Consider the following 63,892-nt stretch of genomic DNA (forward strand, 5'->3'; position numbering starts at 1 on the left):
AAGTATCTGCCAGCATACATGCCACAGCCTAATCCAATAGAAGAATTTTTCCTTCTTCTTTAAAGCATACTTACAAACAGGCAGAAAGGCCTCAAAATACGGATGGGGTAATCAGGAATTATTATGGATACTATAGAGTATAACTTAATTCCATTTTACAACCATATGCGTAGTTACATAAATCCAGCGCTGGCTCGGCAACCATTTTTTAAATAAATAGCAACGGCAACAACCTAATTTATATTTTAGATAAATCTATATGAAAATATAAAAACTTATTTACAAGTTATATAAATTGTTATATATTATATAAAATTATTATATACTATTTAAAAGCATGAAAGCTTATATAAAAGTTTATATAAAATTATATTAGAGATTTTATGGGTGGTTGACTCGCCTATAAACGCGCATATAAGAATAAATAAACACGCTTATAAGAATGATTAAATACGCATATAAGAATGTATAAATGTACATATAAGCATGAATAAACACGTATATAAAAATGAATAGACGCGCATATAAAAATGAATAACCCTGTAAGAGGAACTTCATTTACAAGTTAAGGATCGTCCGTAAATTACGCAACGCTTAATTTGTTTAAAAAACAGAAGTAGGAAATTTTTACGCGCAGATTTTCTTTAAAGTAAATGCTCTATTTTGATTTTTCAATTAGCTTAAGGCTGCAAGGGAATACTTTTGATCTTCTTTGCTTTGTTTATTAGTGAAATTTAGTGTTGCGTAATTTATAGACAATCCCATAAGATAAAAGGTTCAAAGTTTATTTTTCCCAACATAAAAACTTGATTTAAATAATCATAACATTTCAGTTTTTACATGAGTTTGTTGGGAGAATTTTGATCACCATAGAAAATGTAATTTTTAATGAATTTGTTGTGACGGATCCAGGGGAGCCAACTAAATCTTTTACCTAGCTTCAAAAAAAAAATCTTTTTTCGAATATACCTTCTTTGTATATTGATAATACTGAAATAAAGAGAGCTAAAGTTACTAATTTCTTGGGTGTTTACATTGATGAAAACCTCACATGGAAAAATCATGTTTACAACCTAAACAATAAAATTGCTAGAAGTATAGGAATGCAATACAAATCAAGACCTTTTTCAAACAAATATACTTTAATCATATTACTTATTTATTCATTGCCATATTATGCTAATACTGCATGGGGTGGTGTAAATAAAAGTATACTAGAACTTCTTTATCGTCAACAGAAGCATATTGCAAGTCTAATAAATTTTAAAGAGCATGAGTAAAACGTACTTATGCCAGGTCTCTTTTACTTCAAATGAATATTCTTAATGTATATCAACTTAATGTTTATAATATTATTTGCTTGATGTATAAATGTAAAACTAACACTTCCCCTTATCTTTTTTATAAATTATACTCACATAATAAAACAAACAAATATTATCTTCGAAATAAAAACTTTATCCAACAAACTTTTTCGCATACAAATTTTAATAGTTTAGAAATATTTTGTAATTACTCAAGAGTGGAATTACAACACATTCAAAAGAAAACTTAAACAGTTTTATCTATCGATAACATACTCTTATATTTTTAATTTCTATATGGTAAAATTTTTAAAATTCAATTCTTAGTATTTACATAGATGAATGTTATATATATTTTACGTTTATTTATTTTTTAATTCGACGAGAATATATATATATATATATATATATATATATATATATATATATATATATATATATATATATATATATATATATATATATATATATATATATATATATATATATATATATATATATATATATATATATATATATATATATATATATATATATTTAACACAATAAATGTAACGATGTAGTTGAAAAACAGAGCGGTTTTTGACGACAAGTTCTTAAAGTCTTTTACGAGATCCCGCGTTGTTCCTCTTACAAGCTTATTTAATTTTGTAATCATTCTATTATATTATTAAAATTATTATAATTGTAAAACAACTTATATTGTAAAACATTTAAAGAAAGAACAAAAAATTATTAATGAAAAAAAAAAAAAGAAAAAGATAAGGGCTATAGCATTCACCTATTTTGCTTACCAAGCAATATAAAGTCTATCGGTATGGCGCCTAAAAAAATTTAAGTGTGGTGTAAAAAACCTCGGTGTGGTGCCTAAAAACCTAAAGCTGTGGTGCCTATCGGGCTACACACCTTTGGAATAAAATTGTTTAGTCGAATTTTGATTTTAAACTACCCATTACTTTTCGCCTTTTTAAAAGTAAATTAAAAACCCAAATTTTTTTACATGAATAATTTTTTAAATATGAACAATAACTTTACCTTTACTTATTTACATTTATAAAAAGTTAATTCTTACTTATTTTGTTGATTTTTATACTTTTGATTATAAAGTATTTGAAAATTTGTAGAAGTTTAACATGAACTTCAGCCTATGGGCAATTCTAACTTTAAAGCATTTGAAACTTATTGGGATAAAGATGTGTTTCAGCATAAATCAAAACAAAGCGCCCAAATATTATTAAATTTACATTAAATATTTAAACTATATTTACGTAAAATAGGTTCTTTTTTCAAGACATCTCTAAATTTAAGGAGTTATTAATTTAGAGATGTCTTGAGCGGTTTGCAAAAGTACAAAAACTTGACTTTTTGTAGTATTCTGGATAATCCAAATTATGTTTATAAGCGCTCGTATCTCATAATCTAATGAAATCTGCAAAATTTGACAATTTTGCACTCCCAAATGCACTTCTTTTAAAAGATAAAGATTGTTCAAGATATGTTTCAATTTGTTTCCATTCTTCTCTTCTCCGAGTAATAGTGGTCTTTAAATGTGAAGTTTGTTCAACTCTTAATACCCTAATGATAATAACTTTAGAGAACGGAGCAGCCACCTCTTATGATGCATTATCTCGTGTTTGATTGTTAAAGATGGTTGTCTCAGTACTACCATGGTTAGATAATAAAAAATTTATTTACTGTAATTCCACGTGTAAAAAGTACAAAAATTAAAAAAATTTAAAGATACAAACATGACATATACTTTAAAAAAAATAAACTATTAGCAAGAACTAGTTCTTATCAAGAATAATCCTTTCAAAAGTCCTCATGTCCACCTCGACCAGATTTTATTTTATCGTTACTAAAACACTATGACGTCATCAAATCGTTTCAAGGACGATCTACACTGCAGTATAGATCCCCTTGAATAAAGATTGTAATAAATAAAAAACAATTTTTTTTTGTTCTTTCTATTTACATTTTAGTAAATCGTTGTAAAATAAAATCGTTAACATTTAAATAATAATAAAATCATACAATAAGAACTAAGTAAAAGATAAAAAAGTTATACAGGTATTTAATTTTATAAAAAGAGCGCGGAGACTCGCAGAAGACCATGAGGTCTTGTCATCGAAAACCGCTCGTAATTTACAATCTCAATAAATCATAATCAAATATAGTTGTATATCCCAATAAAAGCTTGACAGCATAAATACATCAAATAATGCATAAAATTATTGAACGTTTAAAAACATAAAAATATATTATCCAGTGACAAAATAATTTCTTTAAGATTATTCTTAAATAAAAAATAACTCCATTCCAGAGAAAAATCAATACATTTTAAAACTATTTTATTCCAAAGAGAAGCTCCGCGAAATGTTATGTTTTATTTTCCAAAATTAGTTTGATGAAATGGTTGCCGAATTAAATTGCCATTTCTCAAATTGTATTTATTTTTATCTTTCAAGGTATATAAATTATGGAAAGAAATTAGGGAAGAATTTATTTTGTTCAAGAATAAATTCTTCCCTATTGTTTTACGTGCAAATAAAAAGAATTTATTGTACGTAAAACAATAAAAAAAATTTAAAATTAAAATTAAAAATTTTAATTTATCTTATATATTATAACATATATATTTAGTATTTATATATATTATTAAACATTTATTTATTAAACAATAAAAATTTATTTTACGATTTGTACATAAAGTTTAGTGGCTGAAACGCCTCCATTGCGACTGGACAAAACAAACATTTTGTATTAACTGTATGACTGACACAGCAAATCTGAAAAAACAATTTCACAGTTTTTTTTAGCTATGATTGTAATACGCTCTTCATCGCTTACAAAGAAATGAGCAACTGAAAAACTATACATATTCAAGATAGCAGGAAATCACTAAGCAAAGAATTGATAGCCATGGAATAGTGTCTAGCTAAAAAAAGGTCGTTCTTCTATGACTCTACCATTAGACCCACTAAAAAAAAACTAAGAAAAAAAAGGGACAGTTTCCTAGTCACAAAAGAAGGTAACAAAAGCTAGAAGCTATTTGGCTGCATTTTTACCCTTAAGGTGCAGTCGTGAAATAATTTTTAGTCTATATATATATATATATATATATATATATATATATATATATATATATATATATATATATATATATATATATATATATATATATATATATATATATATATATATATACATGTGTGTGTGTGTGTGTGTGTGTGTGTGTGTGTATATATATATATATATTATATATATATATATATGTGTGTGTGTGTGTGTGTGTATATATATTTCTATATGCATACATATATATATATATATATATATACATATATATATATATATATATATATATATATATGTATATATATATATATATATATAAATATATATATATATATATATATATATATATATATTTTAGTATACAATACTATACAGTACTGGTCATGAGTTTAGAGCCACCTGTTTTTTTCATCATTTTGCATATAGTAATTTGACAAGGTACGAATCTATTGATATTCATGAATAATTGTGTATTAAACCAAATATAAATATTGATTTTCATGAGTTCTTAAATATTATAGCCAATTTTTGAACATTTTAACATATTTTGGTAACTTTATGATGTATTGGTATCAATGTTTTGGTTAATTCAGTTGTTATTTATGCTACTTTTTGGAATTTGTACACTAATTAGATAATGTATTTAATGTTATTTTCGCTTTCATTTTAGAGATTAAGTGTAAATATTTTCTGAAATGGGCAAAGCTAAAAGCCTTGATTTAACTGTTCGGGCCCAGGTGGTGGCTTTGAAGGAAATTCGTGGCTTAAGCCTAAATGATAGAGCCAAAAAATTGAAAAAAAGTCGCCATGCTGTACAAAATGCATATAAGAAACATTTGGAATCAAATACATTCACGGACAAACCCAGATGTAGTTGTCCTAGAATGTTAACTTTACGTCAAGATAGAACCATAAAACGTCTGGCCCTAACAAATCGTCGCCTTTCTTCCAAAATTTTGTCTCGACAGTGGCATGATGTTGGTGGACCTTTAATATCTCCAAAATCTGTTCGTCGTTGTTTGAATAAACAAGGTTTGAATGGTCGTGTTGCTATTAAAAAGCCTTTTATCTTCAAAATTAATCAGCAGAAGTGTCTCAAATTTGCACACGAATTTTTGCATTTTAGTGTTACTGATTGGCAAACGGTGTTAGGGTCTGATGAGTCCAAATTTAATTTAGCTGGTAATGATTCTCGACCTATTTTCGTTTGGCGTCGTCAAAATGAATTATATAAACCGAAATGTTTGCAGGGAACTGTAAAGCATGGTGGTGGTAGCATCATGGTGTGGGGTTGTATGTCATCTTTTGGGCCGGGCCAGTTGCATCAGGTGGAAGGAATTATGAATGGTGCTATGTATAGAGATATTTTACGAAAGCATTTGCTACCTTCAGCAACAGCATTGTTTCCTGCAACTTTTCCATGGATCTTTCAGCAAGACAATGATCCAAAGCACACGTCTAAAGTGGCTTAAGATTTTCTAGCTGCTAATGATGTTCAAGTCTTACACTGGCCACCCCAGTCACCGGATTTGAACCCCATAGAAAATTTGTGGGATGAAATTGATCGCCGCTGTGCAGTCAAACGTGCTAGTAATAAACATGAACTTTGGGACTTTATTTCTGCCGCTTGGACTAGTATTAATGCTGTTGATTGCAAGAAGCTTGTTGACAATATGCCAGCTCGGTTCGCTGAAGTAATTAAAAATAAAGGTGGACTACTCATTATTAATATTTTAATACTCATTTTGGTACTAAGATGTTATAACAATATATTTTGCATGTTTCAGTAATATATTATTTTGCTGCACTGGGGTTATGGCTTTATAATCTGCAAAACACTAAAAAATATGGGTTGGCTCTAAACTTATGACCAGTACTGTATATATATATATATACAGTATTGAACAAAACATTTGCAACCAACATCGAACAATGCTAAAAAGTGTTTCTAATTTTACATGTCTTAAAAACGAAACGAACTATACTACCACAGCAAACAGTTCAGGAGTCTGGAGTCATAGCATGCCATGACATGAGCAATCAGCTAACAGGTGACAGCACACAGGCAGAATTTCTTTGACAAATGCCATTTTGCAGCGGACAAAACAAGTGCAACTTTTCTGGTTTGTTTCATTTTCTTAAGTCTGGTCCGTGCCAACGTCACGGAAGTTTTTTAATAATTAAAGGAAGTATCCAGAAGCATGCAGAAGCTTCCAGAAGTTTCCAGAAGAAGCATCTGGAAGCATCGAGTAGCATCCAGAAGTATCCAGAAACATTCAGAAGCTTCCAGAAGCATCGAAAAGAAGCATCTAGAATCTTCCAGAACAGGTTCACACAGGTTCATTTTACTATATAAGAGACATGTAAATCGACATGTAATTCAGTCAGTTTATGGAAGTCAATCAGTCAGTATTATCAAGACTGTTTATCGAAGTGAGTTTTATCAAAGTGTTTTATCGAAGAACAGCAATAGAAGAAGTGAAATACAACAAGTGTTTCATTACATCAATACAGTCCACATCCAACCCAGACGTTGTATTCCACAGAGCATTATTGTATCATCACAGGGTAAATGTAACACGGTAAGCCTTGAGAAGCGGAATTATTTTTTTTTTTTATTACTTTTATGACTTCAAGTGCAAAAATGACTCCCGATAGTCTTGGATTGGAACTAAGAAAGAAAATTATTGGCGATTACGTAAGTGGAATGTCACAAAAAAGTATTTGTGATAAATATCACGTGAAAAAATGGACCGTATCAAGACTATGTTCCAAATATCGTTCTTCGAGGAAGTTGGCAGCAGATAACAAAGGTGGAAGACCGCATTCCACCACTTCTAGAGAGGATTCTATGATCGTCAGATCCGTCAAGATGGATCCCTGGATATCATCAGTCGAGATACAAAAGCAATTAGAGCTGCCTATATTGGACCGAACAATCAGACGACGTGCTGTTGAAGCCGGATTGTTTTCTCGACGCCCGGCAAAGAAACCACTGATTTCACTAAAAAACCAGTAGAAAAGACTCCTGTTTGCTACATCTCATATTGACTGGAATGTGCAGAAAGGGCGAACTGTCCTGTTCAGTGATGAATCGAAGTTCAACATCATTGGGAGCGATGGCATTTGCCGTGTACGTCGACCGGCCGGAAAACGCCTCAATTTACGTTACTGCCATAAGACCGTGAAGCATGGTGGAGGCAATGTAATGGTCTGGGGGTGTTTTTCTGCTAACTGTCTAGGTCCAATACATCGAAACGATGGAATAATGGACCGTTTCATGTATAAAAATATCCTGAAAGATGTTATGTTACCTCATGCTGAATGGAATATGCTAATAAAATGGGTTTTTCAACAAGACAACGATCCGAAACACACTGCAAAAGTAGTCAAGCAGTGGTTTCAAGACAACCACCTATCGGTGACGGATTGGCCGCCTCAATCTCCAGATGTCAACCCTATCGAGAACCTGTGGGAGATCGTCAACCGCAGAATTAATCGTGAAGGTGTTCGTGATAAGGATCAACTGTTTGAACAAATCCAAAAGGCCTGGGCAGCGATTCCACAAAGTTTCATTGATCACCTGATTGAATCTATGCCTTGAAGATGCAAGGCTGTGATCGACAACAAAGGATTCGCCACGAAATATTGATAGCGAAATACAGCTTGGTCAACATTTTATCGAGTTGCACTTGTTTGTCCAGAAGGAAATCAATTTTTTTAAATACTTTTGATTAATTTATTAATTTTCGTGTACAAATAATGAACTTTGTGATGAATAAAACTTGAAGAACTTTGTCTCTAAACAGTTACATAGTTATTTCTCTAAATGGAAAAAATGCAGCACTTTTATATAAAGAAACTAAATTAGCATTATTTGGTTGCACTCGTTTTGTCCGATACTGTATATATATATATATATATATATATATATATATATATATATATATATATATATATATAAATATACATATATACATACATATACATATCTATATTATTTATTTTTTATTTTATTTTAGGTGCCCCAAGAAGTCCTAACGGTCTTGTCACAGAGCACCGCGGAAGTGCATTTAACCAGGAAGTTCACGCCTCCTTCCTTACCGTGACGCGAAAAATATGTCCAGAGCTCGTTTCGAACCTGGGTCTCCCGCTTATAAAGCAAGCGTTCTAACCACTACGCCACGGCCGCACAATATATATATATATATATATATATATATATATATATATATATATATATATATATATACACATATATATATATTGAATATATAAAAGTTTGAAAATCAAAAATTTGCATGGTCATAAGTTTTGTAATTTACCATACTTTTCTACGAAATTTAAAATTTATAAATATGTATACATATTTATATATATATATATATATATATATTTATATATATATATATATATATATATATATATATATATATATATGTATATATATATATATATATATATATATATATATATATATATATATATATATATATATATATGTATTTATATATATATGTATATATATATATATATGTATTTATATATATATGTATATATATATATATGTATATATATATATATGTATGTATGTGTATATATATATATATATATATATATATATATATATATATATATATATATACGCACACACGTGTGTGTGTATGCGCGCATGTTGTCATATTTTTTTTTATCCAATTCTGTTTAAAATACCAAATTTAAGAGACAGTTTTCATGATAAAGAAAAAATGAAAATTATTTTTCGCCGTAATTAATTTCTTTTTTCATCTCGAATAATAATAATAACAGTACAATTGATTACAACAACAATAATAGTTGTGATACGAATACTCAAAAAGCGTAAAACTGAAGATATATATTAGGAGAATAGCTAGATAAAATTTATTCTATTATATACAAATACAAACAGTCCAAAACCATTAGCATTAATAAATTAACAATAAATAAAAGTTTTTCTATGGTTAAAAGCACAAGTCGAAATAAAAATAAAACTTTAAGCTTTTGCATTCAAACTGAATTGATTCACAGTAAAAATTGTCGATTAATTTTAGGTTTTTAAAACTTTTAAATTCATATCATATTTTAAACAGGTATCAATGTAAAACTCTCCAAACAACCATCTCCTACCAATTTTATTTATTTATTCTAATTGTTCTGCTGATAACTGTTTAAAACAGTAAAACACAAAATAATAAAATTTCGTAGATTGCATTAGTAGACCTGTCACCTAAATTCAAAAGTCGATGGCGCATTGTCGGTAACGTGAACTAGTGTTAGCGATTGAAACCTAAAAAAAAAAAGAGTTTCATATAAAACTAAAAATGACTTTTACTATCATATTATTAGCCACATATTGTAACTAAATTTCTTCAACTATATAACTTTATTTTTACTTATAGCTATATATTATAACTAAATTTCTTCAACTATATAACTTTATTTTTGTAATTTGGCTATGACCTTGCTCATGATTTTTAACCTTAACTTTCTTATTCTCCTTAACTATGCTTAGGCTTTACAACTAGCGGCTATAACATTCCTAATAACCTTTTATAGGGTGCAACTAAAATCCAAAAACTAACAAAGTTACTTTTTAATAACAAAAACATATACTGCATTTAATTGTTATTAAAAATATTTCACTACAACTGAACGCTTTTAACGACAAACGTTGCTACACAACTGCGATCTAATAAATTACGCTTTTCTGTTTGAAAAATTGTTCAAGGTTTACATCAAGTCAAAAAAACAGATGCCATGATAAATAAAAAAAAGCCTCAATCTTTTATATGCTCCATTAAATCTCAACACCAAATAAACAACAATTTTAAATTAACATATCTCAAAGTTCATTCGTATCTTTTACAATATATATATTTTAAATCCATCAGCAAATCAATCCAATATAAATTTCACTTTTTAGTAAACATATACTATAAATTTTTTATATTGGATTTATTTATTTATTTTAATTTCGGAGCAATAAGATGACTTAAGGGTCTTATCGCAGAGCACCGTGAAAGAGCATTTAACTAGGAAGTTCATGCCTCTTTTCTTACCAAAGACATTTAAAATCAGATAGTTTATATTATAGTAAGAAACATGTTGATACATGTTAAAAATAAAATTATAGGAGACAATAGTTTCGAATTGAATTGTTTTAATTTAAATTTAATTAAAATAAAACAATTATGAAAACAGCTAACAAAGCCAACAGATGCTTTTTAGTATTTTAAATTCAATTTTTTTTATCTCCACACTGCAGTTTTATTATAACAAGATTACGACATTACCTTTATTAGTATAGTAATAACGTTACAACTGCTATAATACAAGTTGGCTGACTGGCAATTACAACACAAAAAGATAAAAAAAAATCTGGATATTATGACATAGATATAATCTATGTCGTTATCTCCGGATTTTTATATATATATTATATATGATAAAGAGAGAAAAATAACTAAGATACCAGCTAACAAAAGACAAACTAGTTTTATAAGCACAACTTACATTTCAGAGTTTCTGTGGTAGTAAAACCCTTCTATAGTTGCGGTTGATTTTTGAAAACAAATGTAATAAAATCCAGCAAACGAAGCACCATCAATGTCTGTTATCTTGTGGTCTGGTAATAGGAACCGTTCCTAAAGGTGATATTAAACAAGGTAATTTTAAAATCAGAAAACGACTGCAAAAAAATTAGAACATATTAGACATCCTGTTTTAAAACTGTTGAACCATGGTCTACTTAATGCATAGCCGAATAGATTGCATATAAAGGCCAAAAATTAGACGATTTTGTGTTTTAAATGTTAAATAACTTTAAAAGCAAAGTTCGAATTTAGTTATTTTTTTTCTTAAACTATTTAGATAATTTTATATGCGTTATTTTAAAATTTTTGTGATATATCATTAAATAATCATAACATTAAAAAATATAAACAATAAAAAATTGCGCAAACAATAAAATTTTTTATATGAATCAGTGAATGTTAAAGGAGGGGAAGTCCAACTATGTAAACTTTCGGGAAATTAAAAAAAACTGCATTTTCCCCCGTAGTAAATTTTTTTTAATTAATATTTTTTTTTTGAAGAGGCGAATTTTTTTTCACCTCTAAAAAAAAATTATTGAACAATTAACAAGATTTACTGCGGGGGAAAATACAGCTTTATTTAATTTCCCAAAAGTTTACATTATTGGACTTTTGCCCTTTTAATATTCACCGATTCATATAAAATTAGTAAAATCGTATTTAACAGTTAAGAGGAAATAAATATTTTATACAAGATCTTTGTGACTACCGACATTTGTTCTTTGTATATAAAAAAAATTTATTGCTGTTCAATAAGTAACAAAAAGACTAGAAATAATCCTCACATATTCAGCCCTCGGAATTAGGGTCGGCAATTAAATTCGGCAATAGCCAACATTGTTTTATGTTTAGTGGTAAAACCTTTCAGGGTGTCTGCCAATATTATGCCAAGGTGGATTTCCCTGACTTTTCCCTGACCTTCTACCTGTTTTCCTTATTTAATTTAAAGTTACCCAAACTCAACTTCACAAAAATTGACCCAGATTCGTTTAGAAAAATCCTCTTCAAATGCAAAAATATAAACAATAATAGAATATTAAATGTATCAAGAGAAATTCATAAAACTATCTGCCAAATAAATTTTTATATTATGTGAATCATATACAACTTATTTAAGTTATGTAAGTTTGATGAAGAGCCATTTTCCCTGATTTCTTACTGATTTTTTTAAAATTTAACTTAATTTCCCTGATAATCCCCTGATTTTGTTTGCATATATCTGAATTCCCTGACTTTTCCCTGTTTTCCCTGATCTGGCAGACACCATTAGTATCAAATATTTTTTGCCGACCTGATGCTGACCTCTAACAGATTAAGATTGGCAAATTATTGTTAACCTCATTTTTCTTAATTCCTAAGGCTGCATATATATTCTGTATTTATGTCAATGGCATCACAATTAAGTGCATAATTAACATTCTACTTTTTACAAGCTTTATGCAAATATTTTTAGCAATAAAAATTGCTGCTACCAAATAACTTTTTTAACTTTTTACTTCTGATCTCACTATTAAAAAATACCAAAATTAAATTTAGATTCACATATGAATTAAAAGGTCTTAAATCCATTTTCTGAAGGTCTTTTCCAATAATAATCTCATTTGGGAAAATTTCTCACGAATGTTTACTCCGTACTCCTTTTTTCATTTGGCAATTCTCCACAATTCTATTAGATTGGTGTAGATGTAAACCTGCGTAAAAGTGTTTCTTGTAGCATTGTCAAGACTATATCAGGAGCCCTTTGTTACAACTTAGGGTTTATTTTCAAGAGTGAGGCAACTATCACAGCTAATTGCTTAGGGTGCAATACTACTTACAACCCTCGGAATTAGGAAAAATAAGGTCGGCAATAAATTGCTGATCTCAAACTGTTAGAGGTCGGCATTAGGTTGGCAAAAAAACTTGATATAAAGAGGTTACCATAAAACGTAGAAATCTGAGTGTTTGAGGTCGGCAATTTTTTGCCGACCTCAAACACTTTCAGGTCGGCATTGCCGAATGCCAACCCCAATTCTGAGGGTTGTACTTATATACTATATAAAGTACCTAAAAATAGTAAAAAGCCATCACCACCACCTAATTGTTTCAACCTATTTTTAAAATATTTGTAGTCTTGGAAACAACTTTTTGTCTGTGTAATCTTACCTTTACCTCTACCTCTAGCAAAATTCACTTGATTTACTTGCTCTTTGTTAAACTAATTTGAATTTCAACTTTTGATCTCAGTTTGATTGTAAATAACCCTTGAGTTACTAAGACTCCAAAATTCAAATGCTTAGCCTGGACATAATCTGAGGTACGAAATCAATATTTGTCAAGAAATTAGGTTTAATTCCTTTGACCATTCTTTAATGAGCATCTGCTTAGCACCTCTTCACTCTATCACCTTTTTCATCATTTATAATTTTTCTCTTTCTTTTTTTTAAACTGCTTTTTTTTCAATGTTATTTCTAAGTAAATTGACTAAACCCTTTCTCTTTATCTGTCAGTCAATATTGTTGCTATTGGTGAACTGAATGCTCATCACACTGATTGGTTAGACTTTCGTACCACTGACCTTGCTGGCTGCAAAGTTCGTAACTTTTGTATTCCCAAACATTTTACTCAGGCAGTTAACTTTGTTTATTTTTGACTTATTTTCCAAACAGCTCTAGTCAGTTAACTTCAGTCCATAATTTGTGTTTTGTCTTTGTCCCTAGCTATTGTCCAGTTATTCCTTGTTTTCCTTTGGATGGTACAGACCATGCTATGATCTCACTAAAATTTTTATCTCAAACTTCATCAAATTCACCTTACCATTGCACTTACATTACTATTACAACGAAGCTAATTAGGATTTCTTTGGCAATTACTTTATAATTGTCCTTAAGTTGATGTCTTTCTTCTCAACACTAATAATTGTGCCTTATTATTGCATAATCTCCTTCTGGCTGTTACTTCTAATCATAAAAATTTTGTTCACTTTTTTCATATTTTTTTTTACAACTCTTTTGAGAACAAATATTCTAAATATTTTTAACAGTGCACAGTGGGCCGGATATTTGACATATGGTGGACAAAATTATTTTGATCTTTTTTTTTACTAAAACCCTTTATATGTCCAAAGAATTACTCTGTATTAAGATATATTTAGTTTTATCATAAATTTTAGTTAAATAGTTGTTAATACTAAAAAATATTTTACAAACTTTATAAAACTTTAAAAACTTTTTAAAGTTTTGTAAAGTTTGTTAAATAATTTTTAATTTATAAAGGATTTATAATTTTTTGATTTCAAATCCTATAACTTCTTAAAATCGTGGAACTGAGTAACAAACTCTTTGGTGGAATAAACCTAAAAAAAAAATTGATGCACCAAACTTTGAAAATAAAAATGCAAACTTCCAAAAAAACAAAAATTTACCACTAGATTTGAAGCTCTATTATCAATATTATTATATAATAGATTTGAAATATATAGATAAATATATAGAAATATATACAAAAATATAAATATATAGATTTGAAACTCTATTATTGATATTATTATATATCCACAACGTTTTGAATAAGTCTGTAGATTATTTATCATCTCTATATATAATAATGTATTCTTTTAATTTTTAATCAATTGGCCGCACATTCTAGATGAATAATATTACAACATTTTTATTATTATTAAGTCTATTGAACTCAAAAGGTACTATGCAAAAAATCAACAGGCACTCTTCATTCGTCACTATTTTTATTTTAACTTACCTGTTTGTAAACACTATATCCTGTAGCACCATTAAAACCAGCCTTGCATCTAAACGTCAGTTTAGTTAATTCCTTAGCATTATGATTAGCACAGTAGTTCGTATACTACATAGCTTTTTAAGAGTGTGTTTTAGAAGATCTTTTAGCAGTATTTGTACTGAAGAGCCACCTATTTAAATATTCTTGGTATAGCATTTAGCTTTTGAAGATCTTATACCATTATATAAAGGATATATGTGGCAGCTGCTTTTTCAGCACTATTTCTTAGAAGCTGGTATGTTGATTTTGATATATCATTATTAATAATCAATGCTAAAGCTTCATCAGGTGAATATATCTAAGCAGGTTTAAAGGAGTTTTTATTTCAAATCTCAGAAATTTTAGTGCCAGTTTTGCACTTAAACTCAGTTCTTAGTTTCAATTTTGTTGCATGAAATAATTTATGGTTAAACAAAATATTAATAACATTGTTAAGCTTTTTATTCTTATTTATTTCTTATTCTTTTTGTTCTGTTACAAGCTTTTTCAAAAGAGCAACATGGTTTCCAAACTTCATTAACTGATGATGTAGCATTTAATGCACCATAGGTGTATTGAAAATCTTGAGCTAACCAATTTTTATTACTTCTCTCAAAATGAGTATTATCATTGTTTGGAGCTATCAACTTTTTACATTACAATTTTATTAAGTTTTTCACTCTTTATATTTCACACTCTTTTTGTTTTTCAGAATCCTCTAGTTTAATATCTGCAGAAACTAGAACAGTTAATTTCGATGAAAAGAATGGTATATCATTAGGAATTTGTTTATTGTGTCAAATAAGTTCGTGAATGTTACCAATTTCTATATTATTACTGAACAAAAAACAAAAAAATTGTTAGGTAAACAGTGCAATTTGTATTGAATTAAATAACAAACAAAACAACATGTATTTTTGTTTACGAGAAAAAAAAGTTGATTTCAAACAAATAACTTAAGTTACAAGTTATTTTAAAATGTTAAAGTAACCCAAAAGGGGAAGTTAGGGGCAATGTATACAGTTCAAACAGGTTGTATACATATTACATTTACTAGCTCACATATTTAATAAAGGTCCTCGTAGGTTTCCTAAATTATGTGACACTTTTTGTGCCTCAATTTTTTTAAAGCCAGATTTTAAGTGTATTATGAAAGCTGATCTGATAATTTTTTTTTTTTTTTGCAAAGCTTTACTGTTAAATAGTTTAAACATATAAACTAATCCCATAAGCTCATAAAATTTTAAAAGTTACTGTTTACTATAGCTATACTTAAAAAATAAAAATTTCACACTTTTTTTTTTTAAATTTTTTTTTCATTATACATGAAACTGCAACTGATTTTTGTGGTTTTAAAAAATACTATTATACTCGAAACAATTTTCAAAATTTTAAATGAGAGTATTAGAAATGTTTTATTATATAGTTTTAAATATAATAAATATTTGAATACATATTTATTTTTTAGGTTTTGTCCACCACCTGGCCCACTCTGCAGTGTTAACGCAAGCCTTATCAATATCTTTCAATATCTTATCAATATAATGAATTTGATTTTATTACTGATTATACTATTTTTTTACTCTCATTCTAGAGAAACAGGTTAATCAATCGTTAGATATTTAAATCGTTACAAATTCTGATGCTTAAGTCAATTGTGTTGCTAAATTTCTTTCTTTCTTGAACTCATCTACAGCTAATGGTTAGGACAACGTTCCTCTCATATCTTACAAAGATGTTCTCCACATTTCCCTTCAATACTCTCTGAACTATTTAACAAGTGTTTAATTGATTCTTGTTTTCCTGCTTGTTGGAAAATGACCCTTCTAACTATGATCCAATCAGTCTTCTTCCTGTTATTAACAAGGTCTTTAAGTTTTTGCATTTTTATTTACTAATGATTATAATAGAAAGGTTTTACTTTGCAAGTACAGTACATTATGCAAGACATGGGCTATTGATATTGACATATCAAAGGCTTTCCATAAAGTTTGAAATGCTGGACTTTATATGGTGTATCTGGTAAAAATAAAAAAATAAAAAATGAATAATTTGTTTCTAACTGCAGTATTAAAGTAATACTGAAATTCCAACACTCTTCTTCTTTTCCAGCAATATTTGGGGTACCACGAGACTCTATCCTTGATTCTGTAATGTTTCTCATCTATATAAATGATCTTCTTGACAAACTTACATCTAAGGCAAACTTACATCTATTTGCTCATGACACAATCATATGACATGACCAGTCATGACAAAAAGGGATCACTTTTTGATCGCTTAGAACAAGCAACTAAACTTATGTGTAATCTCCCTTAAGTGACTGTTTGGGGACTAAAATGGCTGGTGAACTTTAATTTAAGTAAAACCCTGTTGTTTACTGCAAATAATTATCGCAATGTGGTTGATATTTTTATGTTAATGAAACACTCTTGCTGAATCCTCTACTTTATGTCTTCTCAGATGTTTCCCAACTAACCCCTGTTCCTTCATACTCTCAACACTTTTATTTTGATAAATAAAAGGAAAAAAACTAGATATCTAAATTATTTACTTGAACATCAATGCTTTGTAACTTTTTCCAGTCTTCATGTTCAACTCATAAAATTTAGAGTTTTTTAAGCCTTTTATAAATTTTCTTGCTTTTTAACAATATTCTTTGCAGCCTTTTTAGGAATAAGTGATTATAAAAAAATGGCTTACTTTGAAAACAAGAGGCTTTTACATAAGTACCCTGTAGTTAAGCAACATTAAATTTTTTTTTGCATTTTTTGCTTTTGACTGTAGAGGCATCTAGTCTAAAAGGTGCTAAGTCTTAATTGTTACCAGATCTATAGAGAGAAAAGAAAAATCTACAAAATAAAAAAAATCTTGACATCATCATAGATGACAGAGTTTTAGTAAATTTTCAGATTAAATATATCAGAAACATTTTGCAACATGTTTTTAAGAAAAAACCGAAAACAAAATTCATTACTTCTAAAATTTTACAAAAATTATATTAGTGTTGTAAGTAGAAGAAATATTTTTTCTCTAACAATTTTATAATGTCCACAATACTTGTACTAAAAAATTTGTTAATAATTTATTCTATTTTGGTTTTTGACCAAGTAAACTTTAACTCAATTTGTGGGGAGTTTAAACTTTACAAGTTTAAACTCCACTCAAATCTTTAAAATCAAATCAAAACTTTACAAATCAAATTTTTCAAATCAAATCAAATCTTTAAAATCAAATCAAAACTTTACAAGTTTAAACTCCACTCAAATCGAGTTAAAATTTTTATTATAAAAATTGAATACCAATGGATTATTAAATAAAATTAAAAATTTGTTGAATATAAGTTTTTTTTATAATTTTAATAAAAATAATACCTTTGCCCATATTTGGGGCAGGGAGCTAACATTTTAAGGATTAAACATTGTCATTTGTCATTGATATGAACATACTCAAATTTGGCTTTGCTTGATGCCAAAAAAAAGCTTATTCAAACATCTCAAAAACTTATCTACACCTTTGTCAAAAAATTACCACTGACTTTCCAAGCTGAGTCACCAGCAGTAAACCAACAGTAAACCAGCAGTACTCAGCAGTATATTAATTAAAACAGAGCAAAATAACAATCAACAATTTTTCTAGCATGATAATCATCTTACATTTTATGGACACTTGGGATGATTGTAAAGCTTTATTCTGCCAACTAAATTGTGCTAATACTAGTAAAAATTACTTTTAAAGAATATTTTTTTGGTATTTTTTAAAAAATAAAAGTCTAAAAGATTAAAAGGTTTTTTACCAAAGAATTTTCAAATATTGCAAATAAGAAAATTTTCTAGTAAGTATGAAGTTTTAGTAGACTTTCTGAAAACTTAAAAAAATTCTTTTAATACACTAATCAAAAAAGAGCTTTTTATACAACTAATATTTATAAGGTGATTATTGATTCAAAAAATAAATAATCATTATTAAATTTTAACGAGGTCACTTTCGTTTCTGCTCCTTAACTAGTTTTAAAGATGGTTTTGCTTTGCACCTCAAATAATCTATAAAATCATTAGAAAAAATATTTCCTGGTTAATTTCATTTATAAGCAATAAACAATTTAAAATAAGCCACAAACTTTTTTAAATGGTCATCTTAATGTTAAAACCAACAAATTTTAATGTATTTAAACATGTTTTTATTTTATCTTTAATAAAACTCCAGTTACATTAGTCCCTTAAATGGCTTTAATTACATACACACTTTAATAACACATCTAGTTTAATAACATATCTTATAAGTAAATTGTATTTTTTTTTACCTTCCAACGCATAAAAACAATGTCTATTGTTTTCAAATATTCGTAATCAAAATTGTCAGTATTAAACTTCTTTGCAAATTGAATAAATGGACCAAACTTTCCCTGAAAAAAAAATTTGCTAATTAGAATTTAATAAATTATCAGAAATAAAAAATCATTAAAGTTTTGGTAAAACATAAGAAATCAATTAAAAAAAAAAAACAGCGATAGCAAATATTACTCCAACATTATCATATCCAATGTATTGTCTCTATTATTATAGTACATTATTATATATTATAATACATTATTATATATTATAATACAATATTATATATTACCCAATGTTTTTTGTCAACATCTTCATCAGCATCCTGAAAAAATAAAAAATCAAATGTCACACTTGAACAATCATTTTATTGAAAAAAATAAAAAAATAAAAAAAAACTTCTTAACAATTCTTCGCAGTAACGTAAACAAAATAAAAAATATTTAAATCAATAGTTTTTAAAGCTGAAACAACTTTTTTATTAAATAAAGTATATATAAAAATATAAGTATGTATTTTTTATTATTATTATTATTAAATGTCTTTAAATTTTAAAGACATTTGTAATAAAAAATACATACTTATATAACTATAAAAAAAATATATATGATATATTTATATGTGTATATATATATATATATATATATATATATATATATATATATATATATATATATATATATATATATATATATATATATTTATATTTATATATAAAACTTATAGGTTTATATAAATTTACATATAAAAATATATGATATACTTAAATAAATAAAATAAATATTAAAAAAAAAAAAGATATTCATTAATACTTTAAATAAAAAAATAATTAGCAGTGATTTGTTATTTTATTTAAAAGCATTTCAATAATATAGAAACATAAGTAACATTATAATAATATAAAATTTATAATAATGTAAAATTTATAATAATAATAAAACATTTTAATAATATAAAATTTATATTAATATAAAAACATAAGTAACATAACATTGAAATCTCGTATCTTATCTCAAAAATTAGGCTTTCGTGACTTCTGGAGAAATTTTAATAGTATTAATAATAAGGGCAAACCTTTAATTCCACTTTTCTTGTATGGTTCAGACTTTGTCACCTCACCTAAAAATAAAGCTGAATTGTTTGCTAAAAACTTTTTATTAATATCATCTCTTAATCCCACTAGTTGCATTCTACCTGATATTGCCAACAAACAGGTTGATCCATTGCTTAATATTTGAATCACTCCAGCTTCTGTATCTAAAATGATTTCCTGTTTAGACTCTTCTACAGCTTGTGGCCTGGACAACACACCTGTGATTGTCTTGCAGAAGTTTTCTCCGGAGCTGTCGTCTACACTCAAAACTATTCAAAAATTGCTTATCAGAGTCTTGTTTTCCAGTCTGCTGGAAAGCGACATCTGCTATCCCTATCTTCAAAAATTCTGGAGAGCGATCTGATTTGTCGAACTACCGTTCCACTAGTCTTCTTCCCATCATAAGCAAGGTTTTTAAATCTTTATTTAACAAACACTTTATTTCTCATCTTGAATCTAATAACTTACTTTCTGATCATCAATATGGATTTTGATCTTCTCATTCTACAGCTGATTCGCTAAAAAGTGAAGACGTTAAGCTCATTGCTCTTGACATTTTAAAAGCTTTTGAAAAAGTTTGACATGCTGGTCTTCTCCATAAGCTTTCTTCTTATGGTGTATCTGGCAATATCTTTAAGATTATTGAATCCTTCCTTTCCAATCATAGTATAAAAGTTGATCTCGATGGACAGCACTCTTCTTCTTATTCTGTAACTTCAGGGGTTCCTCAAGGTTCTATCCTTGGCCCTATACTCTTTTTAATTTACATGAATGATCTTCCAGATATTCTCACATCTAAGGTGGCATTATTTGCTGATGATACTACCATTTATTCTTGTCATGATAAGAAGCCAACACTCTCTGATTGCTTGGAGGGGGCATTTGAGCTTGAAAAGGATCTCACTTCTGTTCCAGCATGGGGCTCACAGTGGCTGGTGAACTTCAATACAGATAAAACTCAATTTTTTTCAGCCAATCATTATCCCAATAATTTAGATCTTTCTATATTTATGAACGGTAATGTACTTGATGAGTCATCCACTCTTCATCTTCTACGATTAACTCTTACTTCCGATCTTTCTTGGAAACCACATATCAAATCTGTTGCAAACTTAGCATCTGCTAAGGTTGCATCTCTTTATCGAGCTTGACACTTTCTTACTTCGGATTTCATTCTCTATCTCTATAAATCTCAAATCCAGCCTTGTACGGAATACTGATGCCATATCTGGGGCAGATCTTCTAAAAGGGGCAAAAACGCATTGTAAACATAATTGGACCTGCTCTTGCAGCCAACCCCCAACCATTATCACATTGTCGTAATGTTGCTTCTCTTTCTCTTTTCTACAAATACTATAATGGGCACTGCTCTAAAGAGCTAGCGCCTTTTGTGCCATCTACTAAAATTCATTCTCGTGTTACTCATCATTCAATTAAGTCTCATCCTTTTTCTGTGACTGTTCCTAAGTGCGCCAAAAACTCTTATTTATCTAGATTTTTTCATTGAACATCATTTTTTTGGAATTTGCTTCCTTTATCTTGCTTTCCTGATTCATATAATTTGCAATCTTTTAAGTCGTCTGTCAATCGTTATCTTGCTCTACAATCTTTATCTTTTCTCTTCCAGCAACTTACAACTTTAATTAGTGGTTGCTTGCAGCCTTGTTGGAGGCGAAGATAATTAGAAAAAAAAAAGAAAGTAAAGATCAAAGTCTTTTTTTCTTCTCAACAAAACTTTTCTTCTTTTCGAGTGTATTAACTTTAATGATTCTTGGGAGCTGTTTTTAAGGATAAAAATTGTCACGCCAAACCGGGGTACCCGCTTAGACGGGATGAATTTTTTCTTGCGTTCATATGGAAAAAAACATCTCGCTCAAGCGAGACATTTTTTAAGTTACAAGACATTTGTTTATACATAATCATTTGTGCCAGTTATTAAAATATAAATAACAGTTTTAAAAAAATTAGTTCTGTTTGCTACAACTAATCTAATAGCTTTCCAATCTTATTTGATGCACATTAACAATATAATAATTCTACGTGTTTTACACAATGAATATCATATTAAACTTATAATTAATAATCCCTTAAGAAAAAAAAACTTTCGACTTTAAAAACTCAAACACAAAATGTTGAGAAAAAATAATAAAAAACCCCGTAGCTGTTAATACAAACTTGACCACAGAAAAGAAGCTTGCAATTACTCTATACTATCTTAAAGATACTGACTCTTTATTAATGACAGCCAACTGTTTTAGGATTGCAGTTAATACAGTCTCCTCAATTATTATACAAACATGCAAAAACATTATTTATCATATAGGACCAATCTATATATCCTTACCGAAAAAACAGAAACCGAAATGAGACAAGGGTCGCTGAGTTTGAATCAAAGTTTGGCATAATTCAAGCTTTTGGTTGTATAGATGGTACACATGAGTCAATAGTCTGCCCTGTTGGAAACTCTCAGGATTATTTTTGTTATAAACAATATTATTCCATGAATGCTCAAGCAGTATGCAATTATTAAGGAAGTTTATGTATGTAGAATGTTTGGCCTGGAAGCATTCATGATGGCAAATTATTTGCAAGTTCAAACGTAAACAGAAAACTGTTGGGTATGAAAAATGGGTATGAAAAAAATGGAACATAAATCCAAGCCTACCCCTAAACTCCCTTTTGTATAAAAGAGTATAAAATTTGTAGCAATAACAAGCATTATATGTGTTGCTGGAAAAAGCTTCATAAAACAAAGAAAGCAAAATAACAAAATAGGAAATTAAAATAAACAAAAAAAAAAAAAACAGTTTTAAACTTTAAAAAGAATGATTTTCCTACATTTTATTTGTTTTTTTTTAGAAGAGGAAAGCAAAAATATAAATTGTCATCTGTTTGTAAAATATATTTCAGGCCTTGTTAAGAAGCGTTACGCAGCTCGCATTTTGCTTGCGAAAAGGCGATTTGCCTACGCGTTCAGCAGGTTTGCGCTACGCAAAAACTTATATCTTTTAGAATATTTAAATTACCTTTTGATTGTCGTTAACGTGACGTTTATTCAGAAGAAATAAAGTCGTAAGTAAAAGCATTTAACCGCAACTGTAAACTTATAGATTTTTTGTTAAAGAAACAGTTTGTTAAATAATTTTTTTGTTGTTGTTAAAAATTAGTTAAAAAAATTAAGTGTTTTAAGTTTTATCTTAAGGAATTAAATATATAAATTTCTTTCAAATATAAAATTTATTTTTAGTCATAATAGTTTAAAAAATGCACGATTTATTTTGATGTAAATATTTTATTAATAAGATATTTTGTTTATTGTTAATTCAATAACGTAAAGTTTTAATGACATTCGTTTAATTTATGAAAATAAATTATGATAACGAATATTTTATCGGTAACTGATAAACAACAAAAAAAACTCTTTCTTGTTTAAAAACATTATTAAAATGAGTTCACAAATTAAATAAGAAAAAATTTATTAACAGTTAATAAAATAACCAAAAACCAACTGTAAAATCATAAGAAAATAAACAAACATTATTTTACGTTTCATGAAAAAATATTTTTTTCAAAATAAAATTTAGTTCATATTTGAAAAAAATAATAAAAATGATTTTTTAAATAAGAACTTAGATTTTATTTGTAACTTTTGTAATAGTGAGAAAAAAACAAACTGTTGGTATGATTTTTAACGCGTTAATAAAATAGCTTTAATTACAATGCGGTACTTGAAAAGACGCGAGTGACACAATATAACTTCTAACGATGCAAAATATATTTGATGAGTTGAGTTACTCAGAAATGCATTACGCGTTTTCGCTACGCAGCGAAATCTTGTAACAAGGCCTGATATTTGTATAATTTTAATGCAATAAGTATATATCAAGGGGTTGAATTAAGCGATTGCAATTTGCAAACTCTGGAAAAATATCTGGTCTTCAAAATTTTAGTCAATGCAAAGCTATGTACTTTGTTTTCAGGGAGCAAATTGTTATAAGTTTGTTAGTAAGAAATTTATAAAAAAACAAACAAAAAAAAAACAATAATCTTATGACTACGTGCCTTTTTAGGGACCATTAGTAACATTTTTCATAATGCTAAACTTTTTATACATTACGTTTTTATAAAATTGTTAAGTAACTTAAGTTTTAAATATTATTTGAATATCCACTCTATTTTTCTAGATACTTTTCTACTTCAACTAAAAAAATTATTTATTGTCATTTTTAAAATGTTATAAACGGTGGTCAAATCGTCAGAACAAAAAATTATTTGTGTAGGCATATGGCGTGAAATCACACGTAAAAGTATTGTTGCTTGTGAAAATCCTTCAGTTCTCAAGCTATTTGGCAGGCTATATTCAAAATAGATAGAGAATTAGTCTTGCCTAAATCTTTGGATTTTTCTTGAAAGTTTGAAAAACTTTTTTTCATTGCTGCATTTATTTTTATTTACTTTCCCCATTTTTTGTATATATATATATATATATATATATATATATATATATATATATATATATATATATATATATATATATATATATATATATATATATACAAAAAATAAGTTTTAGTTAAACAGTTATATTTTTTAAATCAACCTACAGAGAGGGAAAGTAAATAAAAATAAATGCAGCAATGAAAAAAAGTTTTTCAAACTTTTAAGAAAAATCCAAAGATTTAGGCAAGACTAATTCTCTATCTATTTTGAATTATGCCTGCCAAATAGCTTGAGAACTGAAGGATTTTCACAAGCATCAATACTTTTGAAAGAAGCTACAGAAAGATCAAAACATATAAATAAATATAAAAAAGCAATATAAGAACTAACTTAAACCACAACAACAGATGTCAAGTGAATATGTATAATAAATTCTGCTTTAACAGCAGAAGCAAAACTATTTAGATAGCAATATAATGTTCTTCAATATGATGTTTCTGAAAGGTTTGAAGTTTTGTGATATCTAAATTATCACACTTTTTTTATACAAGAGTTAGTGCAAAAATTTTTTATGTTTGATCTTTAATTTTTTCTTTTTCTCAAAATTTAAAGTGCACTCTTTAACAATTAAAGTACACAAAGTATATTAGGAAATTGTGATCCTTAGATACATATTACACATATTATGTATATATATAATAACATATTATATATATATAATAACATATTATATATATAAATATCTTGAAAAACTAACTATGAAAAAAAATATATTGTAAGATAATATACTTACCCATTTTCTAGTTAGGAAGGGGTATTTTTGACTTATTATTTCACCATCAAAATATGTGACTAAAGTAGGGTACTCCTGAAAAAAATAAGAAAATATGGTACATCCAATAAACTGAAGAAATTATGAAACATAAACATAACATAAAAAATTACCTAATTACCAAATAAAAATATTGTAATATAAACAGGTTGATTCATGTAATTATGCAATGTAAATACTGGAACTATAAAACTGTGAATAAATGAGACAAGTAATAGTACCTTGGGTTCTCCAGAAGCTACTGGAAGTGATTTATATAGAGAATAACTTCTCAATAGAAATCACTTGATTTTAATTTTTTTTAAATTCACCTCCTCAAGACCTAGAGGGCCACTACAGACGAGGACGCTACTTAATTGTGGTTATAACCCTCTCTTAACTCTATAAGTTTGAAACATGAACCATTCTGAAGTTATATGCCTAATTTCTACATCCACAACAGTATCAGATCGTACGTACAACATATCTGATTTAGATTTAGATTTGGAGAATATAAGCAGTTGGTTACAAAAAAAATTTACTACATTTAAAATTATTTTGTTGTAATTTTATTTACCTGTTTTAGATTTAAAATTTGTCTTTCTTTTTTTCTTTTTTTCAAATCCTAGAATGTAGGCTGAAAAGGAGGGGAAGTTTAAATAATTCCCACTGTCTACCTCTTAATGTCAATGACTACATTAGTCTTAAACTACTAAATAACACCATAAAGATATTGATATAAATAAAAAAATGTTTAAAAACATTTCAGTATCTTTGGTTTTAAAATTTAAAATTTTTAAATTCTGAAAAGATCTCAGTTTTGAGTGCTTACTTTGAAATAAGAGGTAAGTATTTATCGATTTGAAATAATGAAAATAAATTTTAGAGTTTATAAAGTTTCTCACCTTAAACTAAAAAAAAAATTGTATATATATGTTTTTAAACTATATTTTAATAATTATTAATTTAACTTATGTAAATAAAAAAATATATATTTAGGGAGATGGAGGGGGGGGGGGAGTTAGTCATAGTCCCCCGGGCCCTCCTTTGGCATATGAATATAAATGTCCTAAAATAGTCACTAGATAATACTATTTGGTGTTTTATCTAAATAAATGTTTTAAAAAACATTTCAACTGCTTTTTTACAAAATTTAAATTTTTCTAAATAGATGCCATTTTTAAATGCAAATTTTGATCAAGTACTAGAGAGACAATTGATGAATCTAATTTTTTTGAGTAGACTTAAGTTGAAATAATGATATACAATTAAACTTTTTACTCAGGATTTTGGGCCACATTCTTCATTTTACCTTCAAAAATCATTATTTTACAAGCCAATAATTTTGAACAAAATTAGATAAACGAGGCATTTCCTGAGACAATCAAGTTTTGAAGGTGCTTTTTGGATTTTTGGATTCCTCTAATAAAGTCTATTGGGGTACCAAATTTCAAGAAATTTCCCTAAGCCATTATAAAGATACTAAATGTCCAAGTTGCTTTGTAGTTGCTTCAGATAATCACTAAAATGATGAATCAGCATTATTTCAACTAACGATATCTCTGGAACCCATGTGTATTTTTAATTAAAATTTTTTCAATTGTTATTTTTTTAATACGGACTGCAAGTGACGTAAAAATGAACAAATTCTGAGACGTAAGGGTGTCGAAAATGTTTTTTTTAGGATGATTTCATATGAATTTACCCAGTTTTCAATCCAAAAAAAAAAAAAGTATGACACACCCTGTTATAAAACAAACATAAGCCTAGCTAAGAAAAAAATATACAACACAGAGCTTTAAAAACCACCTAGCCTCAAATAAATATAATCCAGAAAGAAACTGTTGTATGTTTTATCCAAAATTTATATACTCAATATTCTCAATATGAAACAAAAAAATTAGTTCATAAATATGATGAAAACATTGATATGACTAAACTGAGTGCAAAAACATAGCTTTTATTAAATGAATTCTTCTGGTTAAACAGTGAGCATTTTCCAAATAGTTAAAAAAAAAAAAAATATATGTGTGTGTGTGTGTGTGTGTGTGTGTGTGTGTGTGTGTGTGTGTGTGTGTGTGTGTGTGTGTGTGTGTGTGTGTATTATTTTAAATAATTTTTAAAATAATACAAAACATAATTTTAGTTAATAATAAAAATCATTTTGGAGATTTTTTTAATTTTAATCATATTTTTAATTATTCAATTATCAATTATTTATTCCATATTTAAAACTGATTATTTCTTTTTTTATTAATCAATTTTCCACATTTTCATAATTTTGATTGAGTATTATCTGAAGTATTTTTATGGATCTGTCATTTTCCACAAAAAATAGTGCAATTTATAAAAAAAAATGATTTAAGCATACGTTATTGTTGTTAATAAAATACTTTTGACTTTATATATTATTATTCAAAATAACCAATAACAAGTGTTACAGAAAATCACATTTTGATATATCATTTTTCAAAAAAACCAATAAAAAGTGCAATCACAGCAAATCACAGCTGCTTCTTCAATGGTCTTAGCAAAATCATTGTCTGGAAAAAATCTAAGGCTTCATTTGCAGATAAAATAGATTTGTAGTAATTCTCTAATTGTCACCCGGATAGTAAACAACTGGGGTTGATTTTTGACCAGGGCTGGGTTTGATAAAATATAGCCAGGGCCGAGTTTGTGACTGGGGTTGCATAAACAATTATCAATTATACAGTTTGTTTTTTTAATTCAAAATTCATGTTATATTTTGTACATATATACATATATAAACATCGTTATGCTCAACATGATAATCATAATCATCTTACCATTTTGATCATCATAATCATCATCATCGTCATCATCATCAGGCTATAGCTTTCCTCTTTTATGCTGTTTATCTTATATAAACAATCTAGAGCGTTTTCTTTCTTTAATTAAACCTCATTCATACAATATATAAGGCACTCTCTTCAAGTTTTCTTACTTCTACGACTACCATTTTCTCCTGAAGCTTCTACCTCTCTATATGTTGATACCTAAATCACTATAATCTTCTCTAACAAACATTGTCCCATAAAAACACTTTTTCTTGTCGTATTAGAGTCACACCACACATTCATCTGATGATCTACTATTTTGGCAAATTCTAAACCATATAAATACTATAAATATGAAAATATAGTATTTATATTATAAATATGAAAGTTTATATAAATATGAAAGGATATTGTTTGCCAGCATCTAAATAAATAGCAAAAATATGTTTATACCCATAATATGTATGCATAAAGCACATCTTGGAAACTTTTATTCCTTCTGGAACAAAAGCTTAGAAGCTTTTATTCCTTCTCTTCAATATTAAGTCGAGCCTCATTCTACTCCATATTTTTGGCCATCTTGAGCAGTTGCTTTATTAAATAGCAATCATTTTTTTCATCTTTTTAACAAGAACATCTCTCTTATAAACAAATGTCTTTTTATTAGTCCAAGAAGCCAATGTAAAAAGGTCCTGTCTGATGTAACATTAAGGGTACTACAAAGTTCTATCTTTGCTCCTGTAATGTTTCTTATCTACAATAACAATCTTTGTGAAAATTTTACATCTAATGTAACTCTATTAGCTAAGGACTCAACTTTATACTCTTGTCTTGACAAAAAATCTTCACTTTTTGATTGCTTAGAACAAGCGCCGGTTTTAAATCTGATTTCGTTCTGTAAAAGCCTAAGGCTTGAAGTGGCTTGTAGATTTAAATTTTTTAAGGCAACAAAACTCATTTATTTACTGCAAAAAAATATTGCAATACTATTGGCATTCCTATATTGACAAATAACAACCCTCTTACTCTTAGACTAAGTCTAAAAGCACATTGTAAATGTAGTTAGACCTGCTTTATCTGCCAAACTTGAACCATTCTCCCATTGTTGTAAAGTTGCATTTCTTTCTTTTTTCTACAAACACTATTATGGTCAACATTCAAACGAGCTATCATCACTACGATACAAGCTATCATCACTTACGATAAACCAAAACTCATTCTTACTTGGCTTCTTATTCAACAAATTGCATCTTTTTTCTGTGTCTGTCCTTTCATGCTATAAAAACTTTTATTAATTAAGTTTTTTGTCCTTGCACATCAAAAAAGCCTTTTAACTTTTCCCCATTTTTGTGTTTTTATTTTTAACACATCCTGCAACTTTTAAAGTCTTCATTTAACTATTTTCTAGTATTTTAAGGTGTCCTCTATTTTAAAGTATCTCATAACTTAATAGTGGTTGCTTGCAATCTTGTTGAAAGTAAATTAGACTTAAAAAATATACAAATATATGCCAGTATGTAATAAATAGTAAATGTAAATATAAAATTTTAATAAAAAAATCATAAATTTTTTCTAGCCCCGGCTATCAATTCCTGCTGAATCTTATAATTTTGCAGGGGTTGTCATATTAGTTTTAAAAACACTTCTTTTTAAAAGAAATTTCACAATTTCTTTTACAAAGAAGTATTTTTAAAACTAGTATGAAAATAATTGCTACATTTCAAGAGCACAATTAATTTATAACAAGGTTTTGTTTTTGGAAAAATGTTAACACCAATGGCTGAAGCAACAAGAAGCAGCAGAGAGTTAAAAAATTACAATACACAATGACTATGCATATAGGAAGTGATCGGGGCCCTGGCCTCAGCCAAATGTGTGTTTATTTACAACCGCAGCCCCAGTCCCCTCCAAAAAACAGTTCTAGCAGGGATTATTAGCCAGGGCTAAGATATTTATTTAGTCTTCTCTGTTTGAAATTTAATGCCTTATTTTTTTCTGCTATTTAAGTTAAAATAAAAATAGCAAAAAAATGCTTTGAATAAATACTAGATAAAATAATTTAAAAAAAAACTGGTAAAAAAAGCTATTTTTCATAAAAGTTGCACAAATGAACAAAAAAGTTTTTATGCAATTTAAAATAAAATGCTTTTAGTTTTTTGGCAAGTGCTTTTTTAACTGAAAACATTACAAAATGACAAACACATAACTTTAATTGAGGAAAATAATCAAGTTTAAAAATCAAGTTTATTTTGAAAATCAAGTTTATTTTAAAAAACCACAAAAACGCAAATTAAAAGACTAAAATTTTGTTTAAAACATTCCGAATGTTTTTATTTTTATTTTTTCCAAATGAAAACATTCTGAATGTTTAATTTTTTATTTTTTTACTGTATAACATGCACGGAGTGTTGCTACATCGACTATCATTTAGCCTGCTACTACAAGTGTGGCTATATCGACTGAGAATTTGGTTGGGGCAGGCAGTCTAATCAAATAATATAAAATGAAAATAAATAAAAAAATTAATAATTTAAAAAAGAAAGTTTTTCCGGTATCTAAAAAATTTTTTTTTGAAAAAATCCTAAAACTGACTTGACAATGGTAAAATTAAAAACAACCAAGCAAGAGTATATATATATATATATATATATATATATATATATATATATATAAACATATATATATATATATATATATATACATATATATACTTATGAATTTTAATACAGAAAGATAAATTTATTTTAATTATAGGGTTTGTCAAGATTTACACAGCCCCTGCAAAAACCCCAGCCCTGCCCCCAACTATGGTTTATCAAACCCACCCTGGCCTCGGGCCCAGTCAAACATCAGCCCTGGTTGCTTATTATGTGCATATGGATCAATGAAAGGAGCTGTCAAGTGAATAGACAAAAAAATAATGTTCACTTATGCTAAGTTAGACGGTGTAATCTGTATGAGATAAAAAAAAAGAAGCAGATACTGCTGTTATAAGCCATGTAATAAATTTAGTTAAATTTGAGTTAAATTTGAAAAAAAATGTTATCTTTCTGTTTTTTATGTTTTATTCTTCTTGTGTTTTTAAGTAGCTCTGTTTCTTTGTTAAAAAAAAAATTGTTTCTTACTATATTGATCATAAATTTTCAACAAATATGGTGCCCAAAAAAAGTAGAAATAAAAAAGGATATTTACCAAATTGCAGTTGCACCTACTGTCATTCTATATAATGATGGTGTTTAAGGTAAGCTTTCAATTTCTATAAGCTAAGTAAATTAATGGCTATTTGACTAATTAGTTATTGCTTATTCTCTGATTTAAAAAATTTAACATTGACATTCAAATCATGATATTTGTTAACATTTTTCTTGCTTTTTTTTTCACAATGTTTTTGGTATCATGATATTGGATAATTTTTGATTGGTTAAAGCTGATATTGAGATAAAATTGGGTACAGTGTTACTACACCTTATTTAAAGTGTTTTTTTATCAAAAATGCAAAGAATTTTTCAAAATTTTATAAAAATGAAGATATTGATTGTAGTGCACATACTTTACTTACAGGTACCAAAAAAAGTTTAGAACCACTTAACAATTTTGCGTAATTTCATTATTTTTTCAATGTATGAAACGAATATTGAACTTTGATGATAAATTCGAGATCTTGAAGTAAATTCCCCTGTTTCTTTATAAAGTCTAATAATTTTGGTCACAGAGCTATGGGAAACTCCAATAACTGTCGCTATTTGCCTATGCGATTTGGAAGTATGGTTATATAAAGCAATAACTTGGGAACGAACTTCAATTGGTATTTCTTTACTTTTACCCATTGGAAAATACTAGAATATTGAAATAAAATTGTAATTCGATATAATAAAATGACAAACCTGCTTACGGTATATAGATTTATTAGTTTATGTGATGGTTTTGTTAAATATCCTTTGACATAAAATTACTCAATTTGTGTGTGTTTATTTATTGATCCCTTAATGTGTATGCAATTGAATGCGGTGTAAATTCCTTTAGGTTTTAATTAAGGCATGTCATATATATACATATATATAATTTATCATCAAAGTTCAATATTAGTTTCATACATTGAAAAAATAATGAAATTACGCAAAATTGTTAAGTGGTTCCAAACTTTTTTCGGTACCTGTACTTTTAACATACACACATAATTTTAAATGTTGTTTACCCCCCCCCCCCAAGGTTGCAAGGACGACTACAGTCGAGAAGGCTACTTTATTGTGGTTACAACACTCTCAGATCTTTAATTCTGAAACACAAACTTTGACAAAAAAAGGTCATCGCACAGAGAAACAAGTTGAGCTTGGTACTACCAGGGACATGGTGGGATTCCATCATGTCCCTGGTACATCATGTCCCTGGTACAAATTTAATTGAAGCTCGCTTAAGAAGCGAGCGATCTACCACTATACCACTACCCATTACAAAAATAAATATCTTTGATAAATATAGCCTTCAACAAACTTAATATTTATTGATATTTTAGATATACTTAAACTTTATGTTTAAAATATTTAGAAATTTTAAAAAACTATTGATTCGATTTTATAAATTTGATAGAGGTCTTTCACCAAGTAAAAAAAAATCACATTTTTCAGAGTAAGCTATTTGTTTACTTTTTCTTGTTTTAGCATAAACTTTAGTTTTTTTGTGTTCAAAACCTTTAGCAATAATAATAATAATAACAATAATAATAATGATAGTAATACAATAATAAATTAACAATATAATACATCATAAAAGCTCAGAAGAAAATGACATATAAGATGGTAAAAAAAAAAAAAAAAAAGAATTAAAAATTAAAATTAATGATTTTACATACATCTGTAAGTCCTTTGATTTTAAGATATCCACACAAAAAAGAACTTTCTTGATCAACATGCTTTAAAAAAAAATTAATTTTAATTAAACCAAAAGTATTAAATAGTTTATAAATAATGTATAACTAATTTTGAAATAAATTTGATAAATTTAATTTAAAATATATTTTCATAGTAAAATTAAAACAGTTGAACTGAAATGTAATGTAAATCATCATGGGGTTAATAAAGGACTGAGGTTGATATTTAACCGGGACCAGGTTTGATAAATAATAGCCAGGGCTGGGGCCGGGTTTGTGACCGGGGCTGCATAAACATTTATACATCTTAAAGTATATTTTTTTAATTCAAAATTCATGTTATACTTTGTATATATATGCAAATGTAAACATCATTATGATCAACACGATCATCATAATCATCATTATTATCATGATGATAATGATGATAATAATCATTATTATCATCATTATCATCATCATCATCATCATTGTCATCATCATCATCATCATCATCATCATCATCATCATCATCATCATCATCATCATCATCATCATCATCATCACCATCATCATCATCATCATCATCATCATCATTACCATCATCATCATTGTCATCATCATCAACAGTATGAAAAAGGAAGGCTAAAGCCTGATGATGATAATGATCATCATCATCACCAGTCTTTAGCCTTCCTCTTTTATGCTGTTTCTCTAATATAATAAATATCTAAAGCATTTTTTTGCTTAACTAAAGCTCATTTATACAATATGTGAGGCACTCTCTTCAAGTATTCTTACTTCTATCACTACCATTATCTACTGAAGATGCTACCTCTCTACATGCTGATACCTAGATTACTTAAATCTTTGCAAACAAAGGTTGTTCAATACAACGGTTTTTCTAATATGTCTGAGATTACGCTTCCTTTCCTTGTCTAGCTAGAGCCACACTGCACATCCATCTGATCATCTTCTCTTTACTAAAATACTAAAGTTTATATTACAATGAAAGGATATTGTATGCCAGCATCTAAATAAATAGCAAATGTATACGTTTATATCAATATTATGTATGCATAAAGTGCATCTTGGACGCTTTTGTTGCTTATGGAATAAAATTTTGGAAGCTTTTATTAATTCTCCTGAATTATAAGTCAAGCCTCATTCTACTCCACATTATTCACCATCTTGAGTTGTTTTGTAAACATTGCTTATTTTATTCATCTTTTTTACAAGAACATCTCTCTTGAGAACAAATGTCCTTTTATTATTGCAAGAAGCCAATGTAAAAAAGTCCTGTCTGATGTTAAGCTCTGTAATTTTCAGTTTACTAAATCTTAAATCTTATCTCAGATGTTAGATTTTAGAGACTTATGGTTAGTCTTTAACAGTGTCATTAACTAAAGTAAGTCTAACATTTAATTTCTAATTCATGGGTCTGATCTTTTTACTTCTTCCCAGAATAAAGCAGAGTTATTTGCAAAGAAATCTTACTCTAATTTGACTCTTGAATATAATGGCCATACTCTTCCTGACAGTTAAAAAGATTAACACATTTTTAGAAATCCAAATCACTCTGGCTTCCAATGTTTAAGTTAATTCTCAATTAAACACTTCTACAGTTTGTGCTCCAGACAAGATTTCCATCATAGTCTTAAAAAAGTGTTCTCCAGAACTCTCTTCAAATTTTGTTAAACTTTTAAAAAGTACTAAGTGGTTCTAATTTTTTAAAACTCTAGAAAACACTTTGACCTTTCCAACTATGATTGGTCTTCATTCTGTTATTAATTTCTTCATATAAAGGTTTTGAGGTTATGAAATTATTTCTTTCTAACTGCAGTAGTAAAGTTACTCTTGAAGGCCTACCCTCTTCTTTATTTCAAACAGCTTTAAGGGTACCACAAGGTTCTATCTTCGCTCCTGTATTGTTTCTTATCTACAATAACGATCTTTATGAATCTAAAGTGGCTCTATTTGCTTACGACTCAACTTCATACTCTTGTCTTTAAAATCTTCACTTTTTAATTGCTTAGAACAAGCAGCCAATTTTAAATCTCAGCTCTCTTCTGTAACAGTCTAAGGTTTGCAATGGCTTATGGATTTAAATTCCAGACTTTTTGTTAGACGACACTTTTTGTTAAATTCCACAATTTTTCTCAGACGACAAAACGCATTTATTTACTGCAAAAAAAATTGCAATATTGTTGGCATTCCTATATTGACAAATAACAACTCTTTTACTCTCAGACAAAGTCTAAAAGTACATTGTAAATGTAATTAGACCTGCTTTATCTTCCAAACTTGAGCTACTCTCCCATTGTTGTAAGGTTGCATTTCTTACTTTTTTCTACAAATACAATCATGGTCAATGCTCAAACGAGCTATCATCTCTTTAATGATAAACCAAAACTCACTCTTGCTTGGCTTTTTATTCAACAAGTTGCATCCTTTTAATGTATCTGTCCTTTGATACTATAAAAACTTTTATTAACCCAGTTTTTTTCCTTGAACATCAAAAAAAAACCTTACAACTCTTACCCATCTTCATTTTTTAAAACATTTTATTTAACTGGCTTTCTTATCGCTTTGTTTATTTTTTTGATGTCCATGCAAAACAAACACAAGGTCAGCGGTAATAATAAAAGAAATCGTTAAAAAAAGTAATTAAAACAAACAACGCAAAATAGACTTTAGTTTAGCGTAAATAAAAGAAATTGTTAAGAAAAGTAATTAAAACAAGCAACAAATGACAAACTTTTAGTGTTTTGGTTTAGCGTAAATAAATAGAATCGCTGTTAAATTATAAAAAAATGTTGTTGAAACCTGAAATTGATAGATTTTCTACTGCAGTGGAGAACTCTTTTTTTTTGGCAATGTTGGGAGAGGGGGTGATGTTTTAGAGTTCCCTCACCCCACCTCTCTTCTCCCCTCCCTTATTGAAAATTGGTACTGTGAAAATGATTTTTAATCATCATTTCACCTTGCAAAAGTTTAACTGTATTATAATATAATTAATTTTTTTAAAAACTAGAATTTTTCATTTTTTACTTACTAAAACTAATTTCGGAAACTTTCACTTTTTTTTTTAACATGTGAAAGAAAATTTAAAAACACCTATAAAATAATTTTGTTTAAATGATCCTTTTGGGCAAAAAGACAGTTAAAACTAATTAATAAAAGATGCATTCAAACTTCATTCAAATATATTCACAATAAATTCAAAGATAATTTTACTTTAGATTGCAATTGATATTAATTGTTTTTCATCCATGTTTTTTCTTTTACAGCAGGGTTTGGCAGCGACAGAAAGAGTTTTTGTAAAATGGACTATGGTTTTATATTTTTTAGCTTTTTTTTTATAGCTTCAGTTGCTTTGTTTATTTTCCTTTTTAAAATGATCAATAATATCAAGCAACCCTTGGAATTAGAAAAAATGAGGTTGGCAATAATTTGGTAAAAATAATTAAAAAAAAAAAAGGTCTTACCATAAAACATTAAAACGAGGTCAACCCTAATTCTGGGGGCTGTATCATGTTATAACAAGAATGAGTTAGACAAATGAGAATGTTTTTGCAGACCATCCTCCCTCGTAAACTTTTCAAAAGTTTTCAATAGGGCACGCTTGAGGAACAAATGTAGGATTATTATCCTTTAAACAATTTTATGTTATTTGCTTTTATAAAATTGATTTGCATAATGAGCATTACCTAAATCTGGCCGAAATGTATTTGTGTTTACATTGATCTAACAAATGGAATTAATTTAGGTCTCAAGCATTTATTAATAAAGCTTAGCATTGATTGAAATAGGTGATTTTTCTATAAATGGTTTTGGGATACCATCTTTGGAAATAGCAATCCAGTTTAATACCTTTGGTTCATATTTCAATTTCAAGAAACAAGCTGTAAACAGTACTAACAGAGACGCGGTGGGGATAGAACTTGAGACTTCCTGCTTATGAAGCAAACACTCTATCACTACTACATTGATATATATAATTTCTTCATAATATCACTTTGAAAATGCATGAGACCAGGCTTTGTTAAGTCTGCCATTTTTGAACAATTTTAATTAATTTGTTCAAAGAAAGTTGTTAAATACAAAGCGTTGTGTTACTCCATAACCCCATTCACAAAGACTCACACACAAAGAAACTCATTAACTAAATTCAAATTAATTCAATTTAGGTAAAAATTATTTAAGGAGAATTTAAAAAATCAATCTTTTTTATAATTTCATTAACTAACAGTAAACCTAAACAAGTTAAAACATTTTAAAATTTGATTTAAAAATTTTTTAAAGTGGTAATGGTTAAGATAAGCAGTAATGGTGGTAAAGTTATTTTCAAATGAGTTTTGGCTCCTGAGTTGTTACATTTACAAATAAAAGAATAAAGCAAAAAATTACTTTGTTAAAAGCAAACTGACCGGAAATTACCTTAACAAAATGACGTATTAAAAAAGTAGAAATAATTTTCATCATACTTATAATTTTAATTTTTAAAATCTACTCATCTAATCCACTCTATACAATGAGAAAAATAATTTATACAAAATGCAAATAAATTTTTAAAATCTACTAACCTGCAGAACAACTTCAACATCGTAACAATTGCCTTTACTTTTTTGATTTCCTTTAAAGCGACTGCCACTATATAGTAATGTATTAGGAATGCCAACTTGTTTGCTATATTTTGGGACTTCTGGAACTAGTAACTTGGCAGGCATGTTTATATTATTGACGACTATAAAAATTATATATTACATAAACATTATTTCTAAAAATGAATGACTCAAAACCAGGAATACAGTTTCCAAAAAGCACTCCGGATTTGAATGTCACAAAAAGATTACTCTTCCTAGTTTTTGGTATACAGGAGCTCTAATAAAATATAATAAAAAACGCCTGGACAACTAATGGTAAAAAAAATTAAGACTTTTAGGTTAGAGGAACAATCACTTTTTGAACCCTGAGTACTTAGGTACAATGGCAGCAAGGACTCAAGGACTCCAGGCCTCAAGTCTGCCTCAGGGTCATACTGGCCCCCAAGCAAAATAATGGTTGTGGCCTCTCCAGCTTTTCCTTCTCCCTCCCTACAATCACACACTAAAATCTGTATGTAAACTAGGAAATGTAGATACCAGTTTCTTTGGTCACAGGTACCAATATCAATTAATGTGGAAACAAAGCTCTTGAAATGCAGACATTTATTTAGAAAATAAATTCCCGCATCTTTAAAAGCTCTAAGATGTGCAATATGATTGCAACAAATTTCATAACTGGAAGATGGACAAGAAATCCAAAACAAGAGATAAATAGAGAGTATGCTTATGCCTTTCAAACTCAACTAAAAGTTAATCCATGATGACATTAACCTCAGCAATCATTTTTTCCTCTATTCCAGTAATGATTTATGCCTCAATAAACATTTGTCAGTTCATCATGTCAGCATTTTTACTTTTTTTTCATTTTTGGTCAGCAGAGTATTTGTCAGTGCCCACCAACATTATTGCTACTTTTTTAAGTTTGTCAAAATTTGATCTGACCTCTTGAATCAAATACACAGAGTTATACAGTTCATTCACCACTGGTCAATTTCAACAACAAGAAGCATTTTGTTCACTTTGTTTTACGTTTCTATAATTGTGCTCCAGATGATTATGATGACAGTTGTCTCCAGCTGATCCACTTTCCTGAGAAGTCTAATAACTTCTACTATTGTGCTCAGCTGTTGCACTTTGTCATTTGTTAAGTTCTTTTAAGGCTACTTTGAAGTTTAAACGCATATTTTAAATGAGCAAATACTATTTACAACTGAGAACTTAAAATAACTGATTCTGATAATTGTACCTTGTAACTAATAATACCCCGTTTGAAGAGCAGAACACTTATTTTTCCAATAGTTCTTTTTACTCTTAAACTGTTTAACGGAATTACAATAAATCCTGCCAATGAATAAATGCATTAACGAAGACAGAAAAGGCATTATTATGTTCAGCTGATTGCACATGCTCACTGATTGCCTTATGAGAAACTTTAAAATTGCAAAGCACATCTTTGTTTGCTAAAGCACTCTTAGTTTTCCAAAAAAGAAGTAAGATTTGCAGTGAACACTTTCTTTTAGCAGAATATACCTGCCAATTGTGTTCTTTCTTTTCTCCACTTACTAATTTCAAAAAGACATAACCCTTTTGAGGTGCACTGCTAAATTCCTAAATTGTCACAGGTTTAGACTTTGAAAAATCAGTAGAATTTACATCTCTTTTTGCTGATTTTTTGTGATTAACTTAATCAGGCCATTATTTAATTGTATCCATTTGACAGGTTGAGTAGAAAATATTTTGATTTTCTGAGTCTAAATTTTTGATATGTACACTAATGGAGTCTAAAGCTTACAACGCCTCTTGTGACAGTATCAGATCATCTTTTTGCTACTTTGGCAAGGATGCAACAACATTCAGGTTTGTAATTCGTTTCAAGTATTTTATTTCTTACTTTTGCCTCCGGACTTTCTCTTGCTAGGCTTATCCATGTTAATGGAAACAATTCAATATTTTTACTTTTAAAAAAAGAATTTAGAAGAAAAGAAATTTTTAAATTTTTATTTTATTGTAATACACTGCCTGATTTTCGCTTTTCAAACGTTAAAACAAATAATTTTAATGCTGAAATCACAAACTTTAATTAAAAAAATTTAATTTTAACAAATTTTACCCGCTATTGCAAAAGTTTTGCCATTCCTTGTGTAATCAATGCAGCAGAAAAAAATTTTTTATCCAACATGTATACAAAAAAATGATTTTGTAAAAGTATAAAAAGTAAATTTTCATAATTCATTTAAAAAGTTTTTTTTATTAATTAAAAAAAAAAAAAAAGATTTCTTGTTGACTGGCCTCTCAAAATGCCCTGGACCTACAGCGGCTGCCTAGGCTGGACATAGGTAAAGAGGGGTTGCTGGGCTTATAAACAATGTTCAAGGTCATTAAACCTCATGATTTTTTTTTTATATACCAGATCATAAGTCAACCAACATGTTCTCGAAACCAGAATCCAGGAAAACATAGAAACATAAAGTCAAAGTTCTTTTGGGACTACACATACCTGCTAATAACACACACACAACCAGAAAACAAAGGATAAAAATTAGAGAAATGCTATTAAATAATACAAATATTTTTTGTTTTTTCTATTGGTTATTTGGTGTTTTCTAGTGTCTATAAAGCCTTTATTATAGGGTGAAAATTTAGTTAATTTTGTGAAGAAAAGAAACATTCAGTTTATTAGTCAACTTTGTGTAAAATTTATATGGCTTTTAAAACTTGTAGTAACTTTAACCTTGAAAGTAATAAAACTTGTTTTTATTGATAAGTTATAAAATTAATTTAAGGCAATTTAAAAAAAAGGAACAAAATGATAATCAGTTATTATTTTATTAGTCTAAATGAAATTAAATCAAGTTATGAGTTTAAATAGAGGTTGGGAGTGTTTAGTATAGATAGTATCTAATAGGATTTACCAGAGAAATTAAGATCTGGAGATATAAAGTTAAAGGATAGTATATGAAAACTTGGAGAAGTGGTTAATGAACAAAAAAAGAAGGCTGGAGTTAACAAGATATGCAAGATTGGGAATACTAAAGAAGTGATATAATCAGTTAAATTCAGTTATTGCATAATAAATTCAACATAATTTAGTATAGTCATAATCCTAAGTAATCAACAATACATGTTTATTTGCAAGAACTTGCAAAAAAGTGTATTAAATCTTTTTTTTACTTTTCTTAAGTTATTTAATAAAACAACAAATTATTATTATTTAATAAAATAACAAATAAATAAAGTATTTAGTTAACTGTTATTTTATTAAATAACAATTAAATTTGTATATCTACGTGTAAGGAACATAATTACATAAAGTTTATGTACGTTACTTTTTTTTAAAACTTGTCTTTAATTTCTAGAAAAATACTGCAATATTATATTCTTACGTTTTTAAGTGTAAGAATATAGTTTTGTAGCGCTTTACTAAAGTCTTTAGACTAAAGTGCTACAAAATTGTTATGGTAAAAAGAAAGAAAATTTAAAAATAATAATAATGTTGATTCAAAAAATCTTAATAACTACCAAAAATTTTATTGCTTTTAAATTTTGTTATTTTAAATAGATGTAGACAACTATCTTTATCTAAAATAAATAATAACATACAAATTAGGCGCTACTAAGATTTCCACCTTATATCTTCACTTAAATTTATATTTAAAACGGAACTTTTTTTTTTTTTTTTGTTGATTTGTTTGCAGCGCGAAGTTTTATCCTAAATATTATTATACCGCTAACCAAATATACCGGCATTGATATCTTTCGGTATTTGTATTAATAATAAATGGCATCGGTACTTGTTAACATTTTTGAAAAGAGGCTACTTTGATTTTGGTAATTATAAAAATGAATCAATTTCTATCGTCAAAACACTTCTAGATAACAATATTTTACCTGAAGCTTTAGAAATTTTAGAAGATAATACTTTAAGAATTCCGTTTTTCCGTTTGCCAACATATCTAAAAAACGGACCGTTCGAAGACTTTTATTTGCTGTCATCATAGTCATAAGAATTATTTCTTGTGAGTATACTATCATTTAAACCTACTCATTTATTTTGGAATTTAAGGGCTTTAATAAAAGGACTGATGTATGAAGACAAAAAAAGCAAGCCGTTATAACTTGCTTTTTTAACAAACAATGTTTTGTTGCTCCATTTTGTGCAAAATAACTACAACAAAAAAAGTTGTATAATTTTAAAAAAAAGTGACAATACATCTTTTCAATAATATAACTGAAAAAAAAAAGGATTTTTATGCATAGTATTTCTTTAGTTAGCTTATTACCCGTTATAATTTTCTGTGAGGTATAAGCCCGCTATATATAAATGCTTTTTCAGTTGTAGAGAGAAAAAAATTTTGCAATTACAAATAGGCAAAAAAAATAGGCAAAATAAATAGGCAAAAAAAATAGGCAAACCATTAAGAAGATAATAATGGTAAAAATTTAATGATACGATCGCTATAGTTACTATTTATCAACGACATGATAAGTAGTAACTATTTGAAAAGAACTTACGATGAGTTTTTTTCAAATATGTAAGAATGAAGATAGAGGTTCTAATATTGAACTATAATGTTCAAACTACATTTTTAATACTGATGTATTAAAAAAAAGTTTCAAATTAGAGCGTAATTATATGATGATTCAATACACAAATATGTATGTATATATATATATATATATATATATATATATATACATATATATATATATATATTGCTTATATATGTATATATATATATATATATATATATATATATATATATATATATATATATATATATATATATATATATATATATATATATATACATATATATATATATATATATACATATATATATATGTATATATATATATGTATATATATATACATATATATATATATATATATATATATATATATATATATATGTATATATATATATATATATATATATATATATATATATATATACATATATATATATACATATATATATATATATATATATATATATATATATATATATATATATATATATATATATATATATATATATATATTGCTTGATAGTAGGAACCTTTTAATTCAAAAAGATTTGCCAAACCAAAAAAGGTCTTATTGTCCAAGGTGGCTCAACACAGGTTCTTACTTATATTGTGGATATGCAAGTATGTATTAAAGTAAAAAGATTTAATAAAATGGCCGCGAATCATCTTCAACCAATTTACCCTTATTAATCCTTATTAATCCTCAAGTTAAAAATGTACAATATCTTATTGAAAAGTATTTAAGATGCTCAGCATGGAATTCCTGTTGCAAAACCATGTTACAAAACGTTACTGTGCAGCTAAATTTGAATATAAATTTGCTTTAAATAATATATGATAATCAAAAAAATATATATAAAATAGGGAGTCTTGCTTCCAAAATATACATACAAATTTCCTAATTTAATCTAAAATCATATATATACAAACTTCCTAATTTAATCTAAAATCGAAATAAGACTTATGAACTTATCTTCAGTTGTCAAATAATCATTAATGAGCTAATTATAAATATATTGGTTTGTCCTATGTTAGCTTTCCCTGTTCACACGCAGTTTAAATAGGTAAAATGAATTTTTTTTATCCTTAATAATATTTAAAAAAAAATAGTACAACAAATTAGTAACAAAGCCTTACTAAAAATAGAAATGAAAAAGTTTTTAAAACACGGTTTTAAAAAAAAAATTATCTTTGACTTTTTAGAAGCATGATCGATATATCTGAGCAACCTCTTGTCTTAAACAAACTTCTTGAACAAAAAGTCTCGTTTTAACGGCAATAAGATCTCATTTAATTTCTTTATATAACTAAATATGATTAATATGAATACGAAATTTTTATTTTCGTATTCATATTAATGATACTTAGTTCCTCGAATGGAATCAATCACCGTTTGATTTAAATATTTAAATGTAAGGTCTATTTTTGTAAATGTTGCTTTTATTTTGATAAAGTTATCTACGCCTCCTCTTAATGAATAGGTTGGTAATTTAAAATATGGACCAAAAGTAGATCCAAGTTACCGGTTTTTGGCAGACATAGTATGTATGTACAGTTTTGTACATACATTAATTTAATGAAAAAGATAAGACATTTATAGTTATTTCTATAGAAATAACTATAAATATCTTTCCTTTTCTATATATATATATATATATATATATATATATATATATATATATATATATATATATATATATATATATATATATATATATATATATATATATATATATATACACACACACAATATATGTCGTCTTATAAGATGACATATATTGATTGATTTGATTGTTAAGGATAAATGCAGTAAGCAATAAATAAAACATTAACTATGGATTTTGGTTTGTGCAGGCAGTCTAATAATTTGAAGAAATTTACAGTTCAGTTCAGGTGATAAATACCCAAAAACCGGGAACTTAAAAGCACCTTCGGTCTTAATGAAAATACTTTCGGTCTATGTTGTAAATTGCTAAACAAATGTATATACCCAAAGGCCGAAAAGTTCTAAGAGCCGACTTTTAAAAAATTGTCGGTTTTTGAAATAATTTCAAGAGTCTCCAAAATGACTAAAAAAATTGTTCTTGTTAATAATAATAAATGTTGATACGTTTGGTACCTTAATTATGGTAAACAGCTTATTAATTTAAAAATTAGCATCACTAATATGCATGCAAATAATATAGCATTGTTTAAATTTATGTTAAAATAAATATTAACATAATTAAAAACAGTTTTTTAATGAAACCATGTATTATATATATTTAAATTCAAAGGAGTTTAGGATAAAGTAAAAACAGAACAAAATACAATTAAGTATTTATAAATTTTATTAGACAAAAAATTTATGGAAACAACACAAAAATCCTTTCCTTTTTTTTTTCGTTTTTTTTTCTTAAAAAAACAATTACCCAATTAACAAGACGGTTAAAAATTTTTAAATAATTTTGTTTCTTCATTATTTTTCCTTGCTTATTTTACACCATGCATTTGACAAGAAACATCTAATAAACAGCTATAAAAGATGTTTTTTGTAATCGTGGACTTTCTTTCTGAATTAGAAAATTGTCCAGTAAGACATAAATTACTCTGTTATTTCACCAGAGTGGAATGCTCAATAAGAACATGGCAGTGGTATGCAAGTAATGCTTAAAGGTAATCCATAATATTAAAAAACAAACAACAAAATGCACATACAAGGCAAACATGTCATTGATGATAAAAATTAAATTTTAATGAAACAAATTTAACTAATAGTTCATCTTTGCAAGTTTACAGTTGATGAAAGATGAAGCGTTTATTACAGGGGATTGCATGGTTCTTTTCAAAATATCTAAATGTTTTGAAATAACCTTGCAATAAGAAAGATTTAAAATGTGAGTAGTACACCCTTAATAATGGTTAGGTCAGTTAATCAGCTCAGACCTTAAAAGACTTATTATTCATCACAACCATCGTTATAATGAATAATAGGATTAGTTGATACTATTGACTACAAAATTATTTTTAAAAAATTAGAGTGGTACAGAATAACTGGAAGTATATTAATTTTGCTGAAAAGTTACGTGTATAATTGCAAACAGTTTTGTTATGCAACATTTTATCTAATAATACCATTTGAACTCAGAATATATATATATATATATATATATATATAGATATATATATATATATATATATATATATATATATATATATTAAGTTTAGAAGTTGTGCACTTATTTTTGAGGAATGAACTTCCAAACTAAATGCTTTTCCGCAGTGTTCTGTTATAAGACCGTTAGGTATTCTTGGAGCACCTTAACAACTAATTTATTTATTAAAAAAATTAATAATAATAATTTAATAACTAATAACACCTTAATAACTAATTTATTTATTAAAAATTAAAAAAAATTTATTCAAGAAATTATTACTCTATAACTAATAATTATTTAATAAAATTGATAGTTGAAATATATAGCTAAGAAATAACAAAGAGAGATTTTGAGTAATCAATCATTTCAATGCGAAAATTATTTTTGGTGTTGTTCTCAGGTTTAAAATAAATCAAATATAATTTTGGTGCAAACATTATTCCCATTATAGTTATATTGATTGATAATATGAGAAAAGCAGTTGCAACAGTCCTCAAATTTATATCTTCATTACCATAGTAAAGAGGAAAGTAACAAATTAATAAAATAGAAGATATTCCAGAGCTGTATGTTATAGATTGTGTTTCGTTAAAATAAGAAGGAAGATTACGAGTATGAAAACTTTGAATGGCGGATACCAACAGCACACAACCAATATAAATAACTTGTGCTCCGAATTGAGAGTCTGATGAGCATTCAAACAACCTGATTTTTTTTTCACTATTTATGTGCAATAAAATAACTGGAGGTGACTTAATCATCAAAATTGTTCCCAATAAACTTTGAACAACTAAAATAAGAGCGAACCTCATCCAATCAATAGAGGTTGCAATAATTTTTCGCTTTTTAGTCATGTGATATACTCTCTGAAAAATATAAGTATATTTTACTGTTTTTATGTAAATAATTGCTGCAGAAGCTGTAAGCAAAAACCCAACAACCAAATGTCGAATGTAACAAATTTTAATCATCGGTTTAATAATATATAAAATTGGGAGAAAAAATGAAATCAACAAATGACAAAGTATTTGTGTCATAGACAATGTAAAATTAGCTGACTTAACAACGGGAGTCTTTTTTTTAGAGATCAATATAACCATTATAATAAATCCAGATAAAATGTTAACAGCAGAAAACCCGGTTATTATTAAACCCTCAGTACTCTTAAATGTTAAAACCTTTGTATTAAAAGAATCCTTGCAATACTTTTTATCAGCATTTGAAATAAATCCTGACGGACAAACTCTGCATTCATTTGTATTGTTACCTTCTTTGAAAGAGTTTTCTTTGCAAGGGTCGCAAGATTTAAAACGTTTATTTTTATCTTTCGCTAGAGAGTTTTTAATTTTTGGTTCGAAACCAGGCAGGCACGTTACATTACATTCCGATGACACAACAAAATCTACATTTTTGTTGTTAAAATATATTTTGTAAATATCATTGTATATTGGCGATTCTTTATTCAATTCAAACATGTTTATTGGCAGAAATTTGTTTATATACAACGGCTCGAGCATTGTATAATCGTCGTAGAAATACGAAGGGCAAAAATCAGATATGCGAATTCTTTTTAAATTTTTTTTAAAAATAATGTTATTAAACTTATGTTTTATTACATCAGCGTATAAATTCAAAGATATATTGCTTTCTAAAATAATCGTTTCGATTTCAACTCGGTTCAATTCGCATATTTTTAAAAATGTGTTTAACCCGTCAATAGAATTGGTTAAAATGAAAAGATGTTTAACATAAGGCATTAATTCTTTTGCAATTAAAATCATTTGCCAGGTGTTTTGGTAATATACAGAGTATTCTACATAGCAAAGGTCAGTAAAACGCTTTGTTATTGATAAATAATTAAATTGTTCGCTTTCCTCTGTGGTAATAATCAAAAAAATAAACTTTTTCACATTTAACCAATGAACAATAAATAAGATATCTTCTTTCATTGGAATAAAATATGTTCGTATTAAATTGAGCTTGTAATTCATTCCAAAGTTGTTGTCGTTAAAATCAAACAAAAAGACATTGTTGTATGGAGCAACAATATCGGAGAGTAAAGACGTTGTTTCTTCTTCAACATCCGTTAATATTTGCAGTGTTCCGTATATATACGAATCCTTGCTCAAATATCTTCCATAGGATTTTCCAATAATCAAGTCCAGTACAACTTCTTGAGACATTGTATAGTTATAAGAGGTAAATAAAAGAAGACTTTCATTTTCATACCTTTCATTTTCAAAAATATTAAGAGTTGAATCCAATCCGTCCTGGATGCAAACGCTTACGCATTCTTGAAAAAAAGTTGATTTTGGACTCTTTATAAAAACTGTAGCAGTAACGCTGAAATTGATATATATGCTAAGGAAATAAATGTCTAAAGTTACAAGTTTCAAAAGCAGAAAATAGTTCTTTTTTAAGCGCATTTTAGATTAAAATGTTAGAAGAAAAAAAAATTATTCTTAAATTGTTAAATTATTATTTTTTGTTAAATAAACATTTATTCAACTATTTTGATAAATTGTTAACAACAAATGAATATTTTATATATATCAGCTGGATTAGCTATTGCTTTTTCTCATGAAAAAAATATATATTCTTTTTAAGCTTCTTGTTTAAAAAAATTTGCCCCCTGTCACAATTAAACCCTGCCCAGTAATTGGTAATAAAGAAAAGCAAAATATAAAACAACACTAACAAAAAGTAAAAAGACAGCTGAAAGAAACGAACCAACTTTCAAAACTTTTTAAAGCTGTTTTCAAAAATTCATCTAATTTGCGAATCAATGCATTTTACAAATATAATTTAGCATATATTTGTTTAGTTAAAAAAAAAAAAAATGTATTTCACATAAATTTTGTATGACAGTGTGAACTGGGTGTAAAATAAATTTTATGTTTTATGCTATAACTTTATAATTATTTAATGTGATTAAGGTAAGTTGAAATAAAAAAGAAATTTTTTTATTTTTTTATTTGCCATGTAAATTTATTAAAGTCTTAGACCATAATATAAATACAAATAGCAGCGGCAAGAATAAGACATAATTGGTCTTATCACCAAGCCCCTTTGTTTATACCGTAAATATAAAACAACAAAAATTAAAAAATTTTTTTCTAAAGACTTACTAAAATAAAAATCATCAGTCGTAAAGTCCTACTTTAACTTTTTGTTTTTCTATTGGTTAAGAAAAATTTAAAGAAAAGAAAAGAAAAAGTAATTAGTACAAAGAAACTATATTACTAAAAAGCATGCAAGCAAATACGCATAATCCTGAAGCATTCCTTTTACACCAGCGTATACCTTAAAATATGTGAATAATTCTTATATACCATAATTTTTTATAAATACCGTAAAATCGCCTAAGTTGGTGGCCGACACCATTTAACTTTATTCATTTAAGAAAAAATATAAAAAAAGCATGCAAAAGTCAAATTTTAAAAACCTTTTTTTCTCAAATAATTTTTGTAATTAGTTCGTAAATATGAATCTATAAAAAAAAAAAAAAATAGCATTTAAATGCAATCTACTGAAATAATTATTTTGCAATTCTTTTAGGCCGGGCAAAAAAAAAGTCTTTTTTTTTTGCCCGGGGCGACGCCCTCCTTTGTTACTGATATTATCTGAATTAATATCATAACTTTACGATAAAATAACCTTCAAAAATTAGTTTTCATTATTTGTGGCGTTAACTTTGTGATAGGTTATTAGTATTAATATAGCGGCCGAACTTATGAGATGGTATTGAAAGTTCGTTCAAAGTAGATGTTTTTATTTTAAATTAAATATTGAGTTCAAGTTTTTATTTTTCATTTTTTTATTTTTACAATATCAATAGAATTTTGTGTATGTTTCAAGAAAACAAATTGAAATTTTATTTATTTATGCAAGATAAATAAATGTTCAAAGCTTAAGTGACCAAACTTAGCGATTTTACGGTATTTTAAAAAAAAAAGAAAAAAGAAAAAAAAAGAATAGAAGCAATAACAAGTGGCACAATCCATTTCTAAGATCGTCAAGCCGATAATGACAAACCTCTGATTGTTGGCTAAGTTTAACAGTAGCAATAATTAAAACTTTAGAAAAAGCTGAGCGCTACGTCGTTCATTAGTAGTTTTTGCTTCAATTTGTTCTTAAACTCGTTAAGTTTAGCAATTGTTTTAAGTTCATTAGTTAATATTTTATTCCATAATTTTGTCCTCTGATAGAAATTGAAAATTTCTATCAGAGGACCAAAAATAACATTTGGGATGCATAATAACTTTTGGGATGCATATACCTGTTATTTGAAAATCTGATTAGATATCTATTCTGATTATTTTGAATAATGGGTAAAATATTTTAGGAGATTTATTTTTATTAATTTTGAACATAAATACAAAAATTTGATAGACATTCAATTGATAAATATTAATTATACATGAATTTACAATTAATGCTTGGGAGTGTTATTCAAATTTAAATAACTTTGTTATCGAAATAATTAGTTTTAATTGAAATGTCATCAAATCAAGATAAGAAGTGAAAAAAATTTTCTCGCTTTGCATTTTCTGGTTGAAAATCCTGGTGTATCAAACAAAACAACTTTTAAAAAGTTGCAGATTGCTTTAAGAACAGTGAAGGGCGTTGTGAAACGATTTAAGGACACTGGTACAATCTAAAGGAAATCAGGAAGTGGAAGAAAAAAAGTTTTTGTTTGACAAAATCTTGTTAAAGTTAAAGTTAAAGTTAAAGTTGCTAAAGTTAAAGATCCCATAGACAGAAATCCGGAAATTTCAGTCCGAACTTTAGCAAATAAATTTAAGACAAGTGTTCCCACTATACAAAAAGTGAATAGAAATTGTGACTACAAATCTTATATAAAAAAAAGTTCCTTGTCGTAAAGAAAAATGTTGCAATTTGCCGTTCAAAACTGATCTATAAAAAATTATATACTAAAAAATCTTGTTTGAATACACAATGACACAAAAAAAAATTTTTCTATGCTTCTTTTTTAATTTGAGTGTGCTGAGTCTGAATATGACATTGGTTTTTTTTATTGCATCAACCGTTTGATCATAAAACCATTCAATTAAACATATAACTAATATTAATCATTTTGCATAAGATACAACTTTAGTCAGTATATAACATTTACTAGTTAAAAAATGTTATTTTATGTTACCAAACGTCATGTTACATCACATTACATACATTATTACATAATGTTACATTATGTTCTAATGTAATAGCCTCTCAAAATCTCAAAAAACACTAGAAGGGAACAGTAGAACTTGGTTTTCTTTTATGAAGTGTGTCGTCATCGCGTATCAAACACCAGATGTAGTCACCCATCATAGCTGCATCCCATCTGTCCTGGCATCTTTTCTCCATTGCATGGATAGCCTGATGAAAACGTTCTTGATGCTCTTCACTCACATCACCCAAATTAGGTCTAAAAAATTCCAAGTGTGAATGCAGGTAATACAGCTTTATTGACATTCTGCATTTCATATCTGCATACCGTACAATTAAGTTTTCCACTAGCTCTTTGTAGTTTTCACTCTTGTTGTTGCCTAAAAAACTATGAACAACATGTCTAAACGCAATACATGCTTCTTTTTCAACAGGAGACATTTTGTCCTCCAGCTCCTTAAATGCCAACATAACTTTAATCTGCAAATACACCAGTTGAAATTTTTTGCATCTGACACCTTTGTAAACATCTGCCAATTATGCTGGAACGCTGCACTAGCTGGGTTTAATGCTTTAATAAATTGTTTGACAAGACTTAGTATAATCAGGAGTTGATTAATAACATTGTGCGAACCAGGCTGTAAATGTTCTCTCACTGGCTATTCACGTCTTGTGAAGTGCTGGTCCGCAGCCCTGTTATCCCATAAACAAAGAAAACATGAGTACTTTGTGTATCCTCTTTGAAGACCGAGAAGAAACGCTAGCATCTTAAAGTCTCCACATACGTCCCACTTGTAACTGTCGTAGTTGATTTTCTCAAGCAGCAGCTTCACGTTCTTCTAGACTTCCTTTAGATAAACGAAGGAAATTGGTTTCCGTTATGGAGCAAAACTGCCTTAAGACTTCTTGTTAAACTGTCAATGAATAACCTTCACTTTTCAAGATTGTGAACAATGCCAATGTCATCGAAAAGACCACGAACGTCATGACAGTAGCACAGTGACTCTGATACTACATAAAAGGGTGCAAATGTTTCATGTCTTTTTCGGTATTTTGAGGTTCTGCAGCTTGAATCCAATAAATTCTATTCTTTCAAACGTGATATCAGTAGTTCTGCATTTGATTTAGTGAGACATAAATCTCGTACTAACTTATCAAGTTCTTGTTGGTTAGGGAAATGAGGTGAATTATTTGGTTTCCTAAAATCATAGTCATAACGGAGTTCATCCGGTGTGTCTACATCAGAATGATATGCAGCTGCTTCTTCGGATTGAGGTGGGTTAAGAACAGGCAATTCATAACTGTGTGGAACTGGTTCAGTAGAAGAGGGCATACTTGGATAAACTAGAGTAAGCCTATCCTTCGACTTTGAAATGTCAACCATGCAGAAATAGCAGTCATCATGATGGTTCGTCGGTTCTCTCCATATTCTCGAAATCGCAAAGGATATTGACTTTCGGATTCCACGCAGCCATCTTGCCACAACTGTAGTGTGGTGCCCACAATTTGTCCTGATCTCCCAAAGCCATGCCAAAATAAGCATGATATGCAGTAAAGAATTTTGTACCACTGACAATCTTATTTTTAGTTTGTGTTGGACTAATATAGTAACCACAAACATAATAGAATGAGTCAGGACAAAGCTTGGAGGATCTACTAAACATATTCACTACTTCATATAACAGTTGTAATTAGTTAAACTAAAAATAAATAAAAGAATATAGTTAACTCATTCTCTCAGTAGCATTTGTTAAAAAAATTGGGTATATAAAAGGTATGTTTAAAATTTCAAGCATTTCTCAAATAAAATGTATTATATTGTTAATGTATAACTGTTTCAAATATTCTTTTGTTCCAGTTGCATTATAATGCCAACTCGTTTATTTCATTTTAGACATACTCGGGAATGTGACTCATTGACAGTCACATTCAAAGTATTTTTCAATGTCATCGCAACTACCACATCGACTGCTTTAAAAAGTAATAATGCACTTCTTAGAGCTTATAAGTTTGTTATATATATAAGCAATATACTTTAAAACTTTTAGAATTTATTGAAGCTTTATTTTCTTTTTTTTTCTTTTCATCTCTTGACTGCGATTTCGTTTGTCAAATTCCGTTTTTATAAGTTTTACTTACTGTAGCTAACATAAAAATTCATTCAAGACAAAATACTTTAAAGCTTCAAAGACCTCATTTGTATTTTTATAATGTAGCACTGTTGAGTATGTTTTATTTTTGAACTTACTTACAAATCTATCCTTTTGTACGCAAGACCTTATAATCGACCTTATAATACTTCATTATATTCACCTATACTTGACCTACGCAAGACCTTATAATACTTTATTATATTCATCATTGTAACATGCAAACATTTAATTATAACATCAGCAGCATGATGATACTTAATGATAGGTATGTACGATTGTGGTCTTTAATTGTATAAATATAATTGATAGTTTTGCGCCAACTTTTCTATACTCTTGTACAAAATTAACTTTGCATTTGCTGGTTTTTAAAATTAGTGAAATGAGATAAAATGACCATAATTTTTAACAAAATGCTGTTCCAAAATAGTTGTGTATATAGTTTATTACAAACTATATCCACAATAATTTTAGATGAATGAAGATTTAGTCCCTTTGTGTACGTTAACAAAGATTTCTATGTGCGTGCTCAATTATATTTGTACATGAGTGGCGCATTCAAGTTTCACTGGCATGATATCGAAATCCTTGTAAGAGCTTGAGTTTTTAAAATCGTTGAACGAAGAAGTGTTTTTATCACCAAGAAACACTTTATAAAGTTAATTAGTTTTTTCAACAAAACAGGTAAAAATTGTTACCGAGCCTGCAGAGTCCTGAAAAAAGTCTCTAGTTTATTTCGCAAGATCAGATTTTCAGCACTGATATTGTGGAGTACTTTTTTTTTCCCTGCAGTAATTAAACAAAAGTTTAATAAGAATGAATTTATCTTCAGAATTTTGCTGTAACTACATCATGCAAATAATTTGTGGCTATCTTTCTGCCATGTAGCATCAATGTAAACTTTTTTTATTTATTTGTAGTTACAGGTAAATCCCAAAGTTTATTAATACTTTTTGTATTATTATATGAAATTGAAGATAAATCATTTACGTATATATGCAAGGCGTCATTTTATTTAAATGAAGATGAAAAATTTTTTAAAGTAAAGTAAAATCATATAAATGACTTATATTTTACAGACATCTATTTGCTGCTTATTTTGATTAATTTTCAAAGTAATTGTAGGACATAAAATTATTGTTAAATAATGTTTTCTTGGCTTTGCGTATAAGAAAGAATAGTTTGTTTTTCCCCCAATTAAATATGATTTTTGATTTCTCAATATAGTCACGTGACTCCAACTAAATGGATAGTCTCACAAGTTTACCCTATTCAGTTTTAATAATTAATAAACTTAATTTTATAGTTGCAAATTTATTCTACAAATTTAATAAATCGACTAAAGAAAAGGTGTATTAAAAAATTGTAATGAAGTAAAATATCATAGTGTCCCACTCTTCCCTACAGCAAAAATTAACAAAGGACTGTAACAAAGTAAATGTACTTTACACCCCTCTGTTTATTAAAAAAGTTAATGCAAATCAAATCAAATCAAAGTAATGCAAAGATTTAGATTAAAATCTTTTTTGATTGGCAATAAAACGCAAACTTTTTTTAAGCTCAATGACAGCAAGGCAAAAAAATTTATTTGGATTAAAAAAAAAATTTATACTTCATTGGTGATAAAAAATTATTACAATGAAAAATGAATAAATATATGCAACTTATGAATAAATTGACGCTATTTAACAGTTCATCATCATAAGTTATTTAAAAAAATAATGTAGTATTGTAAACTTAATAGTTAAATATATTATTGTTAATCCGATACAGTATTTTTAAAACTTTTAAACTAAAACTCTCAAATTTTAATGTAAGCAGGATTTAATAATGCTTATCAATGATATCATTAAAAGCCTTTTAATAAATAATTTTTACATTAATTTTCATTGATAGTTATACTATACTATTATAACCAATGTATGATAATAAATACCAATCAGTATTATAATAAATAATGATCCTTTTCTCACCCTGGTGTTACGAGTATATTGTATAGCTAAATATATTTACCTATAATGGGTGTGTCCGTAAGATGCCTGACCAAGTTTTTTGTTTTCAAATAAAATTTGACAAAAAAGAAATTTAATAAATAATAAATCTCAGCATTCATTTGAGTTATACTTGATGCAGTAAGTACAAAAAAGTTTTTTATATCGTCAAGATAAAAAAGGGTACTATAGGGAACTATAATATATTCAGCAAACTCTCGTCTACAGGGTACTACAGGGAATTATAGTATATCCTGAAACCGTGGCGCAGTGGTAGCGCACTTGCCTAAGAATATTAATATTATATTACGCCAATATTAACCAGTATTATATCCCCAATATTGGCGCGATATTATTTACAATAATGGCGCAATATTGTAAACATTATCGCGCCAATATTGCAATGTGAACATTTTGCCAATATTGCCAATATCATAACTGTCAATTTTGCCAATATTTTGCCAATATCATAACTGAGCAACGCCCAATATTGAGCAATGAAATAAGCATCAGCAAAATAATGAAAGTCAATGCCCAGTATCTGATAGTGAGAGTATAATGCAGTAGTTTATAAATATATATATATATATATATATATATATATATATATATACACATATTTTTTGTGCCTGTATTTAAATAGCCTTGATTTTATTTTGCTATATTTTGGTTTTGGAGCACTCTATATCTTTTTTTTCATTTGTATTTATTTCAAATAACTATATATAAATTTAATGATTAAAAAAAGTATTCTTTTTCTTAAAGCGTTCTTAACTCTTAAAAATTTATCAAGACATATTGTTTTTTATTAATTTTCAATAATAAAAAATTTATAACCAAAAATACTCAATATTGGTTTAATATAATTTACAATATTGGCAACTATATTATAGTTGCCAATGTTGTAAGATCATTTTAACAATTGCAGATCAGGACTGATTTTTTTAACAAAATTTTTATAAAGTAAAAAAGTTTAAGTCTTCAAGGGTAAATATAGTTTTGTTTTCTTTAGACAGATTTATTTGTTAAGGATTGATATAGAAATACTTTCAATAAAATTGGATTCTAGTTCTTTTGGTTTTTTTTTTTTTTTGCAGCATTAAAAAGTTGTAAAATTTCAATAAAAATGTAATGTTATATTATTTTTTGAAATATATCAATTACTAGATGTAGTAAAGGCAATTTTTAAATATTACTACGACATATTTCCGTTAAATGATCAGGTCTGTGAATTATGAAAAGTAGAAATGATAAGTTTTCCAGCATCATAAAATATGAATGTTTGTAGCGAAAAATCTCAGACCTAAGATTCTTTTGAAAAAAAAAAAATTTCTTAAAATCACAATCGCTGGTCCAAATTTGAAAAAGATTTTAGAAAAATACGTTTTTTTGGTGAAATGAACATAATAGTAAAATAATATGATATGTTCTGATTGTTTATTGGCAATTTTTCTTAATTATAAGTAATCAAATATTGAGTCATTTATGTGATGTAGATCTTAATAAAACAACAATTATTAGAGAAAAAGTTTTTAATCATAAATTAACGTACTATTTATATTATTAAGTAGATACTATCAGAACTGAAGCTACTCTGTGTAGTTACGGCAATTTATAAATTACTTGAATTCTTTTATTTGGGATTAGCATGATTTTATCAACGTAATATGTCCAAACAAGAGCTTTAGATGTTATAGTTATTTTTGCTTCAGGTTTTGATATTTTGTTCTTACCAATATTATGCAACATTGTTAGGTGTGGGTTTTAACTTTTTGCAAGTGTCACATTCCGCCAACTTTTAGTTTCTTTTAATTGAATTAAATATTAAAGTAACTATTTAAATAGGATGGGATCCGATATAAATAAACAAGTAAGTCATGTTAAAATAACTCTTATTATTTAAAATAATTTACCGATTCTTTTGTTATATCTGACATTTCAAGATTTTTGATAATTCTTTTTGCATATATAAAAAGTTTGTTATCAATTTTATGGCTTTTATTATGTTTATTTTTACAATTAAACTATATTTTATACCGCTTTTAACAAATACATTTTATATATATAACTGATGATGGCTATCATGTCCATAAACACGACTAAATTGTCAATAACAACAGCTTAATTAAGACATAAAATATTTCCCATTAATTAAAAATAACTTATCTTTTTTTAAAATTTTCCAAAATTTTCAAAAGTTCCGGAAAATTTCTCGAGTTGAAAATTTCCGGGAAATTTTCAACTCGAGAAATTTACTTTAACTTTATTTATGTTTACTTTAACCGGTAAACATAAATAAACAAATTTATTAACATATTTATAATCTGCTTTTAAAAGCATTAGTACCTATAGAAAAGTTAAAGAGTTTTAGTTTGGATATACAGGTAGAATTCCCTTAAAAACTACGCAAATTTTCAAAATGGAGTACATCCGTTACAGGTCAACTATTTGAACTTTTTTTTTGTGATTTGAAAATACCTATTATAGGATTTTTCTTCCCTGGAAGTCGTTATCCTTGTTTTGCCATATTTAGTCAAAATTAGCAGAGTGAATTTTCTTATTTTTTCAAAGATTCCCCTTAAAAACTACAAGAAACATAATTGTATTTATATGGATGAAAAACTTCTGAAAGTTCTAAATTTTTTTCTTATTATATCAGAAATCTGTGTAGTATGATATATAAGAAGGCTTGTTAACTAAGTCTAACAAAATATAACATTTTAGCTTGTAAAGTCCCTTAAAAACTACACGTTTTCTCCCTTAAATACTACATTACATAAGGTAAAATATGCCTCCACAAGCTCACTTAGAATAGCAGTATACTTATACTGATCTTTTTTAACTAAGAAATGGTAAAATGGTTATAATTGGTACCTTGTTCATTTTGTGCTCATAATCTCTAATTAAGTATGTATATTCTTTATTTTGTACTCATAATCTTTAATGAAGTATGTATATTCTTTATTTTGTGCTCATATTCTCTAATCAAGTATGTATATTCTTTATTTTTAGTGTTTAAATAAAATAATAGTACGGGAAAACAGAAATTTAATTTTAATATTTCTGCTGGTAGAAAAAGAAGTAGAACAAAGACAAAGTCAGAAACTCGAGCTAAAGCAACAGTTTACAGAAAGGACATAAGAGCTAAAGAAAATCAAGTATCAGAGGCAGTAGATTGGTGCACAGAAAATAAAAAACGAGGACAGGCAGCATTAAAAACAGGAAAGTTTCCTTTAATTAAAGATCGTGGTACAATAGACAGAAGATTAGATGGCAAAGTTAAGAACGTAAAAAAGGAACATTTGAGAGTGTTACATTCAGATGATGAGAAGAAAATAGTTTGTTTTATCAGAAACAAAAACAGAGCCCACCAGGGACTCTCTAAGAAAGAAGTTTCTGGAATTATTTTTGATGTGTTGAAAATCAGAGATCATTTGAACAAAAATGGAAAAAAGTTTATAAAACTATCAGCAAGTGCAAAAACGGCCCTAAAAAATGGAAGGTAAGTAAGTTTTTTCTTTAAGCTAATTTATCAACATCCCAACAGGTACAAGGGTACAAAAGATATTAAAAAGATGTAAAATACTGAACCTGATTATCCAAACTATTTAGACTCGGGAAATTATTTTGGAGAAGATAGCATGCTGAACATGATGATATTGTCATTAAGAGGCAAGGCCAAGTTAAAATGAACAGCCCTAAATTGTACTAGGGAGATAGTTACAGCTCATCTAGCTCTCACTTTTTTTATCACATATTGTTTTTTAGTTTAGCTTAAATATAAAAAGATCTATTTTCAATTTTATTCTCAAGTGCTCTACAACTTGGTTTTTATTCTTGAAAAAGTTTATATGTTTTGTATGTTGATAAGTTATTTAACTTGATTATATTGTTAATTTTACAACTTTTTTTATCCCAGATGCCTTAGCTGATGAACCGATTGCTTGTAGGTGGTATTGCCACTGAGTTAGATTATGCTGGCAAAGGGGAGACATGTAAAAAAATGATTAGCGAAAACAGAGAGTGCATAACTATAAATCCATTTGTTTCTTTATCAGGTTGGTCAACTAAACAATTTTTCACAACTAAAGTTTTAGCTTTTATAGATTTATATTTTAAAAAAGTGAAATATGAAATATATTTATACTTTTAAGAGAGGTTTCATTGTGTCAGGTTATATTTGCTAGCAAAGACAAAAAGAGCCAGATGGCACCACTAAAAGCTGTCGGTTTGACTTTAAAGTTCTTAATTTTTTGCGTGAAAAGCAAATCAATTTATTTGTGTCTCCGCCTGATACTACGGGAGTCACACAGCTACTAGACCAAGCATCAAATCAACAGCTCCATTGATATTATAATAACACGTGAGCTTTTTCCTCTTTCCAGATAATAAATCGAGAGAGATTCATGAATATCCTAGGAACAATGTGGAACAATTGGGCATCCGCTGCCAATATCGTAGCAACTGCTAAGAGAGTTGGTATAAATAAGAATAGTCTTAATGTTGATGATATGCAACAGGATAAATTTGAACAAGCAGCTCTCCTTTTGATAAAACTGGTGATGTTTCTCTACAATCTTCTCCTCCTAAGAAAACAAGAAGTGTGACCTCAAAAAGCGGACCCTTGGTAATTTGTCCAAGATCACAATCCAAAGTCGCCCAAACAAAAGGAAGGTATGGTTCAGCCGAAAATTGGAAATCAATGTATGAAATGTCACAATAATTTATTGACAAATCATATAAAAAAAGCCTCACTTTAGCAGAAGTGCCTGGTTTAATTTCAGTAAACCGGGTTAAACCCAAGGAGGTTAATCAAACAAAAACAACAAGGGTCACTAATGTGCATGGATCTATGGAGGCTCAAGATGTGCTTTCAAAAGTGGCTTCTCTCGAAGGAGAAAAACAGAAAAAAAATCATGATTCAGAGGAGAAAAAGAAACATAAGCTCCAAGAAAAAGAACTGTTTTATCGTTGCAAACTGCAATGCTCTTGTGTAGAAGAATGTCTTGAAAAATTTTTAAAAGAGTGTTCGCAATCCCATTCCATCCATAAATCTGTATGTATTAAAATGGCTTTTTGCATTGATAACAAAAAGTCGACAATTATTCTCCCTGCATCTGCAGCATCATCCTCTGATTCTTTAAAAAAAGAACTCTATTTTGGTTCTGATTCAAAATTTTAAATCTTAATGACTCAGAGATGTTTTTTTAGATGAAATGTTTGTTTATTGCATGTCTTTTTTTTAGAATATTTTATGCTATTCATATTTTTTTTGTCGTTTTATGTGATTCAAAAAATATTTATTGCTGTTATTAAAGCTATTATTGCATTAAATCTAAATTTTTCTTATCATTTTTTATATTTCCTATTATTAAAAATATACATTGTTATTGTATTAAAAGCTAGATTTCCTATTTTAAAGCTAGTGACCCCTAAAAACTACATCCATAGCACTGCGAAAAAAATACAAAATAAACATCTTTAAGGGTTTGTAGATTAGTTAATATTACATTTGTGGATTAGAACAAGTATAACATTATCTAAAAATAAGATAATTGCAAACTTAAAATTAAATTATTAAACAGTAGGAGATCATAATGCCTAAATTGAGCCATTTTTAATACTAAAAAATTTGATTTGCATTCTCTTTTTGAGAATTTGAAAATTGTAAAAAAGGTAAATTTTTAATTAATTTGTCATCTAGGATGTCTAGAGATACTGATTCAATCATTGTTTAATAATTTCATTGACATTATGGAAATCCAGAGCTGAAAGTTTATACGTGTAGTGTTTAAGGGGTGTTTTTAAGGGAATTCTACCTGTACGTATGTATGTATGTTTTTTACTTTTAAAACCATAGCTTAAAAGTATTTTGCTAGAAAACTTACTTATTGTTATAAAAAATATAAAAATAATTATGAAAAAAAGGCAAATGATAATGTTGGTATAAATAAAGGTATATGTTTTTTATTGTTAAGGTAAGTTTTTCAATACAAAAGTTTCAATTATTTTAAATAAAAACAATTATAGGAGATTATATGTATTTTTCATTAATGAAAGAAACCATTTTATAAAGAAGTTTTTTTCTTTTTTCAACACAATATAAAAATAGCATTGTATATTTATTATAAACCTTTAAAGAAGACAAGCCTATTGGACTGTTGTAATAATTCAATCCTTCTTTAATGTAATTCATGTCAAGGGTACAGCTGACCATTTGAGTAAAGACACTATGTTAAACACTTTTCTATAGTTTTTTTTATATATGGACCTATTTCACACACCAAAACTTTAAAAACGTGTTCACATTTTTCAACAATCTTTAAAACATTATAGGATGGAAATATTTAACCACCCAGATTTTTAAGCGTTATAAAACTTTTCTACGGTGAACTGCAAAATATAGAGTATTGATGATCTATGGACAAAGCCTGTTGAGAAATCAAACTATTTGCACACGTCAGACATTTTTAGTATAAAATTCTCTAACAAAAAATCTTGCTATATACCTTCCTTATAAACAGAAGAAGAGGCTGTTATAAGGCAATCAGCAAGGTCTTTAATATAGTTCGAATCTTAACTAGATATTTTATTTTCAATAAGAGGATTTCTCCTTTTCTTGGCCAAACGTAAGACAATTGCTAAATTTTGATCCTATAATATAGTTTATTAATAAAACTCTTTTTAAAGCAGACTTAAACTGACATACATCGTGATTGATATTGAAATGTTTATGAATGTTAATGAAAACAAATACAAGAAAATAACAATTCAATGTGATCTTGTGACATAAATATATATGCATATACATATATATATATATATATATATAAAAATTTAAATACTTTGAATTCAAAGCATGTTTAGATGGAAGAGGCTATCAAATGCTGCACATTGATACAAAATTTATGTTTCTAACTAAATTAGAAGCAAAGTTATAGTAATTTGAGTGACAAAAATTAATGATGGACGTATTAACAAAGAATATAGTCTATATTCTTGTGAAAAACATAAAACAAATTAGGAATATAGTCTATATATTAACATTTTTTATTACATATCAGGTTATATATTTTACTTACTTTTGAAACCGCGAATACAAATCCACTTTTTAAACGTTTTTCTACTATTATAACGGTGAAAAGTAAAAAAAAAAAGTTTAATGAAGAAGAAAAAAAATCAAAAACGATTTGGAAAAAAAAAAGTTTATAAACAAGATTAAAGGTTAGAAGAAAAAAGTCTTCGAAAATGGAAAATGATAAAAAAGAACTAAAATTGTTTCTCATTTCTGTTTGTAAAATTTTTCCTTCTACTAATATTTTATGGAAAGAAAAGAACAATTTTAATTAATTTTGTACATTGTTTATATGTCGTGTAGTTATGTATATAAAAGATGTTGAATTTTTTTTTTTTGCATTTTTCTCTGTCAATTTAGTTGTTGCTGCTTTTTCTATATCTCATATTTACTTTTGTTTAACTAATTTATGTAATGCGTAATATAGGCTTTAATATTGTATGTATTAGCGCATGCATATATTTTTTAAATTTAAGTTTGCCTCGATTTTGCTTTTTCATATTTTTCTACGAAATTTTTTTCTCACTTTATCATTCTTAACTTATGTCATTAAAATTTTTGTTTTCTTTTACAATTTTTTCTCACTCATCTTATCTCATCCGTTCATTCTCTCTTTTTTTTCATTACTTGTATCACAGGGTTTTCCAAAGTTATAAGTGCATTTGTAAAATTAATTTTAACCCTTATACTTTAAATATCAATGGAAAGAAAAGTACGGAAAAAATTACAGAAGAAACTAAAAATACGATTATTTCAATGAGAAATTGTGAAAAATATTCAATTGAGGAAATATCCAACGCTTGTAATTTAACTCGAAATGCTGTTAATCGTGTTATAAAAATTTACTGATAATAATATACCCTTCACGAAATCTTCAGTAAAAAGAAAAGAAACGTATAAAATCAAAAATTCTATAAATACAAACATTGAACAGGCAATACTTAATTCCGTGGTCTGTAACAATGCCGTAATTCAAAAGAAATTCAAAAGCAAATTTTAGAACATGATAAAAACGTTTTGATCTCGTTTGTTTCCCGTAAATTAAAGAAATTAAATTTGACACGAAAAAGATTAACAATCATTCCTCAAGAAAGAAACACCATGGAAAGAATAAATCAGAGATCAATTTTTGCGGCAGAAGTTGCTAGAATTGCTGATTCAAATGTGTTTTTTTAGACGAAACCGTATTCAATAAACATACAGTGCGTTCATATGGCCATTCTACAAAAGATACAAAAGAATACTTGACAGTTCCTGCAAATAAAGGACAGAATGTTAGCCTCGTGTGCTTAATTTCCAATTTAGGAGTTGAATGTTTCCAATACAAAAGCGGCGCATACAATACACAATCGTTTATTGATTTCATCAACAACAAACTAGTTACCATTCTTTGCAGTAAATCGAAATAAAATTCTTATAATAGATAATGCAAATTTTCATAAAGCAGCTGCAGTACTTCAGTTACCAAGAGAAAAAAATATTGCTCACAAGTTTTTAGTACCATACTCCCCTGAATTGATTCCAATCGAAGAGTTCTTTTAAATGTTAAAATTCAATTTCAAATCCACAAGAAATGCTAATCCTGATATGACTGTTGAAGAAATTCTAGAATATATTTTATCGTCTGATAATATTTATAGTTAACAATGACTATAATTGCAATGCCTTTTATAAATCCAATGCCTTTTATATAAATGTGAGAAGATGGTTGGAAAAGGCAATAAAGAGAGAGCAATTTATCTAGTTAAAATATTTGAAATGATTTGTTTATTTTTTTTAATAATGTATATTTTTGCATGCCTTTTAAAAAAAATTATGATTAAATAACGTATACTATTTTTTAAAACTTATGGAAAGTATCTAATCTAGAAAAGTTATTGATATATAACAATATGCTAAATTAAGTAAAAATGTAAAGAATTTCACTAATTAATCACTTTTTTTAATATAAAAAACACTTATTGATTGTTATGCTGTAATTTAGATTAATATTTTGTGCAATATTTTTTACTTTTTAAAGCTAAAAAGAATAATTTCTAAAAAAAATATATATGCACTTATAACTTTGCAAGAGTGCACTCAGGGCCGTTGTGAGATTAAAAATCCTTTCGGGCAAGGAGAAAAAATACCGCCTCAAATTCAATAATTTTTTT

The 63,892-nt window shown here is 27.5% G+C and overlaps 2 protein-coding genes across 2 annotated transcripts; both read right to left on the reverse strand.

Annotated features, from left to right (window-relative positions):
• Positions 1-9,261: 9,261 nt before the first annotated feature.
• LOC100209007 (glucose-induced degradation protein 4 homolog) lies at positions 9,262-37,844 on the reverse strand. The gene is made up of 7 exons (XM_065803261.1): positions 37,661-37,844; positions 33,078-33,137; positions 25,410-25,484; positions 19,376-19,408; positions 19,056-19,157; positions 10,917-11,047; positions 9,262-9,690 (listed from the first exon to the last, which is right to left on the reverse strand). The coding sequence occupies exons 1-7, from the start codon at positions 37,802-37,804 to the stop codon at positions 9,627-9,629; spliced, it is 609 nt and encodes a 202-aa protein (XP_065659333.1). The 5' UTR covers positions 37,805-37,844; the 3' UTR covers positions 9,262-9,626.
• Positions 37,845-45,674: 7,830 nt separating this feature from the next.
• On the reverse strand, positions 45,675-47,531 carry LOC136083134 (metabotropic glutamate receptor 1-like). Its single transcript, XM_065802543.1, has one exon. The coding sequence runs from the start codon at positions 47,529-47,531 to the stop codon at positions 45,675-45,677; it is 1,857 nt and encodes a 618-aa protein (XP_065658615.1).
• Positions 47,532-63,892: the final 16,361 nt, after the last annotated feature.

The sequence above is a fragment of the Hydra vulgaris genome, chromosome 08 (assembly GCF_038396675.1).
Source record: "Hydra vulgaris chromosome 08, alternate assembly HydraT2T_AEP".
Taxonomy (NCBI): Eukaryota; Metazoa; Cnidaria; class Hydrozoa; order Anthoathecata; family Hydridae; genus Hydra; species Hydra vulgaris.

What these genes read in the sequence shown, in the direction of transcription:
- LOC100209007 (XM_065803261.1), bottom strand. Translation starts at nt 37,804, where the DNA reads ATGCCTGCCAAGTTACTAGTTCCAGAAGTCCCAAAATATAGCAAACAA. An exon ending in ATGTTGAAGTTGTTCTGCAG is followed by an intron (nt 33,138 to 37,660) that starts GTTAGTAGATTT and finishes TTTTTTTTAAAG; the next exon opens with CATGTTGATCAAGAAAGTTC. An exon ending in TTGTTTTTATGCGTTGGAAG is followed by an intron (nt 11,048 to 19,055) that starts GTAAAAAAAAAT and finishes TATCACCTTTAG; the next exon opens with GAACGGTTCCTATTACCAGA.
- LOC136083134 (XM_065802543.1), bottom strand. Translation starts at nt 47,531, where the DNA reads ATGTCTCAAGAAGTTGTACTGGACTTGATTATTGGAAAATCCTATGGA.